General features: G+C 38.8%; 2 protein-coding genes and 1 pseudogene across 6 annotated transcripts; 1 reads left to right on the plus strand and 2 right to left on the minus strand.

Moving 5' to 3' along the window:
* Nucleotides 1-6,125: 6,125 nt before the first annotated feature.
* On the minus strand, nucleotides 6,126-11,032 carry txn2 (thioredoxin 2). The gene is made up of 4 exons (XM_079882005.1): nucleotides 10,942-11,032; nucleotides 9,772-10,097; nucleotides 8,340-8,463; nucleotides 6,126-6,739 (listed from the first exon to the last, which is right to left on the minus strand). Exons 2-4 carry the CDS (start codon nucleotides 10,095-10,097, stop codon nucleotides 6,623-6,625), a joined length of 567 nt encoding a protein of 188 aa, XP_079738131.1. The 5' UTR covers nucleotides 10,942-11,032; the 3' UTR covers nucleotides 6,126-6,622.
* Nucleotides 11,033-17,337: 6,305 nt separating this feature from the next.
* Nucleotides 17,338-19,972, plus strand: LOC307164760 (uncharacterized protein). Of its 4 annotated transcripts, XM_079881829.1 has the most exons (3): nucleotides 17,338-17,435; nucleotides 18,845-18,937; nucleotides 19,040-19,972. In XM_079881829.1, the coding sequence occupies exons 1-3, from the start codon at nucleotides 17,420-17,422 to the stop codon at nucleotides 19,669-19,671; spliced, it is 741 nt and encodes a 246-aa protein (XP_079737955.1). In that variant the 5' UTR covers nucleotides 17,338-17,419; the 3' UTR covers nucleotides 19,672-19,972. The 4 variants fall into 4 exon arrangements, 2 of the variants coding, with proteins under 2 accessions (XP_079737955.1, XP_079737954.1); XM_079881828.1 differs by having other exon boundaries at nucleotides 18,845-19,972; XR_013822336.1 differs by having other exon boundaries at nucleotides 17,415-17,490; nucleotides 18,845-19,972.
* A 17-nt stretch (nucleotides 19,973-19,989) lies between these two features.
* LOC307171296 lies at nucleotides 19,990-50,383 on the minus strand (annotated as a pseudogene). The gene is made up of 11 exons (XR_013824065.1): nucleotides 49,988-50,383; nucleotides 38,651-38,746; nucleotides 37,628-37,858; nucleotides 37,509-37,531; nucleotides 37,318-37,436; nucleotides 34,436-34,920; nucleotides 28,093-28,509; nucleotides 27,881-27,982; nucleotides 26,900-27,130; nucleotides 26,596-26,795; nucleotides 19,990-20,604 (listed from the first exon to the last, which is right to left on the minus strand). The product of XR_013824065.1 is annotated as an uncharacterized misc_RNA (transcript).
* Between the last annotated feature and the right edge of the window lie 936 nt (nucleotides 50,384-51,319).

The raw sequence follows: 51,319 nt of genomic DNA on the forward strand, positions 1-51,319 counted from the left end.
ATTCAATTACCATCAGTAGCCCTATTAAAATCCATTTTTTAGTTGTTTATCGTCCCCCAGGTCAGCTTGGCAGTTTCTTGGAAGAGCTTGATGTGCTACTCTCATCTTTCCCTGAGGACGGTACCCCTCTCGTAGTTCTTGGAGACTTCAGCATCCACCTAGAAAAGCCTCAGGCTGCTGATTTCCACACTCTGCTTGCCTCATTCAACCTCAAACGAGTATCTACTGCAGCTACTCACAAATCAGGTAACAAATTGGACCTTATTTACACGCGCCACTGCTCCACTGACCATACACTGGTCACTCCACTGCACACCTCAGATCACTTCCTCCTCACTCTCAACCTCACCCTGCCTCAGAACACAACACACACTCCTCCACAGGTCACCTTTCGGCGAAACCTACGCTCACTCTCACCCTCTCGCCTATCCTCTCTGGTCTCATCCACACTTCCTCCACCTGATCAGCTTTCAACAATAGATACTAACAGTGCAACTGATAATCTTTTCTCAACTTTAACATCCTGCTTGGACACCTTCTGCCCCCTGTCCTCCAGGCCAGGGCGCGCCACACCCTCTGCCCCCTGGTTATCTGATGTTCTCCGTGAACATCATTCTAAACTCAGGGGTGCAGAGAGGAAGTGGCGCAAATCGAAAGATCCTACTGACCTTGGTCTTTATCAATCCCCCTCTCTTCCTTCTCTGCTAATATCTCTACTGCTAAAATGACTTACTATCACAACAAAATTAACAATTCTTCAGACTCTCGCATGCTTTTCAAAGCCTTCTCCTCTCTTCTCAACCCTCCTCCTCCTCCTCCTCCTTCATCAACCCTAACAGCTGGCGATTTTGCCACATTCTTCATAAATAAAACAACCACCATCAGCGGCCAATCCACAAACTGACACACACACTTTACCAGCTAACACACACATTCTACCCTCCTTCTCTCTGCTTTCAGAGGCAGAAGTCTTCTACCTGTCCGCTTGATCCTATTCCCACTAATTTACTTCAAGCCATTTATTCCTCAGTTGTACCCACACTCAGGCACATCAACACCTCTCTTCACACTGGTACCTTTCCCACAGCATTTAAGCAGGCTCGTGTAACCCCACTACTTAAGAAACCCACTCTAAATCCAGCACATCTGGAGAATTACAGACCGGTATCTCTCCTTCCATTCGTTTCGAAAACACTTGAACGAGTTGTTTTCAACCAGATCTCTTCCTTCCTTATACAGAACAACCTCTTGGACAACAATCAATCTGGTTTCAAAAGTGGACACTCAACTGAGACTGCCCTGCTCTCAGTAACTGAAGCTCTGAGACTGGCAAGAGCAGCCTCCAAATCCTCAGTTCTCATCCTGCTGGATCTGTCTGATGCCTTTGACACAGTTAACCACCAGATCCTCCTGTCAATCCTAAAGATGACGGGCACCTCGGGAACCGCACTCCAATGGTTCAAGTCTTACCTCTCAGGTAGGTCCTTTAGGGTATCGTGGAGGGGTGAGGTGTCTAAGACCCAACTTCTAGCTACTGGAGTGCCTCAGGGCTCAGTGCTTGGACCACTTCTCTTCTCCATCTACATGACATCACTAGGATCTGTGATTCAGAAACATGGCTTTTCCTGCTACGCTGATGACACACAACTCTACCTCTCATTCCAGCCTGATGATCCGACGGTAGCCGCTCTCATCTCAGCCTGACAGACATTTCTGGCTGGATAAAGGACCACCACCTTCAACTAAACCTTGCGAAGACAGAGCTACTCGTGGTCCCGGCCAACCTAACACTCCATCACAACTTCACCATTCAGCTAGGCTCATCATCCATAACTCCATCTAGGTCAGCCAGGAACCTTGGTGTGGTAATTGATGACCAATTGAACTTCACAGACCACATTGCTAGAACTGCCCAGTCCTGCAGATTTGCCTTGTACAATATTAGGAGGATCAGGCCCTTCCTATCAGAGCTACACAATTCCTTGTCCAAGCGCTAGTTTTATCCAGACTGGACTATTGTAACGCTCTCCTGGCTGGTCTTCCAGCTTGCTCTGTCAAACCTCTGCAACTGATCCAGAACGCTGCAGCAAGAGTGGTCTTTAATGAGCCGAATTGTTCTTTTTTTTTGGCAGCACTTGATCCATTAACACTTTCTCTATGTATATATATATAAAAAATAATAATAATACATGTACTGTGTTAGATTAAACTGGGAAGGGTCATAGCACTTGCATATTGTTATCCTATTGTTAGTGTAACTGTTTCTATTGTTCTCATTTGTAAGTCGCTTTGGATAAAAGTGTCTGCTAAATGAATGTAAATGTGATGTAAATGTAATATAAAAGTTTTTGGAAGTGAAAAAGAAGTCATTGTATAATTTACAGAGAAAAAAACGTAAATTGACATTCCCACAATTCCCTGCATGACACAATTGATGTATTTTTGTTGAAATTACTGTTTCTTCATATTTTTTTTTTTTTTTTTGTAATCAGTTATGTACAGTGGGGTTTCATGTTCCCATTAATGGCGTTAAATTAATGTTTATTGCATTTTAAATGTTTCATGTGTGTTACTGTGGTGGTGTTTACTGTTTGTGTGAATGACACTGTGCAGCTTCTATATATTAATATTAACTTTCTTGAGAAAAAGCAACTTGCCATGAGCTATGATTCATCATGTGACTCTCATCACCACTGTGATTGGTGGTTGTCAGTGTATTACAATGGTACGAAACAGATTTAAATGCTGCAATAGATCTGTAAATTAACATTATATCAGATAATGAAATACGTATTTTACTGTAATTTTAACTAAGTCTGTAAAACCTAAAATGTTGCTACCGTATTTTTTTACGGTATGGCAGTCACAGCTGCCAGTTTTTTTACTGTAAATTTACATTCACACTCACCCAACAACACACACACACACACACACACTTCGCTTAGCTAACATTATTTACTTTATTTATAGACCATTTATATATATTTTTGTCATCAATATGGAGAAAGATATTATGATATTTTGTAGTTATGTATTTAAATCAATTAACCAATAAATTAATTAAACGCATACATTGAAATATTTTAAAATAAATTTTATATATATATATATATATACATATACATATACACACACACTCACAAACCTTTATGTTGGATGTGATTTATGTTAATCGCGATTATTCAATTTGACAGTTTTTAAATAATAAAAAACAAGAGTCATAAACTTTTGTTGGTCACAGATTTTATTTTCTGCAATAATCCAATGGAATAAATCCTATTGTCCACGTCACTGCAGCAATCATTGGCTGTTGTTCATTATTTCCCCTCAGTCTCTCCTGTGCACACTTAAAGACTAGCTGGTCAGCTTTGACACAAGCATAAGAACTGTCGTAAAGTTGCCCAAGTGTTGAGTACTACTTGTCAAAATATAATATTAATGTCAAATGCGACGAGCTTGAGTGTTGAAAGTTGTTTGCAGCTAAACACACACACACACGTTATCACTAGCATCTGAGGTATGTAGCAGAGCAAGAACAACGCGAATAAGCACACTTTTACTTTCAAGTCAAACAGCCTGAGAGAGAGAGAAAAAAAATAATTAAACGTGAGAAAGGGAAAAGTGACGGAGTGTGAAAGAAACGAGAGCGCGGAGGAATTCTGTTCAAGCTCTGTGTTTTTGCCTTATATGGTCACAGAGAGAGAGAGAGAGAGAGAGAGAGAGAGAGAGAGAGAGAGAGAGAGAGAGAGAGAGAGAGAGAGAGAGAGAGAGAGAGGCGGAGGTGTGGTCTATTGTTTCAGAGCGGAAGAGGTGTTGAGTTTCTCTCTCTATTCCGTCATTCTTTCACTTCTGCCCTGTCGTTTGTCGCTCGCGAACAACGCGCCTCTCAACAGCTCATAAGTCTCTTCACAATTATCCAGGATACTGGAGATCTGTGGAGTTTAGTGACTTTGTCCAGCACTTTCTACACAAAAGCGTCGGGTTAATCAGCTCTTCTAAGCTCGATCATGGAGACTTAATGTGTTGTATAAATTGTTTCACCTCAAAATAAAAAGATAAAAACAATAAATAGATTGCATATTATTTAAGACTTTTTTTATTTGTATCTTCTTTTTTTTTTTGTAGGCTATTTAGGCGCGAGTATCGTTAACTAAAATAACTATACAACTAAAATAAAATAAAACTTTAAAGACATTTAAAAAAAATAATTATAGCAACTAATTAAAATATGAATCACTTCGAGATTTAAGATTTTTATAAGATTTTTTATTATAAGATTTTTAAAAAATATATATAGGCCTATATGTATATAGCAACTAATTAAAATATGAATTAAAATCTATAACAGAATCTCAATGGTAGGCTACTAAAATAACAGAGCCCTTCTGAGAGGAAGTGCTCGTGGCTGATGATGTGAGGTGATGATGTCATGTGCGGTCCGGTAATAGCAGGCTGTCATTGGTGGACTGGAGTTCTGCTGGATGACTTCATGCGGCGAGATTAAAGAACCGCAGCGCAGATGTTCGAGCAAGACGGACACCGTAACGTCATGAGAGAGAGAGAGAGAGAGAGAGAGAGAGAGAGAGAGAGAGAGAGAGAGAGAGAGAGAGAGAGAGAGAGAGAGAGGGAAAGGTGGAGAGAGAGGGAGAGAGAAAGAGAGAGGTGGAGAGAGAGAGGGAGAGAGAGAGAGAGAGAGAGAGAGAGAGAGAGGTGGAGAGAGGGAGAGGTGGAGAGAGAAAGAGAGAGGTGGAGAGAGAGAGGGAGAGGTGGCTGGTTCCTTAGCAGGAAATATAAGTCACTTTTAAGAGCCCTAGAAAAACAAAATCTGGGTCTGGATGGAGTTTGAGTCATGAAAAAGCTCCAGTTGATGATGCTGATGTAACGGCAGCTGCGGACAGACCGTTATGAGTTGAACACACCTGTTGAGTTGCATCATCATCACTGCTCTGCTATTGGAGAGAATGGTATTTGGCTTCAGATGACAGACAGGTATATGAATGAATCCCCCAGGCCACAGTTATTTAGGTTATGAATCCTTCGGTTAAAAAGAGCCTCGGGCTGAACTAAAACAAGACCGGCCTCTCTGGAGATTCACACGCGCTCCACACAGACCGTAAAAACAGTGTTCATATCGACCATTATCACACACACACACACACACACACACACATACATGGGGGAAGATGCCACTTTCAGAACAATGTGGATTTACTTATAAACAGTAACATATTTAGATACAAGTTTAGCATGTGTGCTAATGTGTTATTATAGGAAATTATTAGAAACATTTGCTAACTTAGTAGTTATTATAGCACAAAATGTCAAATATTAAAACAGGGGTAAGAAGCCCCAGGGCTAAAGTTTTACAGAATGTATAAATTACCTCTGATATAAGTCTTATTTATATTTATATATATTTTTTAAAAGTGTCATTAATGTAAAATACTAAATCATCTATTCTATTTAAAATTTTATTTTGACAATTTAGTTGATAATGATTTAATAATAACCGATGAATCCGACAAATCCTAGTAAAAGATATTAATCTGAAAGGTGAAATTATTTTATGACATATGTACAGGCACATGAATATATACATATTTAATTGCCCATATTTTAATTGTAGATATGTCATAATAACAACACTATGAATGCAAATCTAATGAACTAACCTATAGGTTTTAATGAAAGTGAAGACGTCCGAAATGTACATCTAGTTCATAGAAATATTAAACAATAACCCCATTAATTGCAATAAGTACTAAATTTTAAAATAGTAACACTAGTAACAAGATGTCGCTCGGGCCCTTCTGTGTGGCACATCTTACCCCAATGGTCTAATTTTATCTTTTCACTTCAAAATAAAAACTTTTACTCCACAAATCTTAAAACATCAATGTGTCCACAAATCCCTCATTAACAAACAGACACATAAAACTTGTCATATTCATCATATTATAATGTTATAGATCACTATATTTTTAGACTAAATGTTGATATTAAGATGAAATAACCAAATAAAAAAAATAGTGTCGCCATTCATCAAAAAAGTGCTGAGATGAGATTGTGTTATGTTATATATATATATATATATATATATATATTCAACAGACACCAGCCATCAGTCAAGAGTTAAATATTGTACAGTTTCTTTATTCATAATTTTACTTGACTAGTTGGTTATATTACAGTTTATTTGAGTTAAAGTCTAAACAAAACCATCATCAAACTCATGCATTCTGCACAAAATTCACAGTCATATCCAAAAAAAAAAGAAATAAAGAAAGAAAAGCAAACAGAGACAAACACACACACGTCTGTAATCATCACACACTTTCACATTAATAGGCATTCAGGTGTAAAACGCTGGAAGGTCGCCCTCGTGTGGCCCAGATGAGTCGACCAGCTCTCCGACAACACTTTACTACACTTGTACCGCGGTAAACACGGTTAAAGCACTGCCCTCTAAAAAGCACATGATGACACAGACACAGTCAATGAAAGCAGGAGAGACGGTGAAGCGAAGACAGTCCAGGTTGCAGCAGTTGTCCGTGTTTGTAATCAGATGTGATGGCGTTTCCAGAGGGAGGTGGGCGGGGCTAGAGGGGCGTGACTGACAGCTTCACTGTCCAATCAGCTTCTGCACAAAGGAATCCAGCTGGTCCTCATCTTTGATGCCCACAAACTGGTCGATGACATCACCGCCCCGCATGGCGATCACCGTGGGAACGGCCGACACCTATACAGCACATCAGGAACAATCAGCATCCCATAATAATCGGAGGAATCATTCCCGTGTGTTGTTGTGATTCATTTATTGCCTTTTTGTTTGACGTAAGAGTCAAGAATCAGAAACATCTGACTGCCGTGGTGGTTGACCAATCAGAGTCAAATATGCCAGAGAAATAATAAAAGACATCTGGAAAAACACTTGTAGAGAAATGAAGTGTATTTCTATCAGAGAAGATTATCATGTGAAAAAACAATGAATCTATTTAGATTTTATTCCTGTGGTCTCTGAGAAACACTATTATTTTGTATCATTGAGACACTATTATAGTTTATATTAATATTTAGATTTTCGGATTTCATTTTTATTTTAATTCAAGTTTTTAGTCATTTGTCTATGTTTTTATTAATTTGTATTTGCGGATAAGTTTTAGTTAGTTTAACTTGAACTAGAGTTAAACTGCCTTGGCACTAGCTGAAATAAAATACTTACTAACATTACAAACAAAATGATATATGTAAGGAAAGTGTGGGGGGAGGTTTTTCTGAGCTGCCAGCATCATACTAGTGTTATTTTTAGTAATATTAATAAACAAGGAGTATATATTAATATCTAAATAAATTTAAACTATATATGCAATATATATGTTATATGCAGTATATGTGATATATGCAGTATATGCAATACACCTGCAATTCAACTGACTGTAGTCCTGGGAATAGAATAGAATAGAATAGAATCTTTTGTGTAGTTAGTGTTGGAAATAAAATATAAAATAAAACAGTAAAAAAAAAAAAATCTAGTGAGTGTAATGTTGGAAATAAAATAAAACGGTAAAAAATCTAATGAGTGTAATGTTAGAAGTAAAAAGAAATTAAATTAAATTAAAAAAAGGAAAGGAAAACAGTAAAAAAAAAATCTAGTAAGTGTTATGTTGGAAATAAAATAAAAAAGTAAAAAAATCTAATCAGTGGAAATAAAATACAAAATAAAACAGTAAAAAATCTAGTGGGTGTAATGTTGGATATAAAATATAAAATAAAACAGTAAAAAATCTCATGAGTGGAAATAAAATAGAAAATAAAACAGTAAACAAATCTCATGAGTGGAAATAAAATAAAACAGTAAAAAATGAAGGAGTGTAATGTTGGAAATAAAATGTAAAATAAAACAGTAAACAAATCGAATTAATGGAAATAAAATATAAAATAAAACAATAAAAAAAATCTAATGAGTGGAAATAAAATATAAAGTAAAACAGTAAAACATCTAAGGAGTGAAATGTTGGAAACAGTCATATTAATACACTAAGAGTATACATTACAATTTTTTTAATTACTTTTATTTTAAATTTTAGCTTAACATTTTTTGTCATTTGTTGTACATTGTTTAGTGCTTTTGTCATTTTTACTAGTTTTTTAAAAAATATTAATAATAAATAAATAAAACAAATGAAAAAACAAAACAAAATTCAGGTTAAACTTATAACAGTTAGTCACCAAGCCACCATTTAGTTCAGTTTAAGTTTTTCTAAAACCTATTTTTATTTTATTTGATCTCAGCTTTAACAAATGTGTTTTTAATGTGTGTTAATAAGCGTGTGTCGTACCCCGTACTCGATGGCGAGGTCTGTGTGTTCATCGATGTCCACTTTGGCCATAGCGACTCGGCCCTTCTGTTTAGCGATGGCCTTCTCCAGCCGAGGGCCGAGGATTTTACAGGGGCCGCACCACCTACAACACACACACACACACACACACACACACACACACACACACACACACACACACACACCAGCAATCAGATTATCTGACGGTCCCTACCACACACACTTCATATCTACAACTCGGAGAACTATCGCAGCTGACATGATCTCTGGATGAACAGTGAGTGATGTCAGTGAGGCGTCAAACACACACTATCAACACTGATCTAAACACACACAACATTTCTAGAAACCTTTAAACCCTTTTAAAGAAAAGTTTTGATTTGATGTCATGTGGTGTAAACATCCAGTGAAAAATAGAAAGATATTTTCCGTAGTTTGACATGTGCATTAGTTTCAAAAGTTTCTCACAGTTTTCTTCAAGGTAAAAATAATTTGAAGTATTATCTTTAAGTATTCCTTTTTTTAATCTTAAATATCATCAATTATTAATTCATTATAAATATTATGTTTTTGGTGAGTAGCACCACATGACATTTTATAATCTGAACAAACCCAGTTGCCCTGTCATAAAAATTTATATTTAATACATCATTGTGTTATTGGAAATAATACTGGACAAAATTTTAAAAAGTATAGTTTAAAAAAAAAAACTATTTAATAATAAAATAATTAGAAAAAATATTCTTCCACCATAATAATATATTGTAGATTATTAGTCTAACTCCAGTTTGCTTTAAGAAAGATCATATTTTTAAATAAGTAACTTTAATAATATTATATTAATTACAGTTTACCTACTGTAAATACAGTTAAATAATATATATTTTAATAAAGTGATATTCATAATATTATTATTAATATTGACTATGGTTTACTGACTTTTTTAGTAATATTAATTTTATATTACCATTTGCAGATTGAAACTAACAACTGATAATATTACTTTAATATTAATAACATTCAAATTTAGTGATTCAGGTTAAATACGATTGTTATTTTTATTTCTTATGCATATATTGTGATTATTTTATGATTATTTTAATTCGTTCTCTATGTAAAGCACTTGAAATACCATTGTGTGTGAAATGTGCAATATAAATAAAATTGCCTTGCCTAATATTAATTTAATAATATTTTTTATTACCATTTACCAGCTGAAACCACCGTATAACAATAATAATATTAATTCAGACGACTATATTTAGCAGAGACATCTATGAAAAACCCTTTCCAAAAGCAGTGTTAATATCAATCCTAACTTATAAAATCATAATAACTCTTAGACTCGTTTACGTCTGCAGTCCCTGAATCAGATGATCTCTCTCCATCAGAGAGTGTGTGTGTGTGTGTGTGTGTGTGTGTGTGTACGTACTGTGCGTGGAAGTCTATGAGGACGGGCAGCTGGCTGTTGATGACCCTCTCGGTGAAGTCGTCGTGGTCCTGCACGCTGAACGACACACTCCTGCGGGAGGAGAGAAGCGGGAGAGACGGGAGCGAGCGGGAGAGGAGCGCAGGAGACGGGATCAGACACGAGGAGAACGACACACTCCTGCGGGAGGAGAGAGACGGGAGCGAGCGGGAGAGGAGAGGAGGAGACGGGATCAGACACGAGGAGAACGACGACACGCTGGCCGGCAGACGCTGGAGATCTCGCACAGACACTCCACACACTCTCCGCACCAGGAGCCTGAACGCCATCTGACAACACACACATCATTACATTCAATATTATACAACACGTCACTTTACAATAACCGTTTTCTGTGTGGATATAGTTTGTTTCTGTGATCAATGAATGTTGAGCATCAGATCATTATATTAGAATAATTTCTGAAGGATCATGTGACACTGAAGACTGGAGTAATGATGATGAAAGTTCAGCTTTGATCACAGGAATAAACTACATTTTAACATTCACATAGTTATTTTAAATTGTAATAATACTTCACAATATTACTGCATTTTTTAATTAAATAAACATTAAAATAATATTTCCAACGTTTTGTATATAGCCTACACATTTTAAAATGTATAATGTTATATCATATGCTAATGTTTGTATAATATCTTAGATTATAATTGGGCAAAACACACACACACACATTCATATGGAGGCACTAAACATATTTTCCTTCATACATAATATCAATTTAGCGTGTTTTGGACAAATATAATGTAGAAATAAGAAACAAGGATATGTTACTGAATGTAGCCTCATGTGAGTGTTGTAATGACAGTTTCCAGTTTCAGACACACTGTTGACAGCCTGACAGACACGGAGTCTCTATATACCCATCGCTCATTCTGTGCGCGTGTATTTGCGTCTGTGTGTTTCTCGTGTTTTAACTGCGGTTGTGTAAGTTAAATCTGTGTGGTTTTTAACCTCCATGTGACTTTGAGCGTCTGATCTGTTACGTGTGTGTGTTTATAACAAACCTAGTGAGTTTATGAACGCGTATGTACCGCGCCAAATCGGATTATTTCAGCTTCAATGTTGTTTAATGTGTTTATGATAGTTATGAGACGTAAAATAAACTCTTACCGTGAGCTCTACAGTCCTCTGGTCACACGGACCACTGACGCACTTCCGCTCACGTGGAGGAATGATGCGTCACAGCGATAGCCCGCGGCGCGGAGACGAACTGCAGCAACCACGATATTTATGCAGTGTATGCGATTAACCTGCAACTCTAATATGAGTGTAATGTTGATTATTCGCTCATTTGAAATTAACATTAAGTGGTTAATAACGTTATTTAACCATTCCGTTTAAGATTTGTATTTGGTTGTCAATCAACCATGAATTCAAATAGTAGCCTACGGCCTAGATGCAAATGTTACATTGACCGACATTTCCAACGTGAGTGAAAAGCCCGCGCTCAGCAAGGCAATGTGTGTGTTGGCATTAGCTGTCGGATCGCAGGAGTTTATCCGAGGATATGTTACCATGGCTGTTGAAACCAGAGAAAATTGCAGGTTAGTAGCTACTATTCGGGATTTTTTTTTTTTTATGATTAAACTGTGTTGTCACCCTTGTCAAAAAAATCCTATTGGAATTTCCTATTGGATCTGATTCGATTCGATTCTTATAGGATCTTATTGGATTCTTAGAATCCTATTGGACATTAAGATTTATTTTCATGGAATTTCAGTTTGTCCTGTAGTATACTTTTTTTTTATTATTCTCTCTCTCTCTCTCTCTCTCTCTCTCTCTCTCTCTCTCTCGCTCTCTCTCTCTCACACACATTGTTAGTAATTCAACACAAAGTTTTAAACAGAGTTAATTTTTTATTTAAAGCTGATATACTGTGCTAATATTTTATTGTCAGCACAGTATGCTACTGTTTCCAGGTAATTACAATAAAATATTATAAACATTTATACAGCAAGATCATTTTATCATTTAAATTAAGAAATGATATACATTATAGATTCATAAACAAAAGAATATAACTTTAATAACAAAAGAATAGGCTACAATTTAGATAGAATGTCATGTAGTTCTTAACTTTGCAAAGTTAGTATTGTGGCTTTATGTATTATTAGACACTTGTGGGTGTCACAATATTACCCTTTTTCACTGACCAAAAAAATCAAGCTCAAATTGAGGTTTTTCACCATGCAGCGGATGTCAGAGATTTGTGTTTTGTCCGTCATTAGAAGGGTCGCATCTGAGGCAGCAAGTGCTTTGCATTACGTTTTTATCAACTTACAGGTTACAAAGGTCTTTTAATATATTTGGCAAAAAAATTTAGTTGTAAAAGACGAAGTGTTATGCACAGGCTGTATTGGCTATGACTAGACAGCAAATAGGCAACCTAAGACAGTCTTGTCCGCCTCTCAAATACATAAAACATTAGCCTTTACACACATTGTGTTTTGCAAACAAGCAGAGACTGTCTCCAGAAATGCATGTTGGACTTCATTCACGAGTGGAGCTGCTGTATGAGTTCCTGGATCAGTTTGAGGATCTGCTCGAGTTACGAGGTTCAGGCAGACTGTGTGCTTACAACAGCGCATATGCAAAGACAGAAGAGACAGAAGAGTCTGTAAGGACCACCCATTGGCCCAACGACGGAATCCAACAGCCTGGGCGAAGGAATAATGCGTGTATGTCTTTTCAGCGCTCCAGTGAAGTTCACTTAATTTATTGGAATTTAGTTTCAATATTACTTTAGCTCTATGCGTAATCTGACTCCAATTTCAAATGATAGCCTAATGAAAATTTAGGTCTTATTTCTTATTAGAAAATAGTCATAAATATTGATTATGAATTAATTTAGATCTTTGATTATTCTGAGCATCTCATAATTTCAAATATTTGTTCATTAAGGACCCGGTGTCACTTTGAGACATCACGTCGCGAATGTGCGCTCACGCTCACAAACTAGCCAGTCCTAAAATAGTCAGAGGGTGCGGTGCAACTATTTAACCCTAAGCGGCCGCTCACTGCTGACTCATAACAAAGGTGTATTTTTTTTAATAGTTGCAAGCTTGCAACGTGCTAAGTCAGTGATAGTCAGAAATCAGAAAGACTTCCTAAGATGTGCCCCATGCTCTATTCATAGTGCCTTCGGTTTGATCTATCCTGGACAGAGATTTGCGGAAACACCAGACTGCACTTTAATCTACTAGAAAATAATGATTTCTGAAAAATGCAGAATGAATCAAGATGTAACATTTATTTGTCAGGTAAAATTATGCCAATTACACAAGTGATTAAAAGCCAATTCAGAAATAATAAATACATGACATCATTTACTTAAAGATGACTCTAAAAGTAAGCAATGCATTCCTGACAGAGACACACAGTGGTGTGTGAGTGCTTTCCAACAGGAAAACACTGAAACAGCACTGTATGGGGGATGATCCTGGTAAAGGGTCCCAAAGACTGCTCTGTCACCCACCCTTAAATACCCAGACCAGAACAAAAGGGTTATAAATATTGTTTAGAGTTGTTTTGGGTCAATCCAGGGGGTAACGCCTGGTTTCGGGAGATATCTTGAAGAGACATCACCCAGAGAGGAGAACAGGATTCTCCTAAGTTCTCAATCTTTCTCATTAAACCAATGACTGCAATGAAATTAAGACCATTTTACATTTTAGAGACACTTAAAATGATACCAAACATGCTATGTCTTTGTTATCTTTTGTCCAGGGTGCGTTTTATGGCTTTATTGCAGGGTGAGCTTTGTCTTGGCAAGAAAATCAGTCCTTACAAGTCACAACAATAGTACTGCGTATGTGTCGAACTCTGCCATCTGTGGTATACTAAGTATACTTTGAAAGTTGTGCGTACACATAAATTGAAGTACTCCCAGGCTTCTGGAGGATTAGCTGGCTTGAGAGCGTCTGGAGTGCTGGCTAGACTGACTTGTTGACGTCTGTTATGCTGATTATTTCTTTATTTATGTTTTATTGTAGAACCACACACCCACAAATTCTCAGTGTTCAATGAAACCCCTTTTATTGAATCGGACTGCCCTGATCCATTCCTGTGTTCTGATCGACACACCAAGAAGAAGGCTAGAGACATTAGAACCACCTTAGAATACAATTCTAGTTCAACTGCTTAACAAAATTGGTCCTGCGAGCCGGATATCGGCCATTGCTCTTGGATAAAGTGGATCTATCAGTTCTAATATGCAACCCGAAGGGGTAAATGCAGATGGTGGCAGACCTCAATGCCATGTTCACCCTCCCGACTATCTCGAGGACTACGATCTCACACCCATGTTGCGCTCTGAGTCTCTTCCAACGCCACTTTCACACCACTTCCCCACTCATCTACCAACCGGCAGTCTTTGCATTTGGCCAGCACAGTTGCCACACCAGTGAACTTAGATCCGTCTTCCCATAGAGGGGTTATAGCTCATTTCTGACCTCAAAGCAGACTGTGGACTATAGAGATCGTTTTGTTCTGCCTAGCCACCCAGAGAGGAATGCTGAGGAGTCGTTAGGGGGACATGTGCTGGTGGATTTACTGGCCAAGATGCTTAGTGAGCTTCAAGTAATGAGAGATCATATACAAACTGGATTGCCTGCCAAACAGGAAGTCACACAGTCAGTTAAGCCTCCTAATTATCATGACTTCATTCCTGCTAGCTATCCAGATGAATCTGTCCCACCTACTTCCCGCAGATTACTTCTGCCACTCACTGAGTACAGTACCTACACCCTTGATTCAAGTGGGTATCCAGAGCATAGGTTTGAGCCTGTTAGGGCTGCCTACCAGCATCAACCTTATAAAAGCTCCAAGCCAAGGAGACCTAGGTGTCTGACACCAATGCACTGAGCTTCCACCTTGCATCCAGATGAGAGGGTGAGCACCTACCATGGTCCTACACTGATCATTTCAGACTTCATCACGGGAGATCCTAGTGAGTTTACCAGACTAAAACTTGCTCTTGAGAACCTTTTACCTCATGATGCTACTGAGCTCTTCAGCTATAAGATATTGGATCACCTGAGATTAGATGTAGCCCACCTGGTAGCCGACTCCTATCTCAACTCATCGAGGTGATACACCAACCCTTGCTGGAGTTTATGGGCCATGAAGGCCAGGCTGAATTGAGGCTGCTATGCAAACTACCTCCAGAAATGAGGTCGGAGTTCAGAAGACACATCTTTCTTCGTCCTGGTGTAATAACCTCCTGGACCTCTCTGAATGGTTACAGTATGAAGCGTGGTGTCAGAGCAGAGCGGAGCCGGCGGAGGGCAGAGCAGAAGATGGACCGGGGGAGAGCGGTAAGTGCAGAATGAGGGAGAGGAAGACAGAAGTGGTATATCCTACACCATATGATCACTCACAATGGTAAAAACCACCTAGCGTTTAACTGTTCTTTCGAGTATGAGGGGCTAAACCTTAACAACTCCTCACTACCTGGTCCAGTCTTGAGCCCTTCTCTCCTGGGTGTCATCCTGCGGTTCAGGGAGCATGGTGTGGCCATAAGTGGGGATACACGGGATGTTTCATCAGGTCCTGCTACTGCCTGATGACAGACCACTCCTTAATTTTTTATGACGTGACCTGCATCAAGATGACCCTCCAGATACTTAAGAGTGGCAAGTACTTCCTTTTGGGACTAAGTGCAGCCCCTGCTGTGCATCCTTCGCCCTCCAGCGACATGTGGCACTGCACAGTACTCCGGACGAGGATGTAAGATTCTCTGTGGACAGATGGTTCTATGTGGACAACTGTCTACAAAGTTTGAGTTCTGTTCAAGAAGCACGACTGTTAGTGGATAAGTTATGTGCCCTCTTATCCTCTGGCATTTTCGACATCCGACAATGGGCCAGTAATATAGCGGAAGTTGTCAGTCACTTACCTCCAGAAGTCAAGTCCCCTAAGCTGGAGTTGTGGCTTTCTCAAGACCAAGCCGGCCCAGAAGAGTCAACCTTGGGCCTGAGCTGGCACTGCGAGCTGGATCATCTTGGGTTCACCGACCTGTTACATTCAATGCCTTGACGATGCGGAGCATCTACCGGGTGCTGGCGAGTCAGTACAACCCCCTTGGCGTCATCCTTCCATATACTACCCGAGCCAAGGTCATCGTGCTGCAGCTTTGGCTAAACCACCGGGACTGGGATCACAGGTAACAGTCCCTAGGTGTTATAACTTTTCTTATATGGATAAATCAGATGTATGCCGGGAGAGTCACGTTTTCAGTGATGCCTCTGAGCATATGGGGCTGTTGCTTACCTGTGTGCAGAAGGTCGCCAGGGAGAACTCCACTTTGCCTTTCTTCTAGCCTGATCTAAAGTGGCCCCACGGAAGCGGCAGTTAATACCGAGGTTCGAGTCTGGAGGATGTGGAATATTCTGGATTTTCCTTCTCTGGAACGGAATCTGGAATCTCTTTTTATGGAACAGACTTTTGAATCTCTTTTTCTAGAACGGACTCTGGACGTGGCGCCCGAAGAGTGGAGTGATTTCTCAGGGCCACCCTAACAGACATGAGGTGAGGGTCCGCTAATTTCTATGTAAAACCTGCACTGTTGGACACAGCCTTCCAGGCCAGGGGAAAGGCTGGAGATGTTGCTTTCCTGGATCGGGGAATAGTTGGATACTCTTGCGAGGCGGCCATGGCGGCTAGAGACTCTGGATGGGCGGAGACAAGGGAGCACACTGTTTTCTCAAAATGATGAAACCAAAGATTCAACTGTATATGATGCACCACACCGCCACAGTACGAGGTCCAAAAATTGTGTCACACATCAGTTTTTCGTTCGCAACAGTTTGCATGCAGACATTGTCATCTAATCCATCTTGGAAGCAGTTGATAAGGATACGATCATCCCACACCCTCAGGTAACAGTACTGCAGGAATTCCTCCACATACTCATCTATTTTCCTGCCATTTTGATATATTGTGCCGAGAGAAGACTCAGGTTCAGGAAAAACTCCAGCTGAGTCCATTTTGATTTAGTTCTGGTCGTCTGTCACTATCAGAAGATGGGACAGCAGATTCAAAAGTTCTTTATTGAAATGTGCAAACACAAGGAATGAATCAGGTTAGCCAAAAGTATCAGAGAAAGTCACTGAGTGAGTCACCACTTAGCTGGTAATTGAAAGTATCTCCCTTGCAGGTATGGATGAATGAAGATTGTCAAATCAAGGAAGATTAAAATAGTAAAAAAATTTAAATAAAATAAAAACAAATGAGTGTATGAATGTTGGGAATAAAATACAATAAAAAATAATAAATGTAAAGAAAATATTGGGCAGTGACTGTATTTAATTTTATCTGTTGTCTTTAATCTGTTTCTTGACTGAGATAATGTGTAATGTGGATGTCAGTCAGTAATCGTGGATTTTGTGTGAGTTCACTGTGTTGGTCAGAGCTTCTGTCCTGCCGTCTGTTTCATAATTTATGGACAGACAGAGAGGCGAGCTGCACATGCTTCATGCTGGTGAAGGGCACGACATGAAAGAGAGACAGAGAGAGAAGGGAGATTGAGAGATGCTGATTGGTCTTGCAGGACTCCATGGCAACCGATGCTGAGTGTGTTTGATAAGAGATGAAGCCATCAGACTGTAAGTAGCTCTTCATGCTGATCTGTGTGTGTAAATCTGACCTCATCATCATCAGGTAGATGTTTCTCATTCAGCTTCTCTTTCTAAACTAAACTATTTCTCTCTTGATTTCATTCTCATCTATTGCTGTCTCTCTCTGTTTACTGTTTGAGCCTGCTTTATTCTTGTCATCATTGATGATGTTGCTTCCAGAACATTTTCATTCAGAAATGTCACACCACTTTACTAAAAGTGCATGGTAATACTATGTTTACTTTAATATATACCACAGTACTGTGTGGTTACCATATTTATGTATCATTGTTTTTTACATTATTACCTTCAGAGTCTAAAAATGGTTTTAACATGGTACCATATTCCCAAAAAAACATTGAAATACCATGGTGCTTTTTATAAACTAAAATCAATCTAAGAAAAGTCCTTTCCTTCTTTGTTAATCAATAGATAAATATACATTTATTTAATTACAAATCTATTTTTAAATGATAGTTTATGGATGTTGCTAACTGTTTGACCCAGGAGTTTTCAATATTTTAGATGCCAAACATGATCATCCTCGTGTGACGGACCCCCCCATCCTAAAATTTAAAAGACATACGTGTCTCAAGAATCAATTTATACTGTGAAATTAATATTATTGTCTCAATATTTTTTTTGGTAAATATATTCATCATTACATATTGTTATAGTACTGTACTTATTTATTTTGTAAGTTTTACAATTTGTTTATTTTAGTCTAATTATTTATTTTATTTATTTTTGTTTATTTATTTAACAATGTGTAACTCCTTTATTATAATATTAGTTTTTATTATTTATTTAACTTTTTGTCTAAACATCACTCTAAAAAATGCTGAGTTAAAAACAACCATTTTTAGGGTTATTTATATACAACCAGCACCTGGGTAAAAATATTAAAATAACCCAATTGTCATGCTGCGGCTGTAATAAACACACAATGCAGGAGAATCTAAACAATCAATATTTATTATTCTACAAAGTAAGATCGCAGGAGCAAACTAACACACAACCACATAAATCAAAGACAATACCGGACAATGAAACAAAGGAAACTGAGAACTCAAATACACCGGGAAGGTGATCAACTGAACAGAAACAGGTGTGCGGAACCAATTAACAATCAAGGAAACTAACTAGGGAACACAGGCAGGCAAAACAGGGATAAAACACAGTGAAAACAAAACCACACTAAACATACATGTAACACCAATGAAATAACCCAACAGCCCGAACCCATCATTTGGGGTAAAAATATATAAATATAATAATACAAATAATGGTGTTTTTAGCGTGAAGGAGAACCCCTATTTATTTTAATCTAAATAATTTGAATCTGTTGAACATGGATTTTGTGGGGTTGAAAATGTTGATCTCTGCTCTTCCTCCAGACTCCAGCATGGATGAAACTAGCGAGGACTGTGGGAAGCATCGCATGGTTAACCTCCGGCCCGCTCCGCTCTTCCGTACGGTGGGTCTGACGGGTCTGTCTGCTAGTTTACCACCTCATCGTCGCCTGCGTTCAGTCTTAAACACGACCCGAATCATATCGGGTCAATCTGTTGACCGTTCTGTCCCGTTAACAGGTGGATCTCACCAAAACACACCCTTAAACGGACTCAAATGCATTCAGACACGAGACAGGCAATTACCCAACATTTCACGTGCAAAACCTCAAAAAGATGATGAGACATCCATGAATAAACAGTTGCAAACGGTCAGCGTTCAGCACTGGCATCATGGCAGACGGCTAAACGCTACAGCGAGGACCCGCGGCAGAGACGTGGGAATTAGGACTGAAAAGGAAGAGTACTTGTTTGAAGAAGTTTGGAGGGGACAGACGCCGAAGATGACGAGAAAAAACAAAAATAAACTTGTAAAAATCAGAGACGAGGCATCAGAGCTCAGCCAGTGGATACAGAGTTTAGAAATAACAGACAGGAAGAGGGAACAAACCACAGAACGATACTGGAATGACTCTGGTGGGCGTGGCTTCAGGGCGGAGCCAGTATGTAAATGGGAGGAGCAAAAGAGGAGAGACCGACGCCCACACTTCCTGCCGCCCCTCACTCAAAGCGACTGTTTGCTTAACGTCCCTCTGCTACTTCCGGACAATTCCCCGCCACCGTCACCTTGCTCTCCGTCAGACATCCTGTTCTTTCCTCTATCTGTTCCTCACATCCAGAGGAGAGGAGATGCACCAGCTCAACATGACTGACACTGTCTGTCACTTACTGCAAGTGGAAAATATGAAATATACTTAAATGAAACATACAGGCAAAAGTTTGGACACATCTTTTTGTTTTTTTATTATTACCACACTTGAAAACTCTTTAATCACACAAATGGAAGTCTGGGAATGATAGTGATCAAAACATATGAGACAAATGTAAAAAAAGTATTTATTATTAATTAATTATTATTATTAAAAATATTTGAGTTTCTTTTTCATCTGGATTCTCACTCTAAACATTCACCAATCAAACTTCATAAACACTATTAGAGGAACATGTGTGATGAGCACTACTGCGATTTTTCATTTTTGAATGAACAGTCCCTTTAAGAGCATTTCTGAGAAGTTTTACACATACAAATACTGGAAACATGAAGACTGTAAAAGATGAAAGCAGGTCAATCCAGACTTACAGGAGTTACTTTTACTGAGAATTGACCGGTAAGATCCTCAGAGAGTCAATCCAACACCAGAAGAATGGAAAGAGTGTGTCAGTGAAGGTGGTTGTGAATGTGTGTAGATGTGTGTTAGTTACAGGATCAGAGAATGACACTGTTCCTCTGTCATAGTCCAGATCAACTCTCACACGCTCAAGCTTCTGTTCAACACGAAAACCATGCGACAGTCCATACGGATCATACTCCACGCTCCAGACATCAGTGTTAAAGAAAACAGCTCCCTTCCTCTGGTTTGATGCTGTAGTTACTCCAAGACTCCAGTATGGACTCTCTTTGACCTCTACATCCCAGGAGTGTGTTCCTGAGTTAAAACCCTCTGAACCCAGAACACAGTAATAATCATCAAATCTCTCTGGATTATCAGGAAGAATTTGTTTGTTCCCGCTGTCTCTCACACTGGTCAGATCATCAGACAGGACAAGACGTGGATGAGCCGAGTTTGGATCCAGAATCACAGGAGCTGAGGAGACACAATCAACAGGTGCTTTTATTCTGATGTTCATATAATGATCAAGAGTGAACCGAACACAGATTATTATAAATTATGACCCTCGTCCTATTGATCAAACACATCAGACATTTTCCTCTGATCACTGTCAGTGTTTTTAGTGTCACACTCATTTTTATTAACAGTGTTTATTGATGGGATCAGCGACAAACATTAAATGTGTGATTCAAATATTTGTGTCTCATCAAGTTAAAATCACAAACAAACAATCAGAGCTGTTGAGATGAAAAACTGTATCTGTAAAAATTCTGATGATGTTCATTAAACTGAGTCTTAATGTGTGTGTATTTGTTTTAAATACTTTTAAATCAGAGTGAATGAACAGCACTCTCTTCCTCTATTACTTGAACAAGGCACTTTAACCTCCTATCGCTCCTCGGGCACCTCAAAAAGAAATCCAAAATGTGAGAATAAAGGAAAATGAGGATACGCTTCAAGCGAAATTGCAAGAAATACTGCAATTCATGAGGAAGAATGTCATGAGGAAGTTTTAGGGAGGAATTAGGAACTCTCAAGGGGATGACAGCGACAATACATGTTAAACTTAGGGCGGTGCCAAAGTTTTATCATCACATATCTGTACATTTTGCTATGCGGTCTAAGATCGATGCGGCAATGAACAGACTGCTGTACGAAAACATAATCAGGAGATTATAAACTCACTATAAACCAGGCTTCGCCTTTGGAACAATATACCATTCCATGTGTGGAAGACCTCTTCACAACCTTGTCTGGGTGCTCGTCTTTTTCAAGGCTGGATATGAGTCATGTCTACCAGCAGATTATAATGGGTGAAAACTCCAAGCAGTATCTCAACATTAACACCCACAAGAGGATGTTTACATACAATCGTCTTCCATTTGGAGTGGCTTCTGCGCCAGCGATATTTCAAAGGACCATGGAAGGGTTGCTGCAAGGATTAACTCATGTTGCAGTCTATCTTGATGACAAATAGGTCACAGGGGTAACTGATGAAAAGCACTTGCAAACCTTAGATGCCATGCTACGACATGCTGGGTTGCGCCTAAAAGGGACAAATTAAATAAATAATTAAAACAAATTATATTTACATGGTCACATACCAAAAATACCTGACTTGATAAGCTCTATAGCTTCTTATTTATAAGGGCTAGCTCCACCCTTGGCATGCACCAAATGAACAAGCAGGGACCAAACATACAATACATTATACACAAAAGTAAAAATAATGAAACACTAAACATATACACAAATAACTCTGTGTAAACCCATGGGTACTTAACCACACACAAAAAATAACAACAAAAAAGTAACATCCTTCTTGCCTCTGAACAACCAGCTGGATGTCAACCAGTCCGGCTTCAAGAAAGGGCACTCAAGCGAGACTGCAATACTGTCGGTCACAGAAGCCCTGCGGATCGCAAAAACTGCTTCTAGATCTTCAGTTCTCATTCTCCTGGATCTGTTTGCTGCCTTCGACACTGTGAATCTTCAGATCCTTATGTCCACCCTCTCATCACTGGGCATCACAGGAACTTTCCTCCACTGGTTTGAGTCCTATCTCACAGGTAGGTCCTTCAGGGTCGCATGGAGAGGCGAGGTATCCAGAGCACATCAACTGGTTCCTCAGGGTTCAGTTCTTGGACCCTTGCTCTTCTCCATTTACACCACATCACTGGGACCCATCATACAGCCACATGGTTTCTCTTACCATTGCTATGCTGATGACACACAGCTCTTCCTCTCATTTCAACCAGATGATCCCACAGTAGCTCCACGGATCTCAAGCTGTCTGGCGGACATCTCGGCATGGATGAAGGAACATCACCTGCAAAGACTGAGCTTCTCGTCCTCCCTGCCAATCCGTCTCTACAACACGATTTCACTATCCAGCTAGAATCATCATCAATCACCCCATCAAGGTAGGTCAGAAATCTTGGAGTAATATTTGATGACCAGCTGACCTTCACAGACCACATTTCAAAGACAGCTCGATCATGCAGGTTTGCACTGCACAACATCAGGAAGATCAGGCCTTTCCTAACTGAGCATGCAACACAACTTCTCGTCCAGGCCCTGGTCATTTCTAGGCTTGACTACTGCAATGCTCTTCTGGCTGGACTTCCATCATGTGCAACTAAACCTCTACAAATGATCCAGAACGCTGCAGCTCGTCTCATCTTCAACGAGCCCAAAAGGGCCCACGTCACTCCTCTGTTAATCTCTCTGCACTGGCTACCACTTGCTGCCCACATCAAGTTCAAGGCATTGACGCTTGCTTACAGATCTATCACAGGCTCAGCTCCCTCCTACTTTCACTCACTCCTACGAGTCTACATCCCTACGAACGGTCAGCGAGCGACGGCTCGTGGTTCCATCACAGAGAGCCACAAAATCACTTTCCAGAACATTCTCATTCACGGTTCCATGCTGGTGGAATGCTCTCCCCACCCTCATCCGGAATGCAGAATGCCTGACAACATTCAAAAGACAGCTGAAAACCCTTCTCTTCCGTGAGCACTTAAACTCATAATAAAATATATATATAGGGGTGGTGTGGCGCAATGGATAAGACACATGCCTTTGGTGTGAGAGACCCGGGTTCGAATCCACTGTAAGACACCAATGTGTCCCTGAGCAAGACACTTAACCCCTAGTTGCTCCAGAGGCGTGCGACCTCTGACATATATATAGCAATTGTAAGTCGCTTTGGATAAAAGCGTCAGCTAAATGAATAAATGTAAATGTAAAAATATATATATATATATATATATTCTTTCCTTTTCCTTTAATCCTCCCTTATTGGGCTTATGCTACTCTGAACAATGCCTGAACTTAGTATTTTGAGCACTTCTTGCGGTGTTTTTGCCTCTTCACGATGACTCGCTTTATTTAGTTGTTGTAAATTGTTGTCTAAATTGTAAGTCGCTTTGGACAAAAGCGTCTGCTAAATGACTAAATGTAAATGTAAAAAAGGAAAGAATTGTTTAGCTCCTATTCCCCCTCCCCCAGACAAAACTACATATGGTTCAGTCAAATTAGGGGTATGCTAATGCTACAAAAACCTGTTTGATCCAGGTGGACCTTTGATGGTGTAACATGAGACTGGATGGCTAACAGCCAAAACAAAAGGTTTGGGGGGGAATTCTCACAAGAAATAAAAGTTAATTCTGACTGAAATTTAACTGGGTTGTGAAGTTTTAAAAAAAGGAATATATATCAGACTCACTTCAAATAGAGAAAACAATTACACAACACCATTATGATTTAAAAGATGGTAAATGCTGGCAAAATGAGGTAGTGATGTGTACATGTGTGTCAAGTCCATGTAATTCCTTATTTGTCACCAAGCTTAGCTTGTGACAGGGTCATCTTGTTGATGCCCAGGGTTTACACCCATTAAAAGACAAGGTGCAAGCTTTGACGGAGGCTCCGTGTCCCACTAATAACATGGAATTGAAAGCCTACTTAGGATTGCTGAACTACTACAACAAGATTTTACCTAGCTCCCCTCCACTGCCTGTTAAGAAAAGACACTAAATGGGTCTGGGGTGAATTCCAAATCAAAGCTTTCCAGAAATCAAAAGAACTCTTGCAATCCACACATGTGTTGGCACACTATTCTTCAGAGAAATACCTAATTATCTCGTGTGATGCCTCTTCTTATGGCGTGGGAGCTGTGCTTTCACATCAAATGAAAGATAACATGGAGAAACCTCTAGGTTTCGCATTGCGTACCTTGACACCAGCTGAGCGACGAAATTCCCAGTTGTATAAAGAAGCTTTAGCCATCAATTTTGGAGTTCAAAAGTTTCACAAATATTTGTATGGGAAATTTACCATTTGCACAGACCATAAACCCCTGATTTTCTCTTTGCAGAAAAGAAACCCATTCCACAGATGAGTTCCCCTCGAGTGCAAAGATGGGCTCTGCTGATGAGTGCCTATGAATATACAATGATGTATATATAAGGCAGACGCCTTAAGCAGACTACCCCTTTTGGAAGTGGAACAAAATCTAAGTCATGTCAAATTTTGATGTTGGACATGCTGGAGTTCGAACTAATCAGTGCCTCGCAACTCAAAAGTTGGACAAATAAAGATGCACTACTGTCTCAAGTTCGCAATTATGTGCTGAGGGGATGGCCAACTCAAGTGGATCCACAATTCAACCCCTACCACAAAAGGAAACTGGAATTAAGTGTGCGTGATGGATGTGTACTCTGGAGAGCCAGATTAATTATGCCCAGTCAGGGTCGGGCAATGCTTTTGAAACTGTTACAACAATCGCTCACAGGGATGGCAAAAATGAAAGGCTTGGCTCGATCCTATTTTTGGCTGCCTGGGATGGATATGGAGGTTGAGAAGGAGTCCCAACTTTGTGAAAAATGTATGAAGCACAGTAAAATGTCTCCTGTAGCACCACTGAATCCATGGGAATGGATGCAAAGACCCCTTGGTCACGTATTCACGTGGATTATGCAGGCCCCTTCTTGGAAAAGATTTTTTTGGTGATTGTAGATCACATTCTAAGTGGATAGAACCCATGAACTCATCAACATTGCAAGCTACCATTGAGAAAGTTTCAGTGTTTTCGAATTACCTCAGATCTTAGTTTCTGACAATGGCTCCTGCTTTAGAAGCACAGAATTAGAAAAATTCATGAAAAACAATGGGATTCGTCACTTGAGATCTGCACCCTTCCACCCTTCTTCTAATGGATTAGCAGAGCGAGCTGTCCAAACGTTCAAAGAAGGTATGAAGAAAGCGAAGGGGGACACCTTGGAAACTAGACTGTCACGATTATTGTTTAACTAACGCATCACCCTGTAGGCTATGCTACAACAGGCGTGTCACCAGCCTAGGTGTTTATGGCAAGGAATCAGATATCTACTTTTGATCTTCTCTTGCCAGACAGTAAAGTGCAGCAAAAACAACATGAGATTCATGACAAAAATGCACATTTGAGATTTTTCACAACTGGAGATGACGTATTACTGCGTAATTACAGTTACGGTCTCAAGTGGATCCCTGCTGTCATTGTGAATTCCCCGGGTCCAGTTTCCTATACAGTAGCTGTTGGAAGAGGACAAATCCTGAAGCAGCATGTTGATCAAATCCGAATTTGACATACGGACAAGTTTCAGTACTCCACCCAGTTAACAGTACCCTCTGACAAAGGGTCCCAGCTGCCTGAGATTCCCTCTTCTACTGAAACAGAGACAGTACCCAAAGTAGTAATTTCAAGCCAGAATACAACAGAGCCAGTTGCTGAGGATGAGCTTTACTCGCCTGACAAGTTAGACACACCAGCTGTACCACAGTTGCGTCGTTCTACAAGGGAAAGACACACACCTATTCATCTCCAGGACTATGTTAAATAGCTTAAAACATAGCTGTAATGAGTTATCAGAATGTTTCTGAGAAGCTATTGCATTCTTACATCTTGAAAAACTGTTCTGTTCTAAAATGTTATTGGGAAAATAATTTCCTCTTATTTCTCAAATTGTAAAGTTACTTCTGGTGGGTATTTTAGTATATTTAGTAATATCCTACCATCAAAATGGGGGAGGGGGGAGTAAATGTGGTATCCTTACTACAATACTTTATATTGGAGTGCAGTTCACATAATGGCCACAAGAGGGGACTATATTATTATAAATGGGCTGTTTTCTTTAGTTAGCTTACTCTTCCAAGTGAGTGCTAAACTGTAATCTTCTGTATTCACCTTTTGAGATTAAAAGTTTTTGTGTATATATGTCGTTCGTGTTCAATCAGCACAACACCACAAGAATCTCAAATGGAGCCTCAAGTATCTTTTCACATTTGCTCTGTTAAGGTTGTTCTGGACTTGAGGAGATGAAGAAAGAAGAAACATTCTTCTTTGAAAAACATGTCATGAAAAACCTGCCCAGCCATGTGTGATTTCCAGTGTGTAACAGCACAGATCTTCTCCAGACTCACTGTTTTGGACGATGCCCTGCATCTTCTTCCAGACTCTGAACGCGAGGTTGCCCAAGTATTGTGACACATGAATCAAAGCTCCAGAAGCCATCTGTGGATCCGGCTGTAAGATCTGGACTCTAGAAGAACATTCAGGAGTCAGAACTGCAGTGGCTTTGGATCAGAACCAGAGAGACCAGAGACACCAGCAGATCACTCACCTTTCCATTGAGCCTGGAAACTCCTGCAGAACAAACACACCACTTATCATCAAGAACTCAATAAATCAATCATCAATCAATCAATCAATGATGTGAAATCAGACCTTCAGAAAGCAGACGTCATTGGCTTTCATCATCTCCTTCATGTCTTTGATTGTGTGTGAAAGATCTGAGATGTGTCTATCCATCTCCTTCAGCTTCTTCTTCATCATCTGCTTCTTCTGCTCCTCTTCCTCCCTCAGTGCAGTGATTGTAGCTTCTTCTTCATCTCTGAGGAACTGATGAAGCTTCTCAAACTGCTGTTTAATCTGACGCTCTGTGTGCTCAGCTTGAGACTGAAATCAAATCACATTCACTTCAATCATCTAAAACACACAACTTATTCTGGAGCAGCATGAAGAGTGAGTGGGGAAATGTGGGTTAGTTAAGTACAACTTTAACTTTCTGAAGTACTAGTACTGTAGTAGTAGATGTTTTGTGTCTGTAGGGTGAAAATACACATTTTCAATCAAATCATCAGGTAGAAGCATAATGTCAGCAGCTCGTTGTCTGTTGTGCTAAAAGTTTGTTGCGCTCATGAATATGAATCATATTATCTGCATTCAATTCAACTGAATCCACATTTATTTATATAGCGCTTTTCACAATAAACATTGTTTCAAAGCAGCTTTACAGAAATGCCACATTACAATTTAGAGTAATCATGTCTTTCAGAAATGTACATATACAAAATCGCAGTTAGCAAAAATTTTAATTTAAACAATGTAATAATTTAGTGCAGAAACAATGAGCTCCTTGAAGTAATGCATTCACCCAAACTAATTAGATAAAATGAAAATGTGGAAGGTGAGCGCTAGCCAATGGGATTAGGGCTGAAGCATTAGTCCCGCCCACTGTTGAATAACCAGCTGACACTGCACTTGATCATCTTGATACACAAACGGTTGTGTGTGTGTGTGTGTGTGTGTGTGTGTGTGTGTGTGTGTGTGTGTGTGTGTGTTTCAGTCAGTAACGGAACATGTCAGACACATCAATTCAGTTGTTCTAATCAAATTTGTAAATATGTCAAAAGAATCAGTCCTCACCTTGATGTGCTGAACGGTTTTCTTTCTTGTGAACTTTTCTTTAATGTTTTTATTGTGTTGAAGTTTCTCTTGTAAGGACTTCAGTGCTGTATTGAGCTCCTCCTGAAATTTAAAGAGAAAATCTATAAGACACCAGATATTTCTTTAATTTGATCTTAATTTAATACATAAGCTTAAACAAGTGTTTATCCTCATCTTTAAATCCGTCTTACCTTATATGATGAAACCACTTCACCGATGGGTCTGAATGTGTGATTGACGTGTTTCTGTGAATCTCTGCACACTAAACACACAGGCTGTTTGTCCTCCAGACTGAAGAGTTTGAGTTTCTCACTGTGTAAACTGCAGATCTTCTCAGACCCTGATGAACGCCTCTCATTTCTCTCCTTCAGGAACGACTCACACAAGTTTTTTAACACAAGATTACATGGAGGATCATCTCTTGAGGATCTTCTCCTGCAGACAGGACACTCCTGAGTTTCCTTGGTTCTCCAGAACTGTTGAAGACACTCTTTACAGAAACTGTGGCTACATGATAAAAGAACAGGAGCCTTGAAGATTTCATTACACATGCGACAAGAAAAATCATCTTCAGATAGTGAAGCCATTTTCTGTTTGAGCTCCAACAATAAAAAAAACAAAAAAACAATAAAAAAAAACAATTTACTTTTACTTTCTGAATCAAGGTCTCAAAAATTAATAACCAAGAGAATCACAAAGTTTTTCCTCTTTGTTCTTCACTGATCCCAGATTCTATATTGCTTTTGCCGAGACAAAGTCAGTATGACAGACAGGAGATATAAGAAGTCTGTTCTGATCATGTGAGTTTGTTTCCTCAATCTTTCCCCTCACACTGACTAGTTCCTTTTCTCCTTAAAGTCCACCACAACATCCCTGTTCACAGAAAGCCAGAGTCTCTTGTCTTAATGACTGCAGACCAGCGGCTCTCGCACCGGCTCTCATGAATTGTTTTATTAAGAAACACATCCTGAGCACCAAACCAGAATCCTTTGACTCACTGCAGGTTATGTACAGCACAAATACATCCACATAGGATGTGTGGTAGATTTTTCCCTAAACCTAACTATCTGGGTCTCGTCTACAAATCAACGTCCCCGAACGTCTACTGTCGACGTTTAGTCTATCTGGGTCTCGTCTACAAATCGACGTCCCCTGGATCTCTCAAAATCTCTCCCAAGAAGCAAGGCCGGAGGATCTCAGACAAATTCCATTGAGAATCCCACCAGAAAACACGGATACAACAGTTTTTATAGAATCGAGAAAACAAATAAGACCAACATGTCACCTTCAATATGATTGGTTCAATTGGTTCAAAAGCCCCAAACATTTTCCTCTGTCACTGGCACAAGCAAACTCTGTTTTTGTGATTACTTATCACAAGGTTTGAGAACTAGTCATCGATCTGTCTAGTTTCATTTTCCCTAATTGTTATTTACACACACACACTCAAAGTCACAAGTTTTCTCCAAAGAGTTTGGAAACATTTAAAAGCATGTGAATGTCGTTCCTGCAAGAAAAACAAATGTTAGTTGATTAATTAAAAAATCCATCACAGATGCTATTTCATTTACTATTCACTAAATTCTAACCCATTTGGAAAATAAGGACAGTTGTGCCTGATTATTTATTACAGTTTGGCATTTAACACCATCATGCCCTCAAAACTAATAACCAAGCTGCATAACCTCCTGCACTGTGTAACGGGATACTGAGTTTCCTCATGGCAGATCCCAACATGATCAGAAAACACTCCTCCAGCACCCTTGTAATGAACACAGGCGCACCTCAAGGCTCTGTACTCGGCCCTATGCTGTTCACTCTCTTCACACACAAGTGTCGCTGCCCAGCTGAGCAACGTCATCATAAAGTTGACAGAGGACACCACAGTCATTTTTTTAAATGATAATTTATGGATGTTGCTGACAGTTTAACAGGAGTTTTCAATCTTTTAGACGCCAAACATGGTTATTCTCTTGCGACGGACCCCCATCCTAAAATTTAAAAGACATTTAGTTTTGTGTATAAAGACCCAATTTATACTGTGAAAAATTCATATTATTAATATGTCTAAATATTATTTGGTAAATATATTCATCATTACGTACTGTTATAGTACTGTACTTATTTAGTAAGTTTTACTATTTTTTTTAAATTATATGTTTATTTTTATATAATGTTTATTTATTTATCAATGTGTGAATCATTTATAATCATTATTATCACTTTTTAATATAATAACAATCACTTTTTAACATAATCACTTTCTATTTAAACATCACAAAAAAAAAATGCTGGCTAAAAAACTTAACATTTCTGGGTTATTTATATACAACCAGCACCTGGGTAAAAATATTAAAACTAACCCAATTGTCACACGGTGGCTGTAACTAGATGTACCGCATAGCGGTACAAAATATGACCGCCGCTCAGGCCTGCACTGGCTTTACACAAAAATAAATGACGTGGAGCAATTTGGCTGTATTGCGTGTTTATGTATATACCTAAAAAAAGTAGTAGTATGTGCATGTCTGTCTGTGTGTGTGTGTGTATGTGTGTGTGTTTGTGTATGTGTGTGTCTGTGCGTGTATGTATGCGTGCGTACATGTGTGTGCGCGTGTGTGTTTGTGTGTGTGTCTGTGCATGTGGATTTGTGTGTGTATGGGTGTGTGTCTGTGCGTGTGGATGTCAGTGTGTGTGCATGCTTGCGTTTGTTTGTATTCCTGCATGTGTGTGTGTGACAGTTAGGGTTGGCAACTTCAGAAAAGGAAAATGCGGGACAATCGTGGTTATTTATAGGAAAATGAGGGACACTCAAAATATTTGTACTGTATCACACAGTGTACGTCATTTCAGTGTCTGCAGTTAAGTTTGTGTTTAAAAGGTTATCAGACATAAACACATTTGTATTGCTTAACCTATTTATGTATTTAATTCTAAAAATAATTTTAATGTCATACATGAAACAAGTCACATTACAAACAAACCATAGTTCAAAATAACAGCATTTATCTAAAATAGAAAGCTTTTTTAACATTATACACTAGGCTTACAGTTCAAAAGTTTGGGGTTAGTAAGATTATTTTTTGGGGGAAAAAAAATAAAGAAAGTAATTGCCTACTTTTATTCAGCAAGGATGCATTACATTAATCAAAAGTGACAGTTAAGATAATGTTACAAAAGCTTTCTATGTACTTTCTAAAAGCTTTAAAACATTCATAATAATCAGAAATGTTTTTTGAGCATATTATTCCCTCAGGTAGATTACATGTTTTCTTGCGTGGCTGGATGTTAGACTCATGAACAATAATCACGTTGTTTGCATTCGCCAAAATTGATTAGCCGAAATCAAAACGTGGACAGTGAAAGGAAATTACCGTTAGCGCGAGACGAGTCCGGCTTGAAGCGGAAGCGACCAGACGGCAGAGGATGTTCGCAAATCAAACAATGATTTGTCTCAAAACAGTGATTAAAAAAAGCTGTGATTGGATGATGACAGGTGTCGGTGATCATTCTCAAGTGTCGTGGTCAGCACTTTTATCATCCTAAACCAGCAACCCTTCGCTCAACACCACCATCTACAGGCCGATGAGTGTACAGTCACTAAATGTGCACATAAATTAATTTATTTTATACCCCCCCATGGATGAAATTCTACGAAACTTAGCATACTCCCAGAGGATGTCAAGTTAATCATACACATGAAATATGGTGCAGTTCTGAACATCTCCACTGAAGATAGGGGCGATTAAAGCAGAATAATATTGCATTTTCATTTTTTATGGGAGGGGCGCAAATCACAAATGAGTGATTATGGGCTAGGTTGATGTGGGCCCTTAAGACCAACATACTATAAAAATGTCTTCATCCTCGGTTCCACGGTTCAAGTAGTTATTTAGGAAAAACTGCAATTTTGTTCCCCGGTGTTTCGGTGTCCCTGGTATCGTTGACGGAAAATTCAGTAGATTGACGGGAAAAAAAAACTAAAAAACTTTGACAATCGATTATGGGCTAGGTTGATGTGGGCCCTTAAGACCAACATACTTTGCAAATTTCTTCATCCTCGGTGCCACGGTTCAGGTAGTTATTTAGGAAAAACTGCATTTTTTGGGTTTGAGGGGGCCCAGCGCGGGGGGGGAGTGGCCCCCGGGGACCAAACAAAATTTTTCCGTAAAAGTCTAGTGGGGCTACATGCCCACCAAATTTCATGTTCCCCGGTGTTTCGGTGTCCCTGGTATCGTTGACGGAAAATTCAGTAGATTGACGGGAAAAAAAAAAACTTTGACAATCCCTATATGACCGCTTTCGCTAGCTACGCTAGCGGCGGTCATAATAATCGCACAAAGCAGGAAAATCCAAACAAACACATCTTTATTATTCCACAAATTAACATAAAGCAGATCGAGGAGCAAACTAACACACAACCACATAAGATGATACCGGACAATGAAACAAAGGAAACTGAGGACTCAAATACACTGGGAAGGTAATCAACTCAACAGAAACAGGTGTGTGGAGCTAATTAACAACCAAGGAAACTAACTAGAGAACACAGGCAGGCAAAACAGGGATAAAACAGTACAAACAAAACCAAACTGAACATACACTATATTGCCAAAAGTTTTGGGGACATCTGCCTTTTACATGCACATGGACTTTAATGACATCCCATTCTTAATCTATAGGTTTTAATATGGAGTTGGCCCACCCTTTGCAGCTATAACAGCTTCAACTCTTCAGGGAAGTCTTTAGGTTTAGGAGTGTGGTAATGTTTTACCTTTCTTCTAGAAGTGCATTTGTGAAGTCAGGCACTGATGTTGGATGAGTAGGCCTGGCTCGCAGTCTCCGCTCTAATTCATCCCAAAGGTGTTCTGTCGGGTTGAGTTCAGGACTCTGTGCAGGCGAGTCAAGTTCCACCAGACCAAACTCGCTCATCCATGTCTTTATGGACCTTGCTTTGTGCACTGTTGCGCAGTCATGTTGGAACAGGAAAGGGGCCATCCCTAAACTGTTCCCACAGAGTTGGGAGCATACAATTGTCCAACATGTCTTTGTATGCTGAAGCATTAAGAGTTCCTTTCACTGTAATTAAGGGGTCAAGCCCAACCCCTGAAAAACAACCCCAAACGATAATCCCCCTCCACCAAACTTTACACTTGGCACAATGCAGTCAGGCAAGTACCGTTCTCCTGGCAACCGCCAAACCCAGACTCTTCCATCGGATTGCCAGACAGAGAAGCGTGATTCGTCACTCCAGAGAACACGTCTCCACTGCTCTAGAGTCCAGTGGCGGCATGCTTTACACCACTGCATCCCACGCTTTGCATTGCACTTGGTGATGTAAGGCTTGGATGCAGCTGCTCAGCCATAGAAATCTATTCAGTGAAGCTCTCTAAGCACTGTTCTTGAGCTAATCTGAAGGCCACATGAAGTTTGGAGGTCTGTAGCTATTGACTCTGCAGAAAGTTGGCGACTTCTGCAGACTGTGCACCTCAGCATGCACTGACCCCGCTTTGTGATTTTACGTGGTCTACCACTTTGTGGCTGAGTTGCTGTTGTTCCTGATTGCTTCCACTTTGTTATAATACCACTAACACTTGACCGTGGAATATTTAGTAGTGAGGAAATTTCATGAATGGACTTACTGCACAAGTGGCAACCTATCACAGTACCACACTTGAATTCACTGAGCTCCAGAGAGTGACCCATTCTTTCACAAATGTTTGTAGAAGCGTCTGCATGCCTAGGTACTTGATTTTATACAAATGTGGCCATGGAAGTGATTGGAACACTTGAATTCAATGATTTGGAGGGGTGTCCCAATACTTCTGGCAATATAGTGTATATGTAACACCAATGAAATGACACAACAGGCTGAACCCATCATTTGAATTTGGATTAAAAAAATCATGGCGGATGGCTAAACGCTACAGCAAGGACCCTATGGCAGAGACGTGGAAATTAGGACTGAAAAAGAAGAGTACTTGTTTGAAGAAGTTCGGAGGGGATAGACGCTGAAGGAGACACAAAAAATCTAAAATAAACTTGTAAAAATCAGAGACGAGGCATCAGAGCTCAGCCAGTGGATACAGAGTTTAGAAATAACAGACAGGAAGAGGGAACAAACCACAGAACGATACTGGAATGACTCTGGTGGGCGTGGCTTCAGGGCGGAGCCAGTATGTAAATGGGAGGAGCAAAAAAGGAGAGACCCACGCCCACACTTCCTGCCGCTCTCGTCCCTCTGCTCCTTCCGGACAATTCCCCGCCACCGTCACCTTGCTCTCCGTCAGACATCCTGTTCTTTCCTCTATCTGTTCCTCACATCCAGAGGAGAGGAGATGCAAAATATCTTTTTTTATGTTCAACAGAAGAAAGAAACTCATACTGGATTGGATCAACATGAGGGTAAATGATGAAAGAATTTTCATTTTTGAATGAACAATCCCTTTAAGAGCATTTCTGAGAATATTTACACACATAAATATTGGAAACATGATGAGTGTAAAAGAAGAAAGAAACTCAGTCCAGACCTACAGGTGTAACTTTGACAGGTAAGATCTTCAGAGAGGAAGAACAACAGAAGAAGGGAAAGAGTGTGTCAGTGAAGGTGGTTGTGAATGTGTGTAGATGTGTGTTAGTTACAGGATCAGAGAATGACACCGTTCCTCTGTCATAGTCCAGGTCAACTCTCACACAATCAAGATCCTGTTCAACACGAAAACCAGACCCAATCAGACCGTACCGCCCACACCAGACATCAGTGTTAAAGAAAACTCGTTTCTTCCTCTGGTTTGATGCTGTAGTTACTCCAAGACTCCACCATTCACTCTCTTTGACCTCTACATCCCAGGAGTGTGTTCCTGAGTTAAAACCCTCTGAACCCAGAACACAGTGATACCAGTCAAATCTCTCTGGATTATCAGGAAGAGGTTGTTTGTTCTCGCTCCATCTCACACTGGTCAGATCATTAGACAGGACGAGGAATGGATTTGCAGTTTTTGGATCCAGAATCACAGGAGCTGATGAGACACAATCAACAGGTTATTTTATTCTAATGTTCATATAATGATCAAGAGTGAACCGAACACAGATTATTATAAATTATGACCCTCATCCTATTGATCAAACACATCAGACATTTTCCTCTTATCACTGTCAGTGTTTTTAGTGTCACATTCATTTTTATTATCAGTGTTTATTAATGGGATCAGCGACGAACATTAAATGTGTGATTCAAATATTTGTGTCTCATCAAGTTAAAATCACAAACAAGCAATCAGAGCTGTTGAGATGAAAAACTGTATCTGTAAAAATTCTGTTCAGCATCATCTTATCATGTTCATTATCTAAGTTTTAGATACTTTTAAATCAGAGTGAATGAACAGCACTCTCTTCCTCTATCACTTGAACAAGGCACTTTAACTTCCAATCGGTCCGCGGGCGCCGCACTGCCACTACTCCGAGTGTGTGTTCACGGTGTGTGTGTGTGTGTGTGTGTGTGTGAGTGAGTGTGTGTGTGTGTCAAATCACCTTAATTTATATAGCGCTTTTAACAATATAGATTATTTCAAAGCAGCTTTACAGTGATAATAGGAAATTAAAGTAACAGAGATTGTTTTGGCTTTACAGCAGCTCTAGAATAAAGTTATTGTCCAGCTAAAGTTAGTTTTGATTGATTGATTCACTTCCGTTGCAAAGATCATTAGTTATTAACTAAGGGGCTGCTTACAAGACACCGTTCGAACAGAAAACCCTCAACACACTCCGGCCCCCTCATCCGCACAAAACAGTGCCTGGTGGATCGAGAACGCAAACCTTAAAATAGGTTCCAAGGTGCAAGCCTTAACATTATTATCTTTGCGCAAACTTCAAAAATGCAAACCCACGAAAACGCAGACGGCATGCACATGCACATCACGTGTGTAGTCCATAGGTATGCACGTTTGTAGTTAAGCACAGTTGTAGTTCTTGTGTTTCTCTTTCCTTCAGTGATTCTGCTTGTTAACAACAGGTGTTCATCACTAATGCTCAATCATCTCTTAATTAATCACTTAATTATCTCATTAACTTTATACACTCTTTAGTGTATAAAGTTTTAACTTTTAACACTCTTTAGATTGGGACAATATGTACTTGAGCAGTGTTGATTTAACACTGGGGATTTTGTTGTGAACCTGTAACGTTGAAGTAATCATGAAGACCTTGATTAGCTTGTTCAAGTGTGTTGGGGTTAGGGTTGGAGCTAAACTCTGCAGGAAAGTGGATCTCACGGTCCAGAGTTGAGGATTAACCCAATTTATTTTTCCCGATCAGCAGTTGGAGTGCCCTCAATAGTCACAAGAGGATGCTCTACCCCAGACTATTGCTACTCAATCAAGGACTACATTTCCAAGTACTCACTGTTCGGTCTCATCATCCATGATTTTCCTCAGCTGTGTCCCATTAGCCTTGTTATCTCACCCTATATAAGCCTGGTTATCTCAGTCATTCTTTGTGAAGTCTTGTCTAATGTCATACTGCAATTCTCCTTGTTTCCTGTAACCTGTTTTTTTTATCTTCTGCCTGTTATTCTTGGATTTCTTTGTGTTTGCCTTTGACCCTGTTATTGTTTGGACTGTTTACCCTGTGTTTTGACCTATCTCCTCTTTTTGGACTATGTTTTTGGATTGGCCTTCATTTAAACTGCATTTCGATCCTCAACCCTTGTGTCTCGGAGCAGTTCATGACAGTATTATTTCATATATATATTTTTATATATTCAAACCATTTAATATATTGACCATAAAGGGATATAATGACTGCTGATTGAACTATCCTGCTCACGGTATATCTGGACAATATATTTTATAATATAACTATGATTTTATGAACATTCTTTTCAAATAGTCTTGAGAACAATCTTAAAAACATACATGTAGTAACTTTTGGAATACAAAATATTCTTAACTTTTTACAAACTAAGTTACAAAAGTAGAAGAAAATAATTGTACCCATAATATATGTACCCTTGTACCCGTACCCTTTCTGAGGAGATTATAAAATTAATAATTTTCTTCATTAACTTGAGAGACTGTCAATAGTTCCTCTAGTAACACAATGTAAACTCTTTGAGGATCTTGAAATACATATTTAAGTGCTTGAGTTCACAATATTATATTTGTGCTTCAATGTTTCAGACTGAAGAATCACAAATGAAGCCTCAAGTATCTTTTCACTTTTACTATGTTGAGTTTGTTCTGGACTTGAGTAGATAAAGAAAAGATAAACATTCTCAAAAAAAGAGTTAATATTCATTATATGCCAGAACTAGAATGAACTTCACTTACTACAAACTGAAATAATCTAGTACTTTAGTGTCATGAAAACCCGATGCATGATTTGCAGTGTGTAACTGCACAGATCTTCTCCAGACTCACTGTTTTGGACGATGTCCTGCATCTTCTTCCAGACTCTGAACGCGAGGTTGCCCAAGATTCGTGACACATGAATCAAAGCTCCAGAAGCCATCTGTGGATCCGGCTGTGAGATCTGGACTCTAGAAGAACATTCAGGAGTCAGAACTGCAGTGGCTTTGGATCAGAACCAGAGAGACCAGCAGATCACTCACCTTTCCATTGAGACTGGAAACTCCTGCAGAACAAACACACCACTTATCATCAAGAACTCAATAAATCAATCATCAATCAATCAATCATCAATCAATCAATCAATGATGTGAAATCAGACCTTCAGAAAGCAGATGTCACTGGCTTTCATCATCTCCTCCATGTCTTTGATAGTGTGTGAAAGATCTGAGATGTGTGTGTTCATCTCCTCCAGCTTCTCCTTCATCATCTGCTTCTTCTGCTCCTCTTCCTCCCTCAGTGCAGTGATTGTAGCTTCTTCTTCATCTCTGAGGAACTGATGAAGCTTCTCAAACTGCTGTTTAATCTGACGCTCTGTGTGCTCAGCTTGAGACTGAAATCAAATCACATTCACTTCAATCATCTCAAAGACGCAACTGATTCTGGAGCAGCATGAAGAGTGAGTGGGAAAATGTGGGTTAGTTAAATACAACTTTAACTTTCTGAAGTTCTAGTTCTGTAGTAGTAGATGTTCTGTGTTTTTAGGGTGAAAATACACATTATCAATGAATCATCAGGTAGAAGCATTTGGGCTGCGTTCCTGTCAACTTTTAGACATGCACTTGCAAACTTCTCTAAGCACTTCCCCTCGGAGGAAACCCTGCCACCATTTTGAAGTGCGAGGGAAGTTTATATGGACAGACCTTCAATGCTCGCTCCTTCGATTTTGACAGAGGGAGCGAGTCTACTTCATATGTACACTTCAGGCAGCTCCATATACCACAATGCAACATGATTGTGACGTCAACGCATATTGCGTTTAATTTACCCACCAGGGAGGGTAAGTTAGCGAGTGAAGGGCATGACAATTTTTGACTGGAACGCAGCCAATGTCAGCAGCTCTGTTGCGCTGAAAGTTTGTTGCGCTCATGAATATTAATCACATTGTCTGCATTTTCCCAAACTAATTAGCTAAAATTAAAATATGGAAGGTGAGCGCTAGCCAATGGGATAAGTGCTTGAGCATTAGTCCTGCCAACGGCTGAATAACCAGGCGTACTGTGCTTGATCATCTTTATACACAAACGGCTGTTTCAGTCAATAAAGGACCATGTAATTATGTCCGACAAATCAATTCAGTTGTTCTAATCAAACTTGTACTTATGCCAAAAGAATCAATCCTCACCTTGATGTGTTGAACTGTTTTCTCAAACTCTTCTTTAATGTTTTCATTGTGTTGAAGTTTCTCTTGTAAGGACTTCAGTGCTGTATTGAGCTCCTCCTAGAATTTAAAGAGAAAATCTATTAGACACCAGAGATTTCTGTAATATGATCTTAGATGCATCCACATAGCAATGTTTTTCTGGCTCAGCTCCATCCTCACAGCCCCTTTTCCCTCAGCCCACATGCCGCAAAGAATGACGGCCCTGGAGTGGCCCAGATCTGGATTAAAGACAAGGGCCAAACATGAGCCATAACTGGCCAGAGTCTCAGCCAATTACTGACCCATAACTGGGTCTGCACTGGGCCTGAATAGGTTTTAGTGTTGGTACCAATTCTCAGCCTTAAGTAAATCAGAAACCCCAAAACTGAGCCTTATCTACACTGAAATAAAAAAAATAAAATAATAATTTTACTGTCATTGACTGTCAGCTACAGCTGCCAAACACAAAACTTAAAATTAAAGTAAAATATCCTAATTTAAATGAAGTGCAAAAAACACTGTTTTTTTTTACAGGTATTTCCTGAATTATTACTAACAAACATTCACTGTCTCACATTCACTGAGAATTCACTGGGAATCTCTTGCAGTTAATTACATGCATGAATTAATCTAACTATATGTCACTGGATCAGCAACTACACAGTTATTGCCTGTTAAATAAAGCAACATGCAGCGTAACACCAATGTTTTGTTGCCCATCCTGGACTGAAGCTCAGGCTCTACTCTTCAACAAAATGGTGACCCACACAACCCTTTAAATCAGAACATTAAACACAAACAGATCTCTCAAGATCTCTGCATCGTCACTTATTACAATCCAGACTTCATTTCTTTCATACTAAATTTCTTATTGAGAATGAACAGAGGTATAGACGTTGATGTTTTATTGAAAATAATAAACGTTTGATGTCACCATTATGGTGATTAGTGTTTGCTTTAGTTGGCCTCTTCACTTTAAAACATTAGTTTTTCTCTGGCTGATATAACTGTGTGTCTATGATACATGTTTGCTATGTAAAAAAACGATTACAAGAGAAACTCTGCTCAGATATGTAAATTTTTAGTGATGGTATAATCATCATTTAGTGGCTTAATTCACAGATCCTAGAGTGTAATCTCTGATTAAATAATTTGATATTAGTTGTTAGAAAACCAGATAATACTGATGATACAATATCCGAAGGCTACTATAAATCATGTGAATTAAAACATTAATGCACTCAGACATTTGACATCATCACCAATATGTGACCAACATCCTCTGATGAAATTTTCTCCTGCATTTTTGCCATAACAAACATGTATCAGAAACACACAGTTAAAGCAACAAAATAAACACTAATGTTAAAAAGTCAAGGGTCAAGAGCCCAAATAAGAGCCCAAATAAAGCAAATACTGATCATCATAATGGTGACATCAACCTTTTTTTCAGAATAAGATATCAACACCTAAACCTCTCAATAAGAAATTAAAGCTTTAGCGTAAGTTCTGCCGGGAAGACTCAACTGTTGCGTCACTTATTACCTTCTCATCTATCCAATCATGTCTAATACTAGAAGTATAAAGGACCCATACTTACCAGTGGCGTGGCGTGGGGAAAATTTCTGAGGAAGCCAATTAAGACACAACCTCTAAGCTGTGTGTTTTAAGGGGTGGGGGCAGAAAATCATACGTTACCATTTATATGTTGCTATTTGGATGAACTATTAGAGCGCCCAGCATCATCTACGCTTGTTACAATCCAACACTTTGAGCACGGACGCTTGTTACAATCCAACACTTTGAGCACGGACGCTCACGCTCGCGCTCTCTCGCGCTCTCTCGCTCTCTCTCTCTCTCTCTCTCTCTCTCTCTCTCTCTCTCTCTCTCTCTCTCTCTCTCTCTCGCTCGCGCTCTCTCGCGCTCTCTCTCTCTCTCTCTCTCTCTCTCTCTCTCTCTCTCTCTCTCTCTCTCTCTCTCTCTCTCTCTCTCTCACACACACAGTCAGTCCTCTTAAACATCTTTCATGGTGTTTTTTATTAAAACATTCGCAGATAGGAAACGCCAACGGTAAGCAACAAGAAGATAACCTTTTTCATTTAATACACCCTTAAATCGGTGTGACGCTCATGTAAGGATATACAATAGCGGTTATTCACAAACAATCACAACAATAAACAACAAAGTACACTCACATGCTGCTTAATCAAAGCACGCAAGAAACAGTAAGAAGAACTATAATCACATTAAAAAAATAACACATCGCTAAATGGGCAGTTCAGACCAGACGCGCTCTCTCACACACACACACACACACACACACACACACACACACACACACACACACACACAGTCCTCTTAAACATCTTATGGTCTTTTCATTAAAACATTCGCAGATAGATAGGAAACGGACGGTAAGCAACAAGAAGATAACCTTTTTCATTTCTTTTACACCCTTAAATCGGTGTGACGCTCATGCGAGGATTAGTTAGTAAAAGATTTTTTTATCAAATACTCCAAATCTCCACCCTCCATAATTACAATTAATAATTTTAGCTAACTAGCTAAACAAGATGTCAACAACACAAATCCACAAATCTTCCGCTATTTCATACATTCATTCATTGACGATGATAACGTGATGTGATTGGCCTGATGCCAACAAGTTCATGGCTTCCCTTGACACTGTCCTGACCAATCACAGGGGAGCAGTGTCGTGACAATAGCGTCACCTGATTGGTTAATCATTCTTTTTTTTTTCTATCAAGGGATGCCAACTCAGCCTGGCCTCCTCACAGACACAGGATGCAGTACCATGTTTTCAACGCTCATTCACCATGTCACTTTTATAGGGGAGCTGTTTTACACATCATAAAACGCTCAGTAATGAATGAAGAGAGACGATGAGGAGATGACAGAAGGATTACGTAAACTGAAAACAAAAGTGTTTATTAAATGACGATTATATTCTGAAAAAGTGAGGAAGCCTGGCTTCCTTTGGCCTCCGCAAGAAAACGCCACTGATACTTACACTTGTCTGAGTTCGCAGATGCTGAACGCTTCCACTCACCACCATCCACCCCACCACCATCAAGATGGTTTCTACCCTCCATCAACAAGATGGCTTCTTCCCTCCATCTAAGGATGGCTGACGCGAAACAGTCGTTCCGAAGCTTTGCGAGATCCCGAAGCGCAGATGTTTCGAAACACTGATCCGAAGCATGATTCGAAACACCCATGTCACGTGACCATGACCAAACGAAGCCTCGAAGTGTTTCACTAAGTGTTTCATCAGGTGTGGTCTGCCGAATCAGCGTTTGATTGACACGGTCGGGAACAGACCACACAATCGCACATCTGTATAAAAGTGAAATCAACGCATTTTGACCTCGTGGGTTTTTGTTTGGGAGTTTGATTTTGAGATAGCGGATTTTATTATATAGTGACATAGTGAGATTTGATTAGTTAGGCTATTTAGGCTTACATTTAAATTTACACAACACATTGACTGATAGGCTAGAGACTGACAGAGTATATAGTGACACATTAATACATAAATATAAATATAGACAGCTAGATTAATAGATAGATACAGATAGATTATAGATAGGCTACATATATAAATATCTAGATAGATTATAGGTAGATACATATAGATACATAGATTATATCTAGGTACATATCTAGATACATAGATAGATTATAGATACATATCTAGATACATAGATAGATTCATATAGATAGATACAGATAGATAGATTTGGATAGATAGATAAAATGGAGGCTCCGCAGTATAGAGATGCCGTACATCTGTGGTGTGGGAGCATTTCCGTTTAGAAACCCCAAATAAAGTGAGATGTGTGTATTGTGATCGGCAGCTAGCCTACTGCAACAATACATCATCCATGATGCGCCATTTGAGGAGCACTCATCCTGCCATTTTGCAGGATGCAGAGGATGGTATCATTACCCAAGGCCTGCAACTGACACTGCTGGGCCATCTAAGCAATGCACTGTTTGAAATATAATTATAATTGAAATATAATTACAAACTTTTGGGACACTGTTTAAAAAGTCCATAGCCCTATGCCCTACAATCTAATGTCCCAATCACAACTGCCAATCATGTTAAAAATAGCTTCAATGTGAATATAATATAATATAATATAATATAATATAATATAATATAATATAATATAATATTGTGTGAATATACATTTTATAGGTCTACATATGAGACACACAATGCTACAGCTGATGCCACAGTGGAAGTGAAAAAATACATCAGCAATGCATATTTGCCCAGAACTCATGATCCACTAACTTACTGGAAAGAGAGAGCAGTAATCTTTCCTCATTTGTATGTCCTAGCTAAAAAATATCTTTGCATGCCAGCAACAAGTGTCCCTTGTGAGAGAATTTTTTCAAAGGCTGGAGAAATTATCTGTAAAAAAAGAAGTAGGCTAAGTCCTTCCACAGCAGAGAAATTAATATTTTTGAAAAAAAATCTCTAAAAAAAGTGAGACATTGTGGCTTGATTTCTTTTATTAATATTCATTTTGCAGGACCAAAATAACATTATGCACAGTGAGGAGCCTATAGGTTACAAGCTTCACATATTAGAAAAATACAATAATAAAAAAACAACACATTTTTTTAATGGCTTGTCAAGGTTGTTTTAGATCAACACCTGCAAGTGACCACTAGGTGTCACCGTTGAGACGGGTGTCGGATTGATTCGAAGCCTCGAAACAATATGGCACATTTGGTTCAACTGTTTCATTGCTTCACGAGGCCTCGATCTGGCCATCACTACCTCCATCTTCTCTACACAGGATGGTCCCTTCCCCTCCAACCTCCACACCACCACCAGGACGGTCCCTTCCAATACCTCACGTTGGGTCGGCTGTGCCCCTGCCTTCATCTTCAGGCAGGAAATGCTGAATCTGTACCCTCGGATTGCGAGTTACGCCAAATACTTTATCGCATATTTTGCTTGCGGGATCACTAATAAATGCATGATTGTTACAATATCTATTCTCTGAGTCTTTCTGGTAGAACTTCAGTATGAAAGAAATAAAGTCTAATTGGATTGTAAAAAAGTGAAGATGCTGAGATCTTGAGAGATCTTTTAATGTTTGTTCTGGTGCTGCCAGTAATTTTAATTTATTCTGGAAATACCTGTAAAATAGCAGTTTTTTCTGTAAAACATTTAAGGAAAATGAATGTTAAATTTTTTGCACTTTATTTAAAATAGGATATTTTACTTTAATTTTATGGTTTTTGTTTGGCAGCCACTGATGCCAGTTATTTGTCCGTGTTTTTTTTTTTCTCGATCAGAAGTGAGGAAGGAAATAAATATCCAGCACATGAAACGATTTGATTTCGCCCTGCAGCTCAGGCTGGAAACCTGTACATTCTTCTATCCTGCTTCCGTTACAAATCTGCGGGAACCAGTCACAAACTGGCTTATCCACCTGGTGCGCTATTGGCGGGTTTAATCCAATTCCTTTTAACCTCTTGATGATGCTCAATGGCTTCTTTAGTTTAGCAAACAAATCGCTTGTATGGGTGTAAATACCACTCACTTTCATGTTTTTTTGTTGTTGTTGTTTTTTACACAACCTGAAAAAATGAAATTGAAAATGGGTTCATTACTCGAAGCTTCAGTAACAGGGACCTCGCCTGGTGAAGTGCCAAGGCTGCATCTAAATTATCCCGGCTAGATAGTGGACAGGAGGCTTTAAGACGAGTGAAATAAATCTAGTGCACGGCTCCTAGATAGATGAATATATCTTCAGAGATAGACAGTTGTCTCATTTACACGCAGGCGCAGAACGTGCATTCTAGCTGACAGTCGGCAGTAGTTCAAGTGCAGCTTTTTCCCCGACGCGAGGCGACAACACAGTCAGCTTTCATCAGCGCTAGTTCTTTGGCATCGGTTTGGTGTGTTCCAGGCTTAAAAGATTGAGCTTTGTCTAGTGATAGCCAGACTAGTGTATTTCATGACAAAATATTAATAAAATTATGCCCCATGATAAACAAAATTAATGAAATATTGAATTATTGGTTAAATGATCACAGAAACTTTAAATTAAATATTTTAACTGTAGGGGAGAGCTGGGACAGTTGAAACACTTTTCAGATAAATGTCGTTTTCTAAGATAAGGTTACAGATAGATTTTTTATTTTTTTGTGATCAACAAATCACATATGTGTTCTCTAAGTATCATGTGTTATTTGGTACAAATTATAGAATGATTTAAGTAAAATTTGACTTTGAACAGTAGTTGTGCTTTGCAACACGGGGTGGGACGGATGAAACATAACAGTTTAAACGGCAACTATTCATCTAATGCTTGTTTTTGTGAACAATACCTGACAAGTAACTTATGTACATATTGTTCCAAACATATTTTGTAATTTATTTTAATTTAAAGGTTCATATTAACCATTTTTGTTCTGTTGCCCAATAAACAATAGGCGATTAGCCTATGCACATTTTGTAATCTTTCTAATAGACTATTTTGACGAAGACAGACAAATCCGTTTACAATTCATTTTCTTATATTTCTTCCTTGAGTCAAATTGAGTGTTTGATAGTTGAATAGCCTGTTATTATGAAGAAAACAAGGTCAACCAGAAGACGATAAATGACATTTATTGAAGATTGAAGATTGGACAATTGATGATTATTAAAGAGATAACATGTGTTACGTAATTGAAAATGAATTTGCATTAAAAGAAACACAAGTCTAGGAACAGTATATGAATCTATGAACAGTATAGGCTATGACCAGGTTTAACTGGCAGGAGGCACGGTTGGGACGGTTTAAACACTTGTTTCAACCGTCCCGACAGCGCCTCCTGTCATTTAAACCTCTTTTGCCCTAAAAAACTCTGATAATGCACACTTAAAGGTAGGGTAGGTCAGAATTGTCTAAAAAAAACTTTTATTCAAATTTGTTTAAACTGTCTTTATATACCAATACATAATTAAAATGCAAGTACTCTGAAATAGAGAGTATAAAAAATTGAGTGACTCTAGTGTATTTAATCTTCAATAAACACAGCTCATTAATTTCATTCACTCCCACCTAAAAACGGGTGCGCGACTGCGCGCACGTGGGCAGAGCCAGTAATAGCGGCGGTAGTCATGGCGACGGAGAGTGACAGTCACGCAAGCCAATCACTTGTTTCGTCCCGGTAGGAATTAATGAGCTGTGTTTTTTGAAGATTAAATACACTATAGTCACTCAATTTTTATACTCTCTTTTTCAAAGTACTTACATTTTAATTATGTATTGGTATATAAAGACAGTTTAAGCCAATTTAAAAAAAAGTTCTTTAGACAATTCTTACCTACCCAACCTTTAAGGGTGTGTTGCAGTACACAGCAAAATCCCCAGTGTTAAATTAACACTCCTCAGTGTACATATGTGTCCACACTACAGAGTGTTAAAAATTAACACTGAAGCAGTGTTGAAGTTAATGAGATAATTAAGTTAACACTGAAGCAGTGTTGAAGTTAATGCGATAATTAAGTGATTAATTAAGTGATGATTGGCCATTAGTGGTGACACCTGATGATAACAAGCGGACTCACTGAAGGAAAGAGAAACAATAACAGAAAAAAGAGAAACACAAGAACTACTGACTTTGAACCATTATTGCACTTATTATTTTACCAGTTTGACTTTATTTCTGTCATACATCTACACACGGTCTTATTTAGATTTAACAGAAGTTTAGATGGTAATGTTTTATGGAATGTTTCGTTTCATGTCACCATTATGGTGGTCAGTGTTTGCTTTAGTTGGGCTCTTGACACTTTACTTTTTAACATTAGTATTTCTCTGGCTGCTCCAACTCTGTGTTTATAGAGCATATGTGTTGTGGCAAGAGAAACTATGATTTGGGTTGAAAACATCGCAAGCCTAATTTGATCCTATAGACCATTTGTTGCAGTTGGTCTGCAATCAAGTTAGGCTTAAGATGCTTTTGGAAATTCAGCCCTGGTTATGTTTCAATGATGAAATTACTAGTGACCTGATTCAATGAAGTTACCCAGCATTATAAACTGGTTATCTAATTGTTTTATTAATTTTTCACTACAGTAATTACTTCCAGCAATGTTTTAAAGATCTGAAGGATTTAAAATCACACACAGACATCAAGAATCTACATATGAATCTCAACAATGGTGACAATCAAACAAATGCTTAATGTTGCAGTGCATGATGGGAGCCACCAATCAGAACGCATCAATGGCTGACATCATGCATTGCAGCATGAATAAATTATGCAGCTGAATTGTCCTGTAATTTTCATTGTTTTCTTCTGTTGGCTTTTATTTTGCTATTGTTTTGTTCTGACTTTAGTAGCTTGTTTTGTGATGTTCAGAGTTGATCTGTTCGTCACTAGTTTGTTTAATGTCACCATTGTTGAGACTCATATGCTGATTCTTGATGTCTGTGCGTTTAAACACAATAACTTCTTTGCTCAAAGTATTTTCAAAATGTTTGATATTGCTGTTGGATCTCAAACTGTAGAATCTCAGAGCTACAATCACCAATACTAAAACAAGACATCAAGCATATAGTCAAAAATTTAGACTCTCACATCAGTGAATCAGGACACTACATGATGATAATGTTTTTATCATCAAAACATATTGTGAGCAGGTCATGTTTCCTCTTGCAGTAACAAATGTGCTTTATAAACACAGAGTTGTAGCAACCAGAAAAAAACTAATATTAAAAAATGAAAAGTGTCAAGAGCCCAACTAAAGCAAACACTGACCACCAAAATGGTAACTTGAAAAGAAAAATCCCATAAAATATTACCGTCTAAACTTCTGTTGAATCTCAAGAACTTTTGTCGATGTATGACAGAAATAAAGTCAAACTGGTAATAATAAGTGCAACAATGTGTAATGACTCGAAGTCAGTAGTTCTTGTGTTTCTCTTTTTTCTGTTATTGTTTTTTCTCTTTCCGTCAATGATTCTGCTTATTAACATTAGGTGTCACCACTAATGGCCAATCATCACTTAATTAATCACTTAATTATCTCATTAACTTCAACACTGCTTCAGTGTTAATTTTTAACACCCTGTAGTGTGGACACATATAAACACTGAGGAGTGTTAATTTAACACTGGGGATTTTGCTGTGTACTAATACACCTGCCGTATTATCATTACAATGGCACATGAAACAATAAATACAACTCGTCAGTCAAAAAAAAGTACCGCACTCAAAAACAGCTTTGCAGCTTTAACTCCAAAACGGCACGACGTAAAGAAGAAATGTTTTCGCGGGTATGGTAGGCATTGCGTGCTGTACGTGCTAACGAAATTTGACGTACATGACGTGAGTTGTTTTCAAGGAAATCGCAGTGTTTCATCCGTCCTGTGTTTCAATCGTCCTGGCTCTCCCTTATAGTATTGTTTAAAATTAAACTTTGAAATGCCAAGTCATAACAGATGAAATGTTTTCATTTCAAATGAAGTAAATTGTAAGTCAGTCAAGTCAACTGCATTAAAGTGCACTTAATCGGCTCAATTAAAAGGTCTCAATCCTGATTTGGAGCACTGGATTGATCTGAGACACACACTCCTCACACCAACAATCAGCCTCATGTTCCCAGTGGGCATTTGATGTCAATTTAACATCAATATGACATCAAATTGATGTCAAAATTACGTCAAGAAATAGGTCAAAAATGAAAGTCAAATTGACGTCAAGTGTTGATGTCAATTTGATGTCAAGATTTTGACCTCTGCTGATGTCATTTTGCCAAACAAAAAGGTGAAATGCATGGCCGTACACTTATCACCAGCTTCACTTCAAACTAACCAGATTTACTTTATTTAATTTCCAGTTTAATGAAATCATATTTTGTATTTTAAAGTCACCATGATGGTGGTTAGCGTTTGCTTTAGTTGGGCTCTTGACCCTTTACTCTTTAATATAAAAATGTCTCTGGCTGCTTTAACTGTGTGTTTATAAAGCACAATTGTTGTAACTAAAAAAGCCATCAGAAACTGAGATCAGGAGATGTTGGCTGTTTATTGATGATATCATCATGTAACTGCCTGAATCCCTGAGCTTATTCAGTGTCTAATGCTTTGATTATATAGGACTTGTGGTATAAAAGTGATTTTATTCATGATAAAAGTAATTTGATTCTACAGCATGTCTAGCAATGTTATCAAATAATATACTTGGTTTTTAATAACTATTTAGTGCACAAAAACGTTTAATCTATGGCATTACTGAGACGCACACAGACATCAAGAAACAGCATATGAATCTCAACAATGGTGACAATCAATCAAAATATCCAGATAATCAGATCAACTCAAGCTGCATAATTTATTAAAGCCGCAATGCATGCTGGGAGATGTGGGTGAGTTTTGATTGGTGGTTCCCAGCATGCACTGCAGCATGAAGCATTTCACTGATTGTCACCATTGTTGAGAGTCATACACTGATTCTTGATAGCTAAGTAATAATGTTGAGTTTAATGCATTAAATGTTTTTAAAATCCTTTATTAATTAAAAAAATTATTCTCATGCTGTAAAATTAAATGGCTTCTATTATAATACAACATTAAAATCACAAGTCTTATATAACCAAACATCAGACACTGAATAAGATCAGAGATTCAGGCAATTACATGATGATAATATCCTCATTTTCAATAAACCGCCAACATCTCCTGATCTCATTTTCTCATGGCTTTTTTAGCTACAACAGTTGTGCTTTATAAACACACAATTATAGCAGCCAGAGAAAATTTTATATTACAGAGTCAAGGGCCAAGAGCACAACTAAAGCAAACGCTAACCACCATCATGGTGTCATCAAAATATGTTTAATATATTTTAAACTATTTAAATATTATATTTATTTAAACCGGAAATTAAATAAAGTAAATCTGGTTAGTTTTAAGTGAAGCTGGTGATAAGTGTACGGCCATGCATTTCACCTTTTTGTTTGGCAAAATGACATCAGCAGAGGTCAAATCTTGACATCAAATTGACATCAACACTTTGACGTCAATTTGACTTTCATTTTTGACCTATTTCTTGACGTAATTTTGACATCAAGATGCCCGCTGGGTTGTTTGCCGTGATCATGCTCTGCCATCATTGCCACACATGAACCAGCTCTGGCTGACAGGAGACATGCCGTTGTCGACAGGAGGCCAGCAGTGTCGGCTTGAGGACACATTCAAGCCAAGATCGCTTGCTATGTGGGATAATAACATAAGCTAAAACAAGTGTTTATCCTCATCTGTAAATCTGTCTTACCTTAAAAGCTGGAGCAGCTTCACCGATGGGTCTGAATGTGTGATTGACGTGTTTCTGTGAATCTCTGCACACTAAACACACAGGCTGTTTGTCCTCCAGACAGAAGAGTTTGAGTTTCTCACTGTGTAAACTGCAGATCTTCTCAGACCCTGATGAACGCCTCTCATTTCTCTCCTTCAGGAACGACTCACACAAGTTCTTTAATGCAAGATTTAATGGAAGACGATCTTTTGAGGATCTTCTCCTGCAGACAGGACACTCCTGAGTTTCCTTGATTCTCCAGAACTGTTGAAGACACTCTTTACAGACACTGTGACTACATGATAAAATAACAGGAGCGTTGAAGATTTCACAACACACAGGACAAGAAAAATCATCTTCAGATAGTGAAGCCATTTTCACTGTTTGAGCTCCAGCAATATAAATGTACTTTCACTTTGTGAACGATGGTTTCAAAAATGAATAGCCACAAGAATCACAAAGATCTGCTGTCTGTTCAGAAACAAACTTTGCAAAGATCCTGATTGAAAGAGTTTCTCTTGCTTCATTGATTGCTGATTCTTTTTTGACTTTGTTGTAAGAGAAGAGAGTCAGTATGACAGGTGAAATAAATCAGTCTTTTCCTGGTTAGTGTTGAAAGAGGGTGGAGTTTGATCACCTTTAAACAGGTCACAAACGAACATCAAGGTTTCTTCAGGTTAAATTTTAACAAAATACATTCAAAATTTACTCACACTGACACAATCAAGTAATAAACACACGTCTGCTTATCATGCTGATTGTCAGTGTTTGGAGACGCGAGCAGAGCTGAGTAGAGTAAACAAAAACTGTACTCAAGTAAAAGTAAAAGAACTCATAATTACTCAAGCAGAAGTAAAAGTTATAATGTCAATAACTACTTGAGCAAGAGTGAAAAAGTATCCATTGAAAAAAAGCAAGATAATAATTATGGTGAATCAATGAAGCATGTAGGCTATGTGAAAAGTGAGAGTTTGTACTAACAAAACAAAAAAAGACCACTAGCAGAATACACAACATGTGGATGCAAACATGAACGAACCGAACATGTCCTGCATACAGAGAAATATGTGAAGATTCTGTCACAAAAAGAAAATGTATGGCAATAAACAGGAAGGAACACAGAGGAACCATATGCTATTTAACCCGTCTGTTATTGCTGTGGAAAGAATCACGCTTTTGGGGTTGTTTGGTCTGTTGATGATTTTACACTTTTAAATTTCCTTTTAATGTTCGATGGTTGAAGGGTAGATTAATGTCATCTCATTGTGACACTTTTTTAACGTATCGCATTCATAGAGCGAGCCTTTTCAC

This window comes from Squalius cephalus (genome assembly GCF_949319135.1).
Source record: "Squalius cephalus genome assembly, chromosome: 1".
Lineage (NCBI taxonomy): Eukaryota > Metazoa > Chordata > Actinopteri > Cypriniformes > Leuciscidae > Squalius > Squalius cephalus.

What these genes read in the sequence shown, in the direction of transcription:
- txn2 (XM_079882005.1), bottom strand. Translation starts at nt 10,097, where the DNA reads ATGGCGTTCAGGCTCCTGGTGCGGAGAGTGTGTGGAGTGTCTGTGCGA. An exon ending in CTCATAGACTTCCACGCACA is followed by an intron (nt 8,464 to 9,771) that starts GTACGTACACAC and finishes TGTGTGTTGTAG; the next exon opens with GTGGTGCGGCCCCTGTAAAA. An exon ending in ACCTCGCCATCGAGTACGGG is followed by an intron (nt 6,740 to 8,339) that starts GTACGACACACG and finishes TGTGCTGTATAG; the next exon opens with GTGTCGGCCGTTCCCACGGT.